The sequence below is a fragment of the Opisthocomus hoazin genome, chromosome 1 (genome assembly GCF_030867145.1).
Source record: "Opisthocomus hoazin isolate bOpiHoa1 chromosome 1, bOpiHoa1.hap1, whole genome shotgun sequence".
Classification (NCBI taxonomy): domain Eukaryota; kingdom Metazoa; phylum Chordata; class Aves; order Opisthocomiformes; family Opisthocomidae; genus Opisthocomus; species Opisthocomus hoazin.
The window spans coordinates 14,350,097-14,422,185 of NC_134414.1; the positions used below are offsets into that span (position 1 = coordinate 14,350,097).

At 43.5% G+C, this 72,089-nt stretch overlaps 1 protein-coding gene across 1 annotated transcript; it reads left to right on the forward strand.

Moving 5' to 3' along the window:
- Window positions 1-20,425: 20,425 nt before the first annotated feature.
- MTNR1B (melatonin receptor 1B) lies at window positions 20,426-55,370 on the forward strand. The gene is made up of 2 exons (XM_075425456.1): window positions 20,426-20,636; window positions 54,502-55,370. The coding sequence occupies exons 1-2, from the start codon at window positions 20,426-20,428 to the stop codon at window positions 55,368-55,370; spliced, it is 1,080 nt and encodes a 359-aa protein (XP_075281571.1).
- The last annotated feature ends 16,719 nt before the right edge of the window (window positions 55,371-72,089 follow it).

Sequence of the window (72,089 nt, forward strand, 5' to 3'; positions counted from 1 at the left end):
ATTCTGGAAGAACAGCCACTCAAGGCATCAAAGAATTAACATGAGCAAGAGTGCTGAATACCTTCTGGCTTGTTCTCTGTGTTTATGTACAGCCTGACACTGGTTACCTGTACTTAGGTTAAAGCAGACGGAAAATAAAAAAGAAAGTGATGAAACTGAAGAATCATTCTGCGCCTCAGCTTAACTACGAGTTCATAAATTTATTTTTCAGGGAAGAGATTACTTGCGCTGACCTCAGATTTACTGGTCATCTATTCTGGATGCATGGGCACTAGAACAAGTTGACACTGGTAGGCAGACTTTGGGACATACAGACACTCTGACCTGTTGTGAACTTTCACTGAGATCACACCACTTATCTTCACAGGATAATAAACCTCTTTTCTTAGCATTTCTCACCCCATTGATAGAGAAATAATCCATGAACTATTGTCCTCTGAACAAATAGATTAATACATCTACTATAAATGCAAAGGGGGGGACCATTTTGTTTTAAACACATGATTAGCAGCATAAATTATTTCATTAATTCACTGATAAATTTATTTGGTTGATGGAGGAACTGACTTCTGCAGTGCATGAAAATATACCACAATCTACTTTAAAAGTGTAACTTGGGCATTTTCTTTTTTTTTTTTTTTTGAAGATGTTAAAATATACACTTCTGTTCCCTGCTCTTTACAATAGTTCTTAATGCAGTCTATCAATCAAATAAAACGTACTCATACGCATATGCACACTTATAGACACACAGACCAGCTTTAATCCTGGAGGAAATATTCCTTTGAACATATCAGAGGTAAGATTCCATAAACCTTGGCAGTTCTTCAAACAGTAACTAAATTCTTTTGACACCTGAGATCTGCTTACCTGACTCATAGGGATGTCAGTCTTCCTCATGTAAATGAAAGTTGCAGCTAATTGGTATTTCATCCATTAGATTTACTTTTAGATCATATTTCACACTTCTGAAGACTCTTCAGTCATGGAGCTGCTCCACACTGAGCATCACAGGTGTTTTTCTAATACAATTATCCATCCTTATAGAATATTTCACAATACTGTAAACTTCACACCTTAATTGTCTTTTGTAACACCTGCTTATCTGTTATTACCAAAAACAGCTAACTTTGGTAGATAGAGAGCATGTCCCTTCCTTCTCTGCTCCTAGATCCCTCCTTTCCTCAATAAACCCAGGCATCTTTTGTCACATAAACCTCCTTGACAGGAACATTTCATTCCTTCTGGCATTCATAGGCAGGCACAGGGGGTGGCGATGGGTGTTAATTTGACAGCAGTAGCACTTCCAATTAAAGGACCATGTAATGGCTTTGCAGTCCTTCCTCCTTTCACAGGCACAGATCTTGTTACTGAGTGCAGCCCTAAATACAATGTCAGCTTCTCCAGCAGTTCCCTTTCCTGCTCCTCCTCCCTTTTGCGCTTCCTGCTCAGGCGGAGTCCTGATGTAAACTGCAAATGGAACAAAACGGGAACATAATGACAATGCAGAAGAGAGTACTAGTGATGTTAAAATAATTCCATTTTCTTTCAGGAGTGATGTACCATCTTGCACTCTGTATTTCTCTTCATTGTCCGTTCATTCTTTAGTATGCATTCTGCTCCGCATCAGACTCCATGTTTCACACAGTGTATCATTTTTTATACAGTCACTCTTCTTAACATCAGCGTTGCCAGGCATACGAAAAATTAATTGCACATTTTACAGGCCTGTCCATGGGAGGACATGAGTGACTTATGATCTTCTTTGATTTATACTCCAGACCCTCCACAAATTCTGCTCTAGAGCACAAATTTGCCTTGTTCCTAGGACCTAGCTCTCTGGTAGCCTCCTCTCTAAGCTTGGTTTGCCTCTCCTAGTCTAGATTTTTCATTATCTCCATATAGAAAGCTGTCTCCAAAAGTTTTAAAAACTTAAAAAAATTTCTTGAAATATGAACTCAATTTTCTTTATTGTAATTAATTTTCTTTATCCTGTCTCCCTCAATCATAGCAAATACGGAAAATAATTGCTTATTGTCTATTTTATAACAACATATTACTTACCAGAACGCCGTCTTCATACTTTCTCTCATGTTTCCTTTTCTTGACTAAACACACTGAATTTGGTTAGACGCTCCCCTTAGGTCATGTTATCTAATCCTTTAATTATTCTTTGAGAGAGCTCTGAGAGCAATCAGAATTTGTCTATGTTTTACCTAAAATATGATGCTCAGACTGTACAGAGTATTGCAGTAAGGTTTAGCTTAGCTAAGTGCTTAGCTGACTGAAAAGATTATTTCTGCCTTCTCATTTCTGCTTCTGTTCATGCACCACAGAACACAAGTTACACTTCTGGAAAGAACACTGCACTGTGCCTCAATTTCTCTGACAAGTTAACTTCTTGGATTTTTTTCTGCTTTATTGCACCCCTAAATCCTTTTTCTGCAGCTCTTCAGCTCAGTTACTCACCACTTTTATATCTGTGCCTTTGATTTCCTCTTCCTAATGGTCATTCTCCACAATTTCTTCTGCTGAATTTAATCTTGTTGATTTTAAATTTTGCTCCCTGCAGTCTGTTGGGATCTCTTCACTTACAGAAATTCTTGCAGGCAATTTATAATGTTATGTTCTTTAATGACTTCAGAGTGAATTTCGGTAGGTCTGAACAAATTGAATCCATCTAACTTACCTAAATGTCTTTAAAGCCTCCCTGTTCTGTCTTGCTCTGCACCTCTGTATTGCCATTAAAATTAATTTAGGTACCTGGTGACAGTTGAAATTGCATATTTTGAGCTTGTTGCTGGCTATCAGATACACTTCTGAAATCTGAAAACATAGGAGAAGTATGGCACAGCATGCAATTAACATGTTATATGTTTGGACTTTTATGCTCTTTGCTGTCCTGGTTCTGCAATGAACTAATCATGGGTGCATTTTTGTACTTGAAAATTTTCAAGAATTATCTCTGAAAGGTTCAAAGGTAAATATGTGAGAGCTTCATAGGATCACAGAGTAATTCATTTTGAAAGGGACCTCAAAAGGTCTCTAGCCCAAACTCCTGCTGGGGCTGCTCCTCGCCAGGTGAAGGACTTTGCACTCCACTTTGTTGAACTTCATGAGGTTCCTGTCAGACCCTTGCTCCAGCCAGTCCTTGTCCCTCTGGATGGTAGCACAGTCCTCTGGCATACCAGCCACTCCTCCTAGTTTTGTGTCATCAAGAAAATTGCTAAGGGTACACTCTGTCACATCACCCAGATCATTAATTAAGATGTTGAACAGAAATGGACACAGTGTTCACCCCTGGGGTACGTCACTACTTACTGGCCTACAACTAGACCTTCCTGCCGTGACCACAGTCCTCTGAGCTCAGCTGTTCAGCCAGTTTTCAATCTACCGCATTATCTGCTCATCTGTCCTTTCTCTATGATGATGTTATGGGAGATAGTGTCGAAAGCCTTTCTTCAACACAGCCATAGATTTGCACCTTCTTCTGATGTTTGTCCTCCAGTGAATTCTCCAACTGTAAGATACTATCAAGTTAACAGCCACTGTTCCTGAGGTTTTCTTGTGGATGGCTGGGCTGTCCAGATGTTCATTGTAACCTTCTGTTTATGGAACAGTTACCTTTGAACACTTCCACAATTTTACTGTGTAAGGTGGCCTTCTTTGGTTTAGGATAATGCACTCTTGCTGATGAGCCTATGCACATTACAGCAGTGGTTCAGTCTCTGTGCAAGAAGTCTCTGGCTCTTTGCCTCCCATTTTTTGGACTGCACTTGTCTCTAGCCATTCATCCTTCTCTGCAATTATGTTGAGCTTTTGCCAACTGCTGATTTGGAAGTAGAGACCTTCATAAGCTCATGCCTTTCCAACTACTGGCATAGAAGTTGCATCATAGATGAGGTGTAAAAATTGCATGGCGGCAAAGGAGTGAGTGACTACAAATACTGTTGAAAGAAGACAAAGTGGAAGGAGAGGAGAGTGGATAAATATGCTGACAAGAACACAAATTTATCTGGTATTAGCAGTGTGGAAGATACAAAGGTAAGGATGAAGGACTACGTGACTCTGAAAAACCAGAAGCATTGAACGGTACAGAATGGAACTCTGGGTATGAATAAAGTAATGAGAATTTTGTCTGGAAACTGAGAGGTCATCTGCTGGAAGCCAACGAAAGAGATGAGACTCTCATTATTCCTCAGGACAAACCTAAGCCACCAAAGTGAAACTGGCAAATCTGTCCATGAGTTTTCCATACATTTTTTTTTACTTCAGGCTTTTTCCTACTTCCATTTTCAGTATTATGACATTCAAGGTATTATCAATTATTAGCATTTCTAATTTTCCACCAGTCTCTGGAAAATTCCTTGGAAAGAAAGAAATCTCTGGAAAAAAATTAATCTTTACTCCTCTAAAAACATGAAAGGCAAGACTATAAGGAAAGGGGAATATATATGTTGAGGGGAAAATGAACAAAATAATCTTTGCTTATTCAAATCTTTTTGTTATGTGGAGTGGCTATTTAGTGTCTCCTACTCACTGGTAGTTGGCTGACTTTCTGTAAGAATGGAAATAACTTTTGGAGTAGCACTTGAATGAAAAGAGATCTGTAGGCTTACAGATAAGCTCAGGAAAGCATCCTAGGGCAGGAGAGTATAACTATCAACAACCACATATCTGGAATCTGAAAATCATCCACAGAGTTTATTGTTCTTCCCTTATTATCAGCAATAAAGATTCAACATTTCAAATCCCGTTGTTTCCTTACTAACTGATGAGGATGATGAAAATCAGTCTTCCAAAGCAATGAGGAGCCATTACAGCTTAAGTGGACAGAAAGTTGTTGGCTTGCTAATAACTAAACTGGCCAAAAAAGTAGCTATGGTAGGTGATAAAAAGAATAATTGTAAAGTCATATTTTTGTGTCTTGTTGCAGACGTGAATTATTTTGCATGTACTTCCCTGTTCGCTACTTTTACTGCCACCCGTCTTCACTCTTGCTTTCTCATGTGGATTACACCGCTTTATTAGATTCCAATTTGCTGGCATGTATAAAAGCCTGCTACCTTGAATAGCATCTCTGAACCTAACTCTGTCCAATGAGACAAATTCACAGACACACTGTGCGTGGTGGAGACAATAAAAATATATGGCCACAGTGGTGTGATAAATCACAGGGCGACAAAGCAGAGCTAACAGTTGCTTGAACCCTTCACAATGAAAGCATGGTTATAGCCTACCAATTATCAGGTGACCTTGGGAGCACTTTTACAATCCATAATCTATAATCTATAGAGCGAAAATTTTTATCAATGCATTTTCCCACAGTTTTTGGAAAACCTTGAAGCTGTTTTGTCTAGTCTAATGAAGTCCGCAAAACCATATTAAACAGTAGAGTTTATGGACTGGCTGTGTGTTGCAATGCTGGGAGCTCACAAGAAAGTCTGAGGTGTCCTCTGAGCTGAGAGTTTGTGAAAAAACAGTCATTGAATTTCAAAGTCCAACCTCCTAACCATTTTGTGGAAATCAAGACAAGCTTCTGAAGAAACAGGAATTGAAAAACTTTTTTCTTCTCAGCCAGCTACTGTCTAATCTCTGCAGCTACTAGATAGGGGATGTGTCTTCTTAAACAGACTGCATGTAGGTGCATTTGTCTGTGAATAGGGGTGTGATTAAATACAGGAATTGTATGAATTCTGCCATTAACAACACTGGTCTCTTGCCTAGAGGTAATTAGCTTATTTAAAACAAATCACAGAATCACAGAATCACAGAATCACAGAATGGTAGCGGTTGGAAGGGACCTCTGTGGGTCATCTAGTCCAACCCTCCTGCCGAAGCAGGGTCGCCTACAGCAGGCTGCACAGGACCTTGTCCAGGCGGGTCTTGAATATCTCCAGAGAAGGAGACTCCACAACCTCCCTGGGCAGCCTGTTCCAGTGCTCCGTCACCCTCAGAGTGAAGAAGTTCTTCCTCATGTTCAGGTGGAACTTCCTATGCTTCATCCTTTTAGCTTATGAAAATATATATGAGAGAGCAATCCAGGATATGTATTCTGGAGCTTAGCATTAAACAGCCTCGTGAAAGGATTGCTCATCAGAGCTCGTGTCTCTGTTCTGAGGGTTTCAGGTCACTACCAAGATTACCACTTACCTCTTGTCGAGATATTCAGGCACACAGTCAAACTAAAGCATTTTCAAACGTAAGCACTTCTTTTCTGGATCAGAACTGGTGATAAAACAACTGAAGTAATATAGATCTCTGCAAGGTGATTGGAGTTCTGTATTTACTCTTTCACTGATTGTACTGTCAAATTTGCTTAGTTCCAAAGTATAAAAACTGCAGGGTTTTTAACTGCAAATCCTGTTTATTCAACAGGGGTTCTGAAAATCAAGGTGAGGTTTGTCCCTGCTAATCACAGGCTCACAACCATTTCAGAAATTTCTCCATGAAGAAGACAGGAGGCTGTCAGAGCAATTTCATAGGTAACGAAAAAGACACAGAACCCTGGTGTTCATTTCAAAGAGTTTTCGGTATTAGCAATTGTGATAATTGGGAAGTCAAGAGCCCAGTTGACTATCAGAGTTGAAACTGAGTTTGCACGACTAAAAATTCGTTGGTTTTTTTTTTTTTGTGAACTCAGAAGATCTTTGGCTGAGTCACTGAGACACAGAAATATGGCACCTCTTTATTTTTCTCTGACAGTCATTTTTTCAGTCCAACCATTGTAAGCACTTAATGGATTTTATATAATGGCATTTGAAAAGGGAATATAGTCCAAAACTCTATTGCAACCTGTATATATCCTACCATTATGTTACCAAAATAAGTTTTGTTGCTTCCAGAGTAGCCAGAAAGTAAAACATTAGAGTAATTGTAGCATGCAACAGGACAGGTGAGACTAATATTAGCATGGTCAAAAACAAAGCTAATATATTTTTGGTGATGGTTCAAGCCCATTAGGGATAATGTGGTCTCATTTAATAATTAATAGCATAGTAACCAGCTTCACTAAAATCTGTCTGCAATAGGCTGTGAAACTGATGAAGGAATTCATGCCCCTTCAGCCATTCACAAAACTCCATAGATCTAATATTATAAAACTCCCTTGCCCACTGATCAGACAAAAAACCTCAAAAAAACCTCACTGAAGTCTCACAACACCTCTTCAGATTTGTATTTCATTGAAATACAACTTAAAGTAATGGAAAATTAACCTTCCATTGCCATTTGTGGGCATGCTACATAAATATTAATGTGTGAAAGCATTCCATTTACAATCAGTTCCACTCCCAAAAGCTGGTGGTGTCTGCCCCCGCACACATCCTCTCTGACAGCCCACTGCTGATCTCACTGCCAGGAAAGAAGCAGGTCAGAAACCTTCTGAAGACAGAAACAGCACTGGTCAGAGGAGCCGTTTTAGAAAAACAGGCTCAGACTTAGAAGAATGTGCCAAATTGGGAAGTGCCAGATTTAGCATTCCCAGACAGGAATGTGGCTGTGCAAAATAGAAGGCTGTTTCTTCAGCCTACAAATAGAACTGGTGTAAGGTGGCTAAGTAGTCTCCTGGGATGTTCAGTGAGAGGGAGCAGAGTGAGAGAAAAAGGAAAGACAGTACCGGAGGCCCAGGCTGTAAACATAAATCACAGTCGGCAATTACTGATGGCTAAAGCAGGGCAGTCTTCTGGATCAGGCAAAACTGGTTTAGGAAAGCAAACCATAACCTGAGATAAGAAAGTTTAAGCTTGGTCTGGGAACCAATGAGGGAAGTGCTAGCAGGCCGAGTCAGTGGGTTCCACTGTGTAAGCTTTAAATAGAAGATCAGAAATTGAATAATTGTATTACCTGGATGAGCATAAGCCAAATACAAGCACAGAGGTTGAAAAAGTTGTTAGGCTCTGTCTATGGTCTTCTGGACAATAAAGCAGACAAGCCCTGAGTTATGACTAGGTCACATTTAAAACAACTTTCACGAGTGGCCTGTCCCCAGGGCTAAGAGTCTGGAACTTCAGGGTCTGTAATTGTGGAAGCCAGTATGGAATAAACTAAAAGCTTGGTTATGGACAAAATGATATGGACAAAAGCAAAAGATAGTCCCTTATGGAAAAAAAATCTAGGAAGAGGAGTAATTTAGAAGCTGTACAAACTGTTACCTTTGACAGTATAACTCCCTCAACACCCTTTCTCAGGGTAAGTGGTGAAAATGTGGTGGTAGAGTAAGGAGTGGCAGACTAGCATAACCGCTAAGCTAGTGCTAAGAAATAGCAGAAGAAGATACTTAGCAAGACCACATACATAGAAACTACTTCAGAAGCATGGGGAGGATTTGTGACAGGACAAGGGGCAACGGGCACAAACTGAGGCACAGGAAGTTCCGTCTGAACATGAGGAAGAACTTCTTCCCTCTGAGGGTGATGGAGCACTGGAACAGGCTGCCCAGGGAGGTTGTGGAGTCTCCTTCTCTGGAGATATTCAAGACCCGCCTGGACAAGATCCTGTGCAGCCTACTGTAGGTGACCCTGCTTCGGCAGGGGGGTTGGACTAGATGACCCACAGAGGTCCCTTCCAACCCCTACTATTCTGTGATTCTGTGATTCTGTGATTTGAGCTGCTGGTGTAATGCCCCACCAAGCATTCTGCGACATTGCTTGTAGGAGATCAGTGCAAGGAACGAGGAAGTGGGCCCTCTATCCTCTCCCTCCTAGCCATGGTGTTGGGAGTCATGGCCTTCCCCTTCCCATGGCTCATGGTCAAATTAGGACTGGATCACTGGAGAAAGCCCATTGTTCTGGTGGAGCTAAGGGGTGGTCAGGAAACAAACTGCCAGATACGAGCACATCCATCAATGTAACAAAGAGAACTTGAATAGGAGGGGCAGGCTGTGCCCAATGCAATCAAGAAGCCACTCTGATGGAGTAAATGCAAGTACCTAATGAAGTGCTAAAGGGTTGTTTGGCCTTTTTTTGGAGCAGGAGCATACAAAAGAGAAGTTGAATATTCCATCAGAATCAGCAAGGCTGCTGATCCCTATCATCCTCCCGCAGGGGCTGTGTTACCGTTCTCTGGGAGACCCGGAACACTAGGATGGAGAGAGACAGAGTGATCCAGACCCATCCAGACTAGGGACTGATAATAACAATTGTGCTGCGGATTTTGGAAAAGCACAGTTACACACCACACTATGCGCTATTACAAAACCAGCTGGGCAACACAGACAGCCATGTAGAGAAAACCAACAGCTCTTTTAATCATAAAGACTGTAGTAAAAAGGAAGGGCTAGAGACAGAATCACAGAAACACAGAATGGTAGGGGTTGGAAGGCACCTCTGTGGGTCATCTAGTCCAACCCCCCTGCCAAAGCAGGGTCACCTACAGTAGGCTGTAGAAGACCTTGTCCAGGCGGGTCTTGAATATCTCCAGAGAAGGAGACTCCACAACCTCCCTGGGCAGCCTGTTCCAGTGCTCTGTCACCCTCAGAGGGAAGAAGTTCTTCCTCATGTTCAGACAGAACTTCCTGTGCTTCATTTTGTGCCCGTTGCCCCTTGTCCTGTCACTGGGCACCACTGAAAAGAGTATGGCCCCATCCTCTTTACACCCACCCTTCAGATATTTGTAAGTATATATTAGGTCCCCTCGCAGCCTTCTCTTCTTCAGGCTGAAAAAGCCCAGCTCCCTCAGCCTCTCCTCGTAGGGGAGATGTTCCAGTCCCCTCACCATCCTCGAAAGCATGAAAGCAAATAGCTATCACAAAGAACTGAAGTCCCAGACAGATTAAAGCAATAACAAAAATGACAGTGCTCAAGCAGGGATACCTCTATGGAGTGATGGGTTCATTGAGAGAAAACCATTGGGACAGCAGTATGGGAACCCACCATGAGCAGCAGCAACCACTGAGTCAGATTGGCACCCAGTTCTTTGGCTGAATTACCACCAAGGCGCCAACAAGCAAGGAAAATTTTGAGACACAAATTAAAGGCTCAGAGGGATAACAAACACAGGAATGAGTCAGGGCTTTAACATTTGTTAACAATGATCTGCAGCAATCGAACCTGAGAAAGAGGGATAAGAGTGCAGCATCGTATAAATAGGAGAACCAAAAATGTTATGAACCCCAGAATTCAAAAACAAGAGGGGAAAGGGCAGTATCAGCTTTGAGGCACCTCTGACGTGCATTCTGAATAGTTTTAGAAGAAAAAGAGAACCACATACAAAAGAATACCTAACTGGTAGAACAGCTAAAATTTTTAAAACTGCATAACAAGCCAAACAAATGTAATAGAATTAACATGAAAACAAGCAGTTCAGTCTCACAGATAGTACTGTTAAATGCAGTGAAACATATGAGTATGTGCATGAAAGGGGTTTCTATTGGCTACAAAATCAGGAAGAAAAATGAAGAAAGAAAAAGGACAAGCTTGAAAACAAACATCAAAAGGGCTACTAGCATGTAAGTAGTTAACAGTTGAAAGAACGGTGGATTAGGTGTGACCCTACGAAGGCGAAGAGAGAGAGACAGGTATTCAAGTATTTGATTTAATTTTATTGAACTAAGAGAGGCCTAACCCTTGAAAAATTAATTTAACACTATAACTTACGATTTTAAGTGATATGTGAACACCAGTAATTTTTCTAGAGTATGGAGAAGAAAAAGGAAAAAAGCCCAAAACAAAACCACAACTCAAAAAAGTAAAAGAAATATGGTAGATATCTATGTGTAAACAAGAACTGCTAATTTAAGTTAAAACAAACTTACCAGTTATAAATAATATATAGCAAATGGATAATAAACATTAATTGAGGACTTATAAACAATTGTAGGAAGATATTAGCTGATGAACTGTATGAACTAAAAAAGCAAAAATTCAGTTAGTCACGCCTTTAACATCACTAGTAGATCCTAAGGAGGGAGATACTTTGGATGGAGTAACTCAGACAACTAATAACAGCACTCTTTTCTGTTTTATCTTCCAGAGGTAAAACAGAAAAGTAATCCATTTCAGCTCTATGAATATTATTAATTATAAGTTGCTTGACTTTGTTTCACTTGATTTCAATTCCATTCTATTATCACATCTGAAAAGAGAAAGATATAATACTTTTATAAGTCAATTGCTCTGACTGAAGATGAAACAAGAGAAAAATATGAACAAGCAAAAGCAACTGGGAAAATTGGATCCAAATCCAAGGGATGTCATCTATCAGGACTTCTGCAAGGCCTCTGACACGGTCCCCCACAACATCACAGAATTACAGAATGTTAGGGGTTGGAAGGAACCTCTGTGGGTCATCTAGTCCAGTCCCCCTGCCAAAGCAGGGTCACCTACAGCAGGCTGCACAGGACCTTTTCCAGGTGGGTCTTGAATATCTCCAGAGGAGGAGACTCCACAACCTCCCTGGGCAGCCTGTTCCAGTGCTCTGTCACTCTCAGAGGGAAGAAGATCTTCCTCATGAACATGCCCATGGAGGCTGTGGAGTCTCCTTCTCTGGGCTACAAGGATGATGAGGGGACTGGAGCATCTCTCCTGTGAGGAAAGGCTGAGGGAGCTGGGCTTGTTTAGCCTGAAGAAGAGAAGGCTGAGAGGGAACCTAATAAATGTTTATAAATATCTCAAGGGTGGGTGTCAGGAGGATGGGGCCAAACTCTTTTCAGTGGTGCCCAGCAACAGGACAAAGGGCAATGGGCACAAATTGAAGTGTAGGAAGTTCCGTCTAAACATGAATAACAGCATATCTTAGAGTATTCTCGTTAACCTTTCCAATTAGATTTTTTTTCACTGCTTTGTCATGTGTCAGGGACAGAGTTTTAATTAGGAGTGCACAAAGTAGTATAAATGCTGTCACTCTGCTAGACCCATTAGGCTATCCTCCTCCAGCTTCACCCACTTGGTCCCCCAGTCTCTGAAACAGTGCAGCCTCCACAATCACAAGTGGAAGCCTGAGACAGCAAACTTACATAACAGCATGAGTTATCATGATTCAGCCACAGGAAAAAAGGTAGGAAAAGGCTTGTCATTTCAAAGGTCTCTGAGGAAGCCTTTAAAACAGCTTTCTAAAATTATGCTGGTGGGGAAAAAGAGGAAGAGGAAAAGGAAGAGGAAGAGGAGAAGGAGAAGGAGAAGGAGAAGGAGAAGGAGAAGGAGAAGGAGAAGGAGAAGGAGAAGGAGAAGGAAGAGAAGGAAGAAACCCCCATGATTGACAAGTTTTAACATTTAGTCCACGACCAGCTGCTGTGCAGCAAAGGTAGCTTCATAGTTTTCTGCTCTTACAGTTACAGTACCAGCATAGTCTATGACAAACTTGATGTTTACCCTGCCTGAAGTCTGGCTAGCTTTAGGACACAGAATAAGAAAATAAAGGAAATCCCTGTGAAATTATTAAACCTTCTTCAAGGACTGAGATGGAAATTCAGGAATGGAGAAAATCCATACTATAACAAAAAGGGCAGAAGGAGAATGAAGCCAAGTCAGGGTAATCATAGTTACAAAAAAACTGGTTGAAAAAAGGGGTCCGGTTTATTCCCAAGGATGGCAAAAAAAGAGCTTTAAAATTACAGAGCAGACAGACACAAAAGCACATGTGGATACAAGATTGCAGATCACAGACACTACACATAGGCAAATACTGCTTGGGAAAGAATGCTCTGGAGCTGTTGTTCACTTTCATACAATTGTAGAATGCTTTGGGTTGGAAGGGACCTTTGGAGGTCATTTAGCCCAAACCCCCTTCAGTGAGCAGGGACATCTTCAACTAGATCAGGTTGATAAGAACGCTGTTCAACCTGCCCTTGAATGTTTCCAAGGATGGGGTCTCCTCTGCCTCTCTGGGAAATCTGTTCCAGTGTTTCATCATCCTCATTGTAAAAAATTTCTTCTTATATGCAGTCTAAATCTATCCTCTCTTAGTTTAAAGCCCTCCTTGTCCTGTCACAACAAGCCCTGCTGAAAATGCTTTCCCCATCTTTTCCTATAGGCCCCTTCAAGTACTGAAAGGCTGCAATAAGGACTCCCCACAGCCTTCTGTTCTCCAGGCTGAACAGCCCCAACTCTCTCAGCCTTTCCTCACAGGAGAGGCGCTCCAGTCCTCGGATCATTTTTGTGGCCTCCTCTGGACCTGCTCCAACAACTCCGTGTCTTTCTCGTGCTGGGGTCTCCAGAGCTGGATGCAGGACTCCAGGTGGGGTCTCACAAGAGCAGAGTAGAGGGGCAGAATCCCCTCTCTCATCTTGCTGGCCACGTTTCTCTTGATGCAGCCCAGGATACAGTTGGCCTTCTGGGCTGCAAGCGCACATTGGTGGCTCATGTCCAGCTTTTCATCCACCAGGACCCCTAAGTTCTCGGCAGGGCTGCTCTCAATCCCCTCATCCCCCAGCCTGTATTGATACAAGGGGGTTTCCCTGACTGATGTGCAGGACCTTGCACTTGGCCTTGTTGAACCTCATGAGGTTCACACAGGCCCACTTGTCGAGCTTGTCCAGGTCCCTCTGGATGCCATCCCATCCTTCTGGTGTGTCAACTGCATCACTCTGCTTGGTGTCATCTGCACACTTGCTGAGGGTGCACTCGATATCACTGTCTGGGTCATTGATGAAAATATTGAACATCACCGGTCCCAGTACGGACCCCTGAGGGACAACTCTTGTCACCAGCTTCCATCTGGACATTGAGCTGTTGACCACTATCCTCTGGCTGTGACCATCCAAGCACTTCCTTATCCACTGAACAGTCCACACATCAAATCCATATCTCCCCAAAATAGAGAGCAGGATGTTGTGAGAAACTGTGTCGAAGGCTTTACAGAAGTCCAGATAGACAACATCCGTAGCTCTTCCCTTGTCCACTGATGCAGTCATGACATCACAGAAGGCCACTAGGTTGGTCAGGCAGGACTTGCCCTTGGTGAAGCCATGCTGTCTCCAAAGTTACAGGGCAGCCCTGTCTGTAGCTATTCTCCTTGAATATGAATGAGCTTTCCTTATGTTCTAATGCTGACTAAAATGTGGATCCCCCAAAACTTGTAGAGATTCTGCACTCTCTCCTCTGTCACTATTGAAAACTCCAGCTCAACAGATTGCTTGAATGCTTTTCATACCGTCCTTACCACTCACGCTGACTTACTGTTCACAGCTCAATAGAAGGTTACATGTTCTTCCAAAGGTGTCCCCTGAAATGCCTGTCCTAAGAGTGACTGGACTGGGTTTATAACTGGAAACAAAAGCAAAAAGACTCCTCTGTGCTCATTGGCCTCAAATCATGCTAACACCCTTCAATACGAAAAGGAAGTTTTCTTCACTTAGTGTGGAGAGGACAAAAACCAACACAATGTAAGTCAAAAGCAGGACATCGTGAGACAAAAATGTATGTTAGGACAATCTGCCAGGCAAGGCTGGTACAAGGGCCAGCCTGCTCTAGGAGCCTAGGTCAGAATATCATAAATGAAAAGTAAATAAAACAGTAAGACAAGATACGTTAAGGTACAGGTACCTGGGGAGAGAAGGAGGGACCAGCAGCAAGGAAGAAAGAAAATGCAAGACCAATTGCAGCTTCAGTTTGCAGGTGAAGAAAGTGTCAGACAAATCACAAAATTAAGGTTAGCAAAATCTGAATTCAACCCTTTTCGTGTTACCCTATGACACAGCTTTGGATGACCACTTATTATCTGTAAGGGACAGACTTGTTCCACAAGTGAATCAAGTTTAGACCATGCCAACATTGCCAATATGCTACATAGCAAAATCAAATATATTTTAAATCGTTAATTAATCAACTCTCAGTTCCCTTCCAACACGTACATGACAGAGTTTCCTTAGCCTCATTTTAATGCAACAAAAGATACAAAGAAATGAAGTTAGCTATCCCCAGTGCTGTGGAAAATCCACGGGACAGTCACCACTAGGACTTCAAAACCTCTGATTGCCAGTGCAACTCTCCCTCTCCAGCCCATCTTGGACTTCTGGCTGTGACAAAACCAGCAGCTGCTTGCGAAAACAAGCTGAAAGACAGAGATAACAGCACCTGCACGCTACATGAACAAGGGATTGTGGTAGCTCCCTTTAACAATATAAATCAATTAGTTTCTTCTGGCTCTGCTTTCCGTCTTAAAAAGGATTAGTCAAAGGGTTATGTGGGACTATGGAATTAGTCTTTCACCCCTGAAAAATGCAAGTTCAAAAATTAGTTTGGGTCATGAATGAAAGTCAGTTTCTTCCATTCCAGCTTAGCACTTATATGTTAAAAGAGCACAACAGAAATTGGCGCCACAGTTCCAGGAGTGAAACAGCAACAGTAGCTTATATACAAGTATATGCAGAAAGTGTGTGTGTGTATGTATATAGTATACAAAGTACATATGTACATATAACTACTCACACTAAAGAGTAGGGAAGGTGGAATAGGTGAGCATGTTAATGAGACAGGATGTCTTTGAAATGTTGAAAGTGAATCTGAATCAGGAGATCAAGGTTTAGTTTTTGCCCAGCTATGACTCCTTGGAGAAATCTTCACCAATCGAGAGTCACCTTTAATCACCTAACACTGACTTATCTGGTCTAAGCTAGTCATCAAAGCTCCTCTTCAGTTTTGGCAGAAAGACACGCACAAGGTTATCTATTCCACCTGCCTTCCACACCTATCCAATAACGGCAGTACAACTAACATATGCGGTCCTTTGGAAGTAGATCTCTCCCTCTCTCTTAGGCTGAGAAGTACCCAACCTAAATCCCTTCCCACTCCCCATCTTTGTTTTGCCCAGTTTATTTAGATTCAAGTTTCAAAACCAAGCGACTCTCATTATTGATAGTTCACAGCACAAGGATCCTGTTATGTGCCATGGAAATTCGGTGTGACTAAAATACCAATAAATCATTGAGAATTAGATGACAGATCTCATTTTATGGGCAATTTCCATCTGGAAAATTATGGACAACAGAACAACCCTTCCCCCACTAAGGCTTTGATTTCTACCTAACAATATTAACACTGCATGGTGAAAAGACGAAATTTAGAGTGGAAAATTTTACTATGTGGATCTTTTGCTTCTGCAGAGAAGACAGATCTTTCCTTATCAAAGGAGATATGACTTATCTGTACAGGCTCCTGACAGCAGTGGACAGGCAAACAGGCTTTCCTTTAAATAGGGGTACTTGGGCTTGAGCTGACTCAAAAATATATGGAGAAAAATTATAAAAAAAATCAAAACTGGATAGAAATGGAAGAGGCATAGAAGTCCAAACGCCAGCCTCTGCCGTGGTGTACACTGTGAAAATAGTCAGCTCAAACTGAGACAGTTAAAAGTAGGAACATTATTTGGATACTGTGCATTTTAGCTCTAAGTGTCCTTTGGTCTTGTAGACACGTGTGATGACCTAACAAACATAGCAGAGACACAATTTCTTCTTCTGTTCTACTGGAATAGCCAAAATTCAAGAGATATCATCAATAGGAACCTCTGTCCTGAAATTTCATTCGTGCTCGAAGAGTTTCGACTTCCGTGACCAATTCAAGTTAAGTCTTTTCAGAAAATCAAATCAACAAAGCACAGAAAACAAAGTGCACGAACGTATCTCTAGGAAGCAGCAATTTGTCTTCAGAGTTGGGGGGCAAAAAAAAAAAGGCAAACAAAGTACAGCCTCCGGCAGCAGAGCAATGCATGGAATATTTGATTGTTCCACTATCCAGGCAATTCCTGGTGTTATACTGCAACACAAATATAGTTTGCCTTAGAAAACTTAGATTGCTTTCCAAAAGAAACACAGAACAGTTACTTTTCCTAGACATAGAATTAGAAGAAAATTTCCCAAAATTGAAAAATGAAAAGGTCTTAAAAATCCAGTTACAAATACACCCCTTTTATTGAGATGGAATGCTTTCTGCAACAAGGAGTTATTGCATATTAACTGTAACGATCAATAGGCTTAAATAGGCATTTCTCTTTCAAAGCAAATTTAGTTAATTTGAAATTAGGCTACTGAAAAGCTGAGTAAGAACATCCATGTATTCTTTAATACAGTTTAAGCAATTATTTTAAAAAGCAAATAAGATAAACATTTATAACTCAACCTTTTATACATAACCCTAAATAAGAACTCAGACCTATGTTACTGATACAAATGAAGAAACAAGGAATTCCGATAAGATGAAGGACCTGCTTTTTACAGGTTGCTGAGGCAGAAAGGCTGACATTTTGATCCCTACCTTTTTGTTTTACCGCTGTCAAGTGCCCGTGTAGCCACAAAAGACAGACTGTTGTTATAAAGCCAGCAACACTTATTCTATTTCACATTTTGTAGCAGGTGCATACTTCAGGTCAAGCTCAGGCCACAGGTTTCTCATTTTCCCTAAACCACTTGGCAGACTTCTAGGAGCTACAAAACAGAACGAGTGATGATAAATAACAGTTGCGTGTAGCAAGGAAAATATACAGTGTTCCTCTTGTGTGGACAAACTACAAACCTAGAGAATGCCATGAGCAAAGTCTACCTTCGAAAGTCACATTTATGCTCAGGGACAGTTTAAGCTTTTGACAAACAGTTAAAGATAAATCCTGTAGTAATAACAGACAACAAAATAGTACACTGCTCACTTATACAGACCCTGGAAAGATGCCCAGAAAGAGCCCAAGTCATGAAAATAAATGATACTATCTGTTAGTTTTCCATAATGAGTCAATAAGACTACTGTAATATATAGGTAACAGGCAGTGAGGATACCAGCTTTCTGAAAAGGGAAATGGGAACGGAGGTAGATAAAGGGAGACACTGTAACACAACAACTCTTCTTAAAGGTAGATTATGATTCACTGGAGAAAAATCCTTCTTTGCACTGATGAATACAGAAAACAGGCATTTCCTTGGGTAGACTTCCTTTTAAATTACTGGAGGAAGAAAAAGAAAAATCAAGTCAACTTTTGCTTCCATCAAGAACCAGCCTGTTCTGTCAAGTGTGCAATTACTACTTTCTTATGGCAGAAGCGCAAAATAACTATTCCGGAGAGACAATTCTCAGAAGATAGTCCTTCTTTGGTTTAAGCCCTGGAGCCATAATAACTCCATCTTTAGTTTGAAATGTACCACGATGCTTTACATATTGCTTATGTTAAACAGAAAGCATCTGAGGTCTGATCATTTTTTTTTAAATCAGTGTCAGAAAGACTGGTGCGAAAATCTACATGCACACTTCTATGTTCATTCCAGTCGGGACTACTTTAGTATATCTAAAATTGATTAGGAATACATTTAAATTGAACATTAAACTATTTCTAATTTGGAAAAAGAAGTCCACATGATAATTAGTAGTATTTTGATTACACCAGTGTGCATTTGTGTAGAGGTAAGTCTCAAAGAAGCAGAATTGTCTTATTTGCTGTTAGAAAGGACAGAAACTTGCCCCATTTTTCCAGATTAACTCAGTGAGGCAGGCTATCTCAGGATCTAATTCTTGATAAACTATGGGGCATAACTTTCTCTGTGTTGAAGAGACACGAAGAGGAGGAATACAGATTCACAGAATCACAGAATGGTCAGAGTTGGAAGGGACCTCTGTGGGTCATCTAGTCCAGTCCCCCTGCCAAAGCAGGGTAACCTACAGCAGGCTGCACAGGACCTTGTCCAGGCGGGTCTTGAATATCTCCAGAGAAGGAGACTCCACAACCCCTCTGGGCATCCCGTTCCAGTGCTCCGTCACCCTCAGAGAGAAGAAGTTCTTCCTCATGTTCAGACGGAACTTCCTATGTTTCACTTTGTGCCCATTGCCCCTTCTCCTGTCACTGGACTCCACTGAAAAGAGTTTAGCCCCATCCTCCTGACACCCACCCTTAAGAAATTTATAGGCATTTATAAGGTCCCCTCTCAGCCTTCTCTTCTTCAGGCTGAACAAGCCCAGCTCCCTCAGCCTTTCCTCACAGGAGAGATGCTCCAGTCCCCTAATTATCCTCATAGCCCTGCGCTGGACTCTCTCCAGTAGTTCCTTGTCTTTTTGAACTGGGGAGCCCAGAACTGGACAGAGTACTCCAGATGGGGCCTCACCAGGGCAGTGTAGAGGGGGAGGAGAACCTCCCTCGACCTGCTGGCCACACTCTTCTTAATGCACCCCAGGATCCCATTGGCCTTCTTGGCAGCCAGGGCACACTGCTGGCTCATGGGTAACCTGTCGTCCACCAGGACACCCAGGTCCCTCTCCACAGAGCTGCTCTCCAGCAGGTCCGCCCCAAGCCTGTACTGATGCATGGAGTTGTTCCTCCCCAGGTGCAGGACCCTGCACTTGCCCTTGTTGAACCTCATCAAGTTCCTCTGCACCCAACTCTCCAGCTACACAGTCATCTCTTCTGCAGGTGTAGCTCCAGCATCATTCTCAAAAGCGGGGCAGGAGGACAAGAATCCAGCGCAGCCTGGCTGCCCTGAAGACAACGTGAAGCAGAACACAAACCCCTTCCGAGCTACGTCTGCTGTGCGCAGCCCGGATTGTCACAGGGCTGTGTGCGCTGAGGCCAGCGCCGGCGGTGCGGGAGGCCGGGCACGGAGACACGCAGGCTCTGCCCTGCCTTGTCGCGTGCAGCTCAGTTGTTTCACGCAAATGAGCGCCTGGCATCTGTCACTTTGGGGTCCCCAGCGAAGCTGCGTGTTCCAAACCGAATTTTAGAGCGAAGTCCACCGATGCCTCACTGGCCCCGCAGCTTGAAAGGAAAAAACCCCGAAACGCAGAGGTTTCTTCACAGCTGACACCGGTCTGGTGCCGTCCCGTCCGTGACTCGGGCAGCTCTCTCCCCGCGGGCGCTCTCCTCCGTCTCGATTCGGCGGACTCCTTCGCCCGAGCGCGGAGGAGCACAAGGCCGCGGACGCCCCAGCGCGAAACCCCTCCGGCCCCGCAGCCCGGACCCCGCGGAGGAAAACCCGCCCGGCCGCACCGAGCGCCTGGCGGCGGCGGGGGGAAGCGGGTTCCCCGGCCTGGTGCTGCCGGGGACGCCGCGGACCCAGACCGGCAAACAAAAGCGCTTCCTCGCCGCGGCAGGCGGAGGTCGGCGGCTGAGCCGGGGGGGCTGCGGCGGGGAGCGGCGCTGAGGGCGGGGGGTCCGCCACCGGCCGCCCCCGCATGGCCCTTCGCCGCCGGTCCCCGCGGCTCCCCCGGGCTCTCCGGCCGCGCAGGCCGCCACCGGAGATGGCCGAGCCGCCGCCTCCCGCCCCTCAGCGCCGCGGGGTCCCCCCCGCCGCCCGGGAACCCCTCACCGCGCTGCCGGGGCGGGGCCAGGCGAACTGCCCGCCCCCGGGCTTTCCCGTGCCGCCGGAGTGGGGGGGGAGCGGCTAACCCCGCCCCTAGCCCTGCCCCGGCGGCTCGGCCGGGGAGCGGGAGGGGCAGCGCTCGCGGCGCGGCCGTTAAAAGCCTTCCCGCCCTCCCGCGCGGGCAGCTGGCCGCGCCGCCGGGGCTGGGCGGGAGCGATGCTGGAGAACGGCTCCCTGAGGAACTGCTGCGACCCGGGCGGGCGGGGCCGCTTCGGCTTGGCGGAGCGGGAGGCGGCGGGCGCCCCGCGGCCCGCCTGGGTGGTGACGGCGCTCTCCGGCGTGCTGATCTTCACCACCGTGGTGGACATCCTGGGCAACCTGCTGGTCATCGCCTCCGTCTGCAACAACCGCAAGCTCAGGAACTCAGGTAAGGGCTGGAGCCCCGGCACCCGCCCCGGCGGCGGCGGGGGGTCATCACGACCGCCCGGAGCCCCTCTCGGGACACCCCCGGTCCCCGCTGCCGGCCGCCCTGAGGAGCCCAGCCTGCCTGCGGAGTCGGGGCGGGACACCTGGGGAAGGCGAGGGACCGAAGAGTCCCCCCGGTGGGCGCTCGCCGCGCGGTGCGGGCAGGGCTCTGCCCTGAGGCAGCCCTTCCCTGGCCCTGAGCGGGGGGCGCGGGTCATTAAGAGGCTGTTGATGAGGCAGCGCGCTCTACGGAGCTGCTGCTGAGGGGAATCGGTGGCATCCGACTAAAATGCAAAGAGCGTGCCCGAACACGGCCGGAGGAAGAAAGACGCAACTTTAAAACTTGCTGAAGAGAAGTGCTGGGGCCGGGGCGCGGCGCGCCTGCGGGGCAGCGGCTCAGTCCGGGCTCCGGAGCATGCACCGGAGCTCACTCCCAGCCGCCTCTCACCAAGCCGCCGTTCTCCTTGTCCCCGCACCGACTGTCCTGCGAACAGAAAGCGGCAAATAAAGTGGGCTGTTTTCCTTCAGTCGTGTCCGTAGTTTTCCTTCGCGTGCGCGAAAAGGCGGCTCCGCGCCTTTCACTCGCTGAACTTGCTCGCTCTCCCCGTCTCTGCTGGGCTCGTTACGCGCGTCTCCAACCACCGAACTCCGCGGTTAGCAGCGCCGGAGGCTGCTCGGTTTTGCCTCCCCACCAGCTTCTCCTCCGACCCGCGTGGGTCCTGCTGCATGCGGGTGCTCCCCTCTCCGCTCCTTACCCTGAGCGCGGAGCTCGGCCTGGCCCCCTGCTCCCGGCACGGTGCAGGGTGGCAGCCCCGTGACGGAGGGGCGGTTCGCACGGCACCGGGCGGTTCCCGAAGTTGTTGGCTTCCCGGGGTCGGGAACGCCGTCGTTCCGCCGTGCGCAGGCGGGGGGGGGGGGGGGTGGCAGAACTTTGCTGGGAGCGGAGGGAATCGGTCGGAGCCGCGGGGCTCTGTCCCGCGTAGGCCGGGCTCTCACACCCCGCGGAGCAGCGCCGGGCTTGGGGATGGCTGGCAGAGTCGCGGCGCGGGGAGGGAGCTGCCCAGGCTGCCCGCTCCGGGGAGCCGAGCCGCTACCGAGAGCAGTAGAGACGCCGCGGGGTCTCCCCGGGCCGGAGCAGGCGGCACCCCAGCAGCCAGCAGTGCCGGAGCCCTCCGCTCCCCGAGCACGGGGAGGCGGGTGGGGGGGAAGTTCGCTCATTCCCGCGGGTCAGCAGCGCCCGGCCGGCCCCCGGGGGAAGGGGCCTTCCCGGAGGGGTTCGCGCCCGGGCTGCGGGGGGGCCAGCGCCCAGCGAGCAGGCTCTGGCCCTGCCGGGGGGAGCGCGGGTCTCCGCTGAGCCCCTGCCTCCGTGCGGACGGCGGCAGAGGGGAGGGCTGGGCTGGCGGAGAGTGCTGCCTGGAAGAACGGGTTTCAAGATGCTGATCAAAGGGCTCCGTGGCGTCCCAGGACTGCTAAAACCAGACGCACTCTTCTTGTTTAATTCAAATACCTACTAACGGATCTCCTTCTAGGATCATCCTTAATGTGATGTCACTGACCCTGTCCCAAGGATCTCTTCATCTTTGATAAGTACCATGAAGAACAGCAGGGAGTGCCTTCCGCATGATCTTTATAAAGTTAAATAAGCTTTAAATTGCCAGTTTTCAGTTTTCCATCAGGAAGAGATGGCTCTTGGGGATGAAGCTGAAAGAGGACAGTTTGGTAAATGTCCACAGAGGTCTTTGCAGAGAAAATTTATTCAGGAAGGAGCAGAGTGGAAGAGGACTGCTAACTGGTGCAGGTGGACTGATGGGAGGAGTGGGGAGGTGGTGGATAGCTGAGGCAGTGCTTGGGAGCCCTTAGCCTCTGACATGGAATGAAGGTGGACGAGTAGGTGGACTTTCTGAGCAAACCAGAAACAACATGTTCGCACTTGCAACAGGAGCAGATGTGGTAGCAAGCAACTTGGTGAGCAAAAATGGCAGGAAACAAGTTAGGCTTGTAATAAGGGATGTCAGAGAGGGACAAGATGATCAAAGAAAAAGGGAACTGCTATAGCACCATGAACACTTGATTCTCTTCGAAGAAGATAATGAGAGATATTCTAGGATAAGGATGAGAGTTTGGGACTTCAAATAAGCCACAGGTGTATGAGGAATAAATTAAACAGCCCTGCCCACTTCTCTAGTACAAATAGTAAACTTCCCTTCAGATAGCAAAACAGGGCTTCAGCATATTTCTATGATTTACCAACACCATTTTGTCCTAGGCTTCACAGAGAAATATGGTAATTGCAAACAACGTAGTTATGCATCCCTCTCCTTAACATTAAAGCATGATCAAAAGCAGATCTATCTTAATGCTGTCATATAATATGAACCACAAGAATGGAGTGAAATAAAATGGCCCATTAGCCTTTATGCTGGTAAGTATTACGCTCAGCAGGAGAGAAGTGGAGAATGGGTAGGACTGGGACTTTTGGAGATTGCTCATTCACTCAAACAGAGGGATTTTTGCCAGCCTTACAACAGAAGGATTGTTTCATAGCATACAGAAGCCTCTTTCTCAAGTTTAAATTTGTTTTTGGAGGGGGAGGGGAAAATTTATGAAGGCTTTTCCAAGTAGTGCATAGCATAATTGGTATGAAGCAATGGGCTTGTACTACATAACTGCACCCAGTCTTTCTGTGAGAGGCTGAGCAACTTCTGATCTCTAGAAGCTATTTAATTTACAGAAATTAATGCTTCTTTCATTTCTAATTTGGGAGGTGAGTAACTTTGTCCAACACACTACAAAATTAAATCAAACTTTGTATGTGGAAATAATAAGGTAAATTAGCCTGTCTTACTATTTGAAATGTCAAAAGTGTTCTGAAATATCAAAAGCGACTATTGATTTTGGGTGTCTTTGATTAAACATGGCCAGTTGGAGGCAGCTTTTAAAGTGCTAAACTTTTGAAGTGGTGAAGTTGACATGTGCCCCACAACCACTGCTGGATGGTCATGTATTCTGAAGGTGCATCAAGCCAATCAAAACCATGAGGTGCTTTTAAGAGTTTCAGGATACTTTTGTATAACCATAGCTATAACCATAACGTTATGGGCTGGGGTAAGAACCCTGTGGGAAGCACTTCAGAAGATGGGAACTGGCAAGGCATCTCCCACAGGTGAGAGATAAAGCAAACCACTTGTATGTCATTTGCCTTAAAGCCAGCATAAAATCAAGGAGAGGTGAGAATTAGGCACATTAACTGAATATCATTTCAAAGAGCAGTGAGGAGTTTGGACCCCTTGACTTTTGGCAGAAGGCCTAATATTAACCTTGCTGCACTGCCAAAGAATACATTAGCAGAAAGTGATATTTTTAGTGCATTGTGTCCACCCTCTTTGCTGTCTCCACTATTTTCCTTTCTATATATAACAGCTAACACAGCACAATGAGACCCTGATTTCCATTTGAATGGTAAGGTCCTGTTGCAACACCAATTAAATCAAAATTCATTGTTTTTGTTACCAGTAAGAACATGGGTATATTTGCATGTTTAGTACTATCTAATGCGTGTGTTGTTGTAGAGATGGACAATGCTTCCCATATGTACACCTGTACAAAATAAAACATTCCTACACATAGAATTGCAATTTTGGTACTCATCTGTCTACTAAACATATTCAGCAATATAACCTAGTCTTGTACCCTTTTTCCATGCTATTTGCCTTTCCGTAACCTTCACTCCACATCTCTGTAACATAGCTGAGGGTATGTGTTCTCCATTGTTATATGCTGTTTTCAGTTATTCTTCATCTCTTTGGCCATACCAGTTCTCTTTCTCTCCTTTGTTCCTCCCTTACTATTATTCCTGTCCACTGCCATAGAGGACTGTTGTCTCCTGCGATGGAATTCATCTTTTAGAAGACCACAGTGGAGATACCTGTTTCTGAACTGCTTCCCTTGGGCTCCCTTAATAATCAATGGAGAAAAGTAAGCATTTTCAGGGTGTAGTGCATCTAACTTATTTTCGATATCTACATTAGGATGACACGATTCAGCTCATAAAGGTGTTTATTTCTCTCCAAAGAGAGTCGAGAGACACTATCTCAGCATAGCCACCTACATTTAGATGAGAAGAAATCAACATATGAAGGCAGAAGTCATCATGTAATGCTTCTAGTAACTTGTCAAGTTCCATTTTTAAATTTGCACATTTTCCTCTTCCTCTCCACCTGTCCTCTGGGAGATCATATTGATCCAAAGAAGACTGACAGGAAAAAAAAAATCATTACCAATACAACTGAAATGTTCAATATGCTTTCTGAGTCCTGAAACAGCTTGACAAAATTGTCTTTTAATATCAGCAGTGAAGCTGACAAGAATATATTTTGATGAGCAGAGCGTGAGATCACCCTCTTGTGGTTTCAGCTTTCGTACTCCTAACTTCTTGAACCCTGCATCCATGGACTTCATAGCCCTGGGACTGTGTGTGTTTGGCCTTCACGTTCTCTCTCACATTCAGGATCTCTAGTCTTGAAGCTCCTCAAGATTAAGAAATTCATGGGAACATGATTTCAACATTCACAAAAGTTCATTGAACCCAACACTTAAAGTAAAGCTTTTCTATCTCTTTGTAATAATGCTATGGTTCAAATATTTTTTAATTTTAATTTTGTGCTTACTAGTTGCTAATTTATAGTGATTATTTTTATTTGTCGAACTAAAGCTGTCATTTAAGTTGGATGGATCTTTTCTCTGCCTGGTGAGAACTCTTGTGGCATATTAAGGGAGAATAAACACGTATTTACCTCTCAACCTTTGTTTTTCCATCGTAAACAAGAAAAATACTTTTACTTTCCTCTAATTAACAGGGTCTTCATTTCCCTGATTGTTTTATGGCTTTCAGTTCACCTATCCCAGCTGAATTAATCTGTCTTGAACAAGAGAAAACTGAACTGTTCACGGTAACGCGGGTGAAGTACTACCAATACCTTCAAGAAAACAATATTGACATTCTATTCTGTTCTGTCTTTCCATGGATGGACAAAATGGATCTGGTATGCCTTGGAGCCACAATTTTTCTTGTATTTGATAGCATCATATAAGTCTGCCCAGGGAAGTGGTGGAGCTATCATCCCTGGAGGTGTTCAAAAAACAAGTGGATATGGCACTTCAGGACATGGTTTAGCAGGCATGGTGGTGTTGAGTTGACAGTTGGACTTGATGATCTTAGAGGCATTTTCCAACCTTAACGATTCTGTGATCATGTAAATGAGTCTTCTTGGTGCAGTCACTTTCTAATGCAGGTCTTCTTTTTCTTTTGTCTTTTCAGTGCACACAAATATTATTCCTTCAGTACCTGACGTCATACCTCATGCTGTTATACTATCTACTCTCTGCTCTTGTAGTCCTCAAGGAAAAAATAATCTTGACATTTGCCCGTATCAACGTGGGCTCACGACTTTGCATTATCACAATATTTCATTAGTTCTTTTAGTGTTTTGTGACATAATACTTCTGAATCAGACAAATTTAGTTCAATGTAGGTTACCTCCCACCGGTCCAAGAATTTTCTTTCATCACCATCCAGGCAGTGGTAGCACCAGACTGTGTGTGATACCCTAGTATATGTGCTTCCAAGGCTAGATCAGGTTAGAGCAACCTCCTAGGTGAGAAAGTCCAAGGCAGCTTTCACTAAATGAAGATGATAAGATTAGTTATTACAGCCACTCTGTATAAACTTAGGTTCAATTTTATTCTATTTGTCTTTACCTACATCTTCAATTTTCCTTTCTTTCCAAATTTGTATCTGCAGCCTAGCCTACAATTAAGATGCGATTAAGAAGCCCGAAGACTTCTCGACTCATTCTTTCTTTGCAGCCGATTCACCACCTTAAATACAAGTGCCATGTTAGCACATACTCTCTGGTAGACAAATGAATCTTCCAGAGGTGGCAATACTGGTTTAGTTTTCTCATTACTCCCAGACTAATTATTTTTCTGACTTCTTGCTAGCACCATTCATACAGAAAGAAACGGCAGTTGTGCCAGCATCATAGCAAGGAAGGAGGAGGAAATGGGTAATAAAGTGTGAGAACACCACAGCTGCAGGTGAGTCCTGGCAAAACTGCCCACTGGGATGCGTGTGGGAGCCAAACTTTGTACCACAGGCCAAGATAAATCTGCACTTCCCTACTGGCAGTGAGAACCGGAGAACACATTCAGCCTCTTTTTAAAGGTCCCACATGTAGCACTCTGTATTTTCAGAACCCATGACACTATCTCTGAGATGACAGATGTTAAAAAATTCCTGCCATCAAATGTATTCAATCTCTCTGACATGTTTGCTTTATTGTGGATAAGTTAATTCCTTACCTGCCAGCCTGCCTTGTCCCCGAGTCCACCATTACTATCCTTATTAAAAACTGTATCAAAATATTTTTTCAAACCAACAGCTATTTTAAGTTGATTTTCAAATTCCTCATCCCCCAGTAGCTCCACTTTCCTTTTGTTAATGTAGTAAAATGGCATTTTATTTATTTTAGAAGTCATTGCAAAGTCAATGAAGTTTAGGTTTTCTGTCAGTTTCTGTTTTACGCTTTTTTGCTCTCTCTAGCACTTTTCTTTGGTGGACATATCTTTTCTTGTTCCTTCTAGCCTCAGTTCTTGCCCCTGATATTTTGCTAAAACAACTTTTCCTCCAGCTAGATCTGGAACTTGTTCTTATATTTTTTACCTCTTTTGGATGCAAATTCCAGGGAATATTTTTGTATCTTTAATGTGAAGAAATGCCAAGCTTCCTCCACATTCAAGTCCCTAAGCTCCTCAATACAGTTGACTTCACTTTCCTAATTAGCTACTTTTATTTATCAAAATGTGCAAAACATCTTCTTAGTTATGTCTATGGTGTTCATTCTTCCACTTAATTTAAGCAAAATAATCTCATCTGTTTTCAATACAACCTCATTTTCTATGACAGGCTCTTCAGGGATGACTTTGTTCTTTACCAAAGCAAAGGCCAGGGTATGCTGGCAAAAAGACTCTGTATTAAACAGATTTACCAGGTGTGTGTCCAGAACTAAACAGCCATTAATAAGTTTATGATCTTCTTTATGTATGAGGACCTGCAGTGTCCCATCGTTAAATTGTTTCCATCAGTATTTTCCCTACTAAAACAGAGGGGATGTCATCCTGCTGCAGGTTTCTGCGTACTGCCCTGCACATTGCCTTTACAGCCCTCCCCAGCATAATTTTGTCTTTTACCAGGATATCATCCTCTCTTTGTTTTTTTTTCTTTTTTGAAGACTATACATCTTTCAGTTAATATTTCTCTTCTCTGATCACTGGTGCAACTCCATTCTAACAGAATTATTTCCATAAAGTTTGATTTTATTTTATCACTGGTTTTGGACCCCCTGTTTTGTTGCATAGGTTCCTGGTATTCTTTCACTGACTTTGCTGCTTTTTTTATTACCACTCCAGTTGAACTCCTCAGTCTTTGAGCTCCTATTTTCTATATTTGTTGCCACCACCTTCCTGAAGCCAAAATTCCCCCAGCCCTGGCTGTTAAATGAAGAAACTATATGATTCCGTCTCAGGGTCTTTTCCCATCTCTCAATTTCTTTTTATTCGTTCTGCCAGCTTGGATTGCAAGCTGGGATCCCATATGTTTAGGTGAAATCTGCCCGTGTGGATATGAAACCTCTTCTCATAGGAAGCCTCCAAATGATCAGTACTCCAAGTCTTCCTACATCACTCTTAGAATTATTCAGTCATATGCCCATGACTCATCTCATATTCCTACTTACACTTTTCTTTTTGGAGAGGAAACAGAACAAGTTCATCACCAATTTAATACTCTTTTCTGTAAGACTGGATTTAAACAGTAACCATCTGAGAAAACAAATCTTCAAAGTTATTTGTAAAATAGTAACTTTAAACTTTGTTAACCTGTTAATAACTCCAAACATAGAAGAGCAAAGTGAAAAAACTGTTGTTCACTTGCAAATTAGGAAAATTACTTTAACAAAGGAAGTATCCTCCAGTGAAGGAAAGTCAACCTTGCAAGTAAATTTGAAAAAAGTGACAATCAGAGACCTAGGAATGTTCTAGATGAGAAACAATCTAAAGAATATAAAATTTTTAAATAATTTGGAAGTAGAAATTTTGTGAGAAAATTATCGGCCTAAAGGGACTGAAAGAATCATTTAGGAGTATAGAAACATTATGAAAGAGAGAACTTTCTTCTGTATCACTCTGCATCACAAGGAATCCTGAGGAAATGAAGTTTCTCAGAAAGCAACAGGAGATGGCTTTATATGACACTTTACATAAAATAACGGGTAACCTGATACAAGATAGACTAGAATAATCTTTTTTTCATCATCTAGAGAATCATGACACAAGACCAAGGACATAATCACAGAATCACAGAATGTTAGGGGTTGGAAGGGACCTCTGTGGGTCATCTAGTCCAACCCCCCTGCCGAAACAAGGTCACCTACAGCAGGCTGCACAAGACCGCACAACCTGTTCCAGTGCCCTGTCACCCTCAGAGTGAAGTTCTTCCTCATGTTCAGACGGAACTTCCTCTGCTTCTGTTTGTGCCGGTTGCCCTTTGTCCTGTTGCTGGGCACCACTGAAAAGAGTCTGGCCCCATCCTCCTGACACCCACCCTTAACATACTTATAAGGATTGATAAGGTCCCCTCTCAGCTTTCTCTTCTTCAGGCTAAACCAGCCCAGCTCCCTCAGCCTTTCCTCGTAGGAGACAGGGACGTAGGACGTTCAGCATAATCTGGAGATGGAGAATACTAAAGTGGAAGTTGCTTTCTAAAATACTGAGTAAGCTGCATAAGCCAGGAATTTAGTAAATTTAAAGAACTACTGGCTCTGCTGTGAATATTTTGAGTGTTCAGAGTCATAATGGCTAATGCTACCGAGATTTGGCGAAAGTCTGGAACATATTAGTGGCATTGTAAACCAAATTCTAGCAACAAAGAATTAGGGTAAAATTGTAATCTGAGGCAGAGTATTCTACAGCAATAGGGTACTTTGTATTCTCCTTTGAAGCACCTGGCAATACCATATTGGTTGATAGCTCTAAATTATGTTTTTCTTTTATCTCGTAGAGGAATTGATCAATTTATTGATAAGCGAATAGGAAGTACATCACCAAGATCAGCTCCAAGACACTTTTGTTTTAGAGTATGAAGATAAATTCTATTCCACTTTGTAAATGGAGATATTGCTGTGCTTATCTTTCAAGGAAATAGAATAAGCATTTAGGTGAACTGAAGAAGTGTAAAGGTTTTCTTGAACCTGCAACAGAAGAATCTAAGGGTATATTTATATTGTGTATTTCATTTGGCACAAGCCCACTCTACCCATGTTCTGAGCAAAAGGAAAACCAAAGGATGATGTTACTGCAATGCTTTACCTGCGACACCATACCCAGGCTCTCTGTAGGTCCAAGTCCAACACAGTCACATAGCTTTTTTTTTTTCAGTTCAGAGTATGAAGAAGTTTCCTTTCATGTCCCTGAAATAACCAATGCAAACATACCCTCAGATGCAGGAAGCGAGAAGGATCTCTTAGCAGCTGTAGTCTGGCAATTCCTATGTGTCTTAGCAGGACTCCCTTTGCTGCCAGCTCTCTCCTGGACGCTGGGCTGGTGTTTCTTTTGCAAGACGCCCTGACTGCATGAGGCAAGACCCCTCTGCAGTAAAACTCTATTCTTGAATGGGCTGGCAGAAGCAATTCAAGGATTCATGGTGCTCTTTCTTTGACACTATCAGCCAAAGAGGTAAGAGACCAAATCTACTCACAGACAGCCAGGACAGGTTATTTTAAAAGACTAAATTTTTCAACTATTCTTAGCGTGTGTGTATTCACCAGGTGACTTGAACCATTCTACTGAGGATGTTACAGGAGACTACATTCATCTCATTAAATCAGTGATCACCTGTTCTCTGCCTCCAGCAGGAAATTCTACTCCTACGCCAATTCAGATCTGTTTTGAGTACTAATATCTTCAGATATGCTCAAGATTTTAGCTTCTTAGAAGTGATTCTTTACAAGCACATATCGGTATCTTGATGTAGGCTGTCAAGTACATTGCCTTGTTCACAAGAATGCATATGAAGACAGCTTTGTTATCCTGAGCTGGTAAAAGAAAATCAATTTTTTCCTTTGCAGAAAGGAAGAAATGCTACGGTAATTTTCATCTTCCTAAAAAATAGTGTCAGGGATTGTTCTAGTTTTTAAAATCCCACCTTGATATGAGCATGAAACAAATTTCCTGTCAGGAAAAGCTAACAGAAATATGTCTAAATCACTGCAGGCGCAACTTTATTGTCCTCCTTAACAACAACAGCTGCCTTGGAGTCTTCTGGGTTACTTCTGGTCTCAATGTTGATGAGAACTAAGCTATACCACAGAGTCAGCATTTTCCTGACATTTCAGCTGTGTATGGGACAGTCGCGTCTCAACATGACAACAGACAACAACAGCCTAAACTTATTCAAATGACTAGGATCTTGATTGCTGGGAATCTTTTTTAGTTATTTATTAATTATAGAAGTATTTGGTTACACTGTTTAATAAAAGCTGCGTAAATTATATCTGAAGAAAAAACATCACCCTTCTCACAAAGTTACTAAAAGTTACTCAGCTCATTTTTGATATTTAAATACCTGTATGAAGATTATAATAATATTACATGATACTTCCACACCCTTTGTCATCTTTCTGCTGTAGAACCTCTGTTCATCTGTTGTTTTGGATTGCCATATGTGCACAATAAGGGCAACAATTATTGTCAGAAATTATCACATACAGCCACTGGAGCTAGCAGTCTGACTAACAGGAAAAATATCTGCTTAACACAACAGCTCTGTAAATACAATTATGTTAACTAATTATAATTTCAGAGCTATCATCGAATTGTATAATGTACCACTGCAAAAAAGGCAGGGACCTATAAACAGCATCCTCACGTTTTAAGACTTGCTCAAATCCTGCCTGAAATTCTCAGTGTCCTCTCATTCTAAATCCAGTGCATTTTTTTCTAATTACCTCAGTACACATAGCATTTCATTTGAGTTCAAACAGGGAAAAGGACCTTATGTCAGATGGCTATCACCTATGAATAGGTGTAATCCAATCAATCTAGGTATTTTTATTTCCTACTTTTCATTCAAGTAAAAATAATCTACTTAATGAATGTTATCTGTATGCTTTAAAAAAAAATGTCCATGCAATCTACTCAGGCTGTATAGATCCTGTCCACAGTGAAGTTCATCAGTGTTGTAGTCTTCAGGACATTTTAAAGATGTTCTTAGAAGTAGACAACTCTATTCAGCTTTTCTACTGACAAGTAAAAGGATTTCTTCTGTTACAAAAGAAAAGGTTTATACAGCACCTTAGCTGGAATTTCCATCTTCACTCAGAGAAATCTTCTGGTATGTAAATTCAACACAGCATGCAACTTCAACACAGCTTTGTACTTTCTTCCATGTTGCCCTTCAAAAATAAAGGGCCATTCTTCTTAGACTCTCAGGGTAAAGTTAACTTCTCTATTTGCTTAAAAGCACCTCAGTAAACCCCTTCTGATGTAGTAAACTACATAGTAACTGCTACTGCACCGCGCTGAATTGAAGCCACTCCTTGCTGAGCGCAATTTTACCCTCATGCATTAAGGCTATTAACAGGTCTGAGTTCAGGCTTAAGGACTGCATCCTTCTGGTATCCAAGAGCTGCTAAGAATGATGGGTGAGACCCACTGTACTGAGTACACAGATACACAGAAAGAGTCAGTACACCATTACTCCTACGTAAGCATGCAGTGAAAATAGCAGATTTCCCAAAGTCTTCACAAGCCAAGGAAATTTTGGGCGTCAGGCTGTTCAGAAATAGCCCCTACTTTACATCTATGTGCAAAATTGCTTAATTCCATTATCTAAAGAGTCAGAATTCACAAAAAGCAGATGTGAACTGCTTTACACAAGGAATACTTGTATACATTCTGAAGCAGAGAGGTGACCTTTCCCAAAGCTTTCCTACAGGAACAAGCTAACTACACTATTACAGTGTAGCTAACTACCACTGGCTAACTACCAGATAAAACTGTAGCTACACTAAGCCAGGTAACTAGCCAGGTAACTAACTGATCACTACACTAATCCAGCTAACTACACTATTCAAATCTCCACCAAAGCTGATCATGCATTCTGTTCTGAATAAAATGCTATGGTCTTTCAGATTCCCAGTGCTTCATTCATGAAATGTAAATAAAAGTCATCTGCAAGGGACTGAGAGACAAGTACTTTGGAAACCAGAAGAGACGCAGCTGTGTATTCCTTCTTTTGCCCCCAAACACTGCCCACTGAGGCCAAAAGAACTTATCTGAAGAGTTGAAATACCTTCTACAACACTTCCAAACATTTAATGTGTAATTTATTTTCAAGACAGGATTACAAGCCCGTGAATAGCCTCAGCCTATGAGAATAAGTGACATGTTTCTAATTAGTGTCTCATTCTCAGCTATCACTTTTCAGATTAATTATATCATAACCCAAGGAAAATTTGACTTAATTAACAGTTGGAAGACAAGCAGTCAATGAAATTGCAGGGTACTATAAGAAGGTAGGGCTTCTGATTCATTAATAAGGTAAAGAATAGTTCATGGAGTAACTAATCCTGGAAATCCTTTCCAAAACCATGAAAGACAAGAAAGTGGTTGGTAGTAATCAGCATGGCTTTACAAATGGAAAATCATGCTTAAGCAATCTGATAGCCTTCTACAATGACGTGATTAGCTTGGTGGATGAGGGGAGAGCACTGAATGTTGTTTAGCTTGACTTTAGTGAAGCTTTCACACTCCCTTAACATCCTCATAGACTAGCTGACAAAGTAGAAGTTAGATAAATCAGTCCGCAGTGAGGTAGATTGAAAACTGGCTGAATGACTGGGCCCGTGTGGATGGTGGTCAGTGGCACAAAGTCCAGCAGGAGAGCAAGCCACTAGCAATGTGACTCAGAGGTCAATGCTGGGACCAATACTGTTTAACTTCTTCATTAGTGACTTGGATGATGAGAAAGAGTGTACCCTCAGCAAGTTCACAGAGGAGACAAAACTGAGAGGAGTGGCTGATACACCAGAAGGTCATGCTACCATTCAGAGGGATGACGACAGGCTGGAGAAATGGTCTGACAGGAACCTCACAAGGTTCAATGAAGGGAAATGCGAAGTCCTGCACCTGGGGAGGAACCAGCCCAGGCACCTAGCTGTACTGGGGGACACACATCTGGAAAGCAGCTTGGCAGACAGTGACCTGGGGGTCCTAGTGGACAACAAGCTGATTATGAGCTAGCAATATGCCCTTGCAGCAAAGAAAGGTAACAGTCTCCTGGGCTGTATCAGAGTGTTGCCAGCAAGCCAAGGAAAGTGATCCTTCCCCTCAGCACTGATAAAGCCACACCTGGAGTGCCCTGTCCAATTCTGGGCTCCCCAGTGCAAGAAAGATATGGACTTACTGGAGTGAAGTCCACTACAGGGCCACTAAAGTAATCAAGGACTTGGAGCGTCTTTGATATGAGGAGAGGCTGAGAGAGTTGTGGCAGTTCAGCCTGGAGCAGAGAAAGCTCAGGAGGATCTTACCAGTGTGTATAAATACCTGGCGGGAAGGAGTGAAGAAGAGGTAGCCAGACTCTTCTCAGCAGTGCATACTGAGGAGGCAAGAGGAAATGGGTACAAATTAAAAGCCATGAAATTCCATCTGAACACAAGAAAATTTTTTCATTTTTTGAGTGATTAAACACTGGAACAGACTGCCCAGAGAGGCTGTGGAGTCTCCATCTCTGGAGATACCAAAAACCCGACTTGACATAGTCCTGGGCAACCTGCTCTCACTGACCCTGCTTTGGCGGGGGGGGTGGGTTAGGTAACGTCAAGAGGTCCCTTCCAACCTAAAAGAGTCTGTGATACAGTGATTCTGTAAGGCTCGAGCATGACATCGTAATTTGATGTAAAAAACATGTATTTTAACCTAAGTACTGGTGGGAAGATTTTCATTTGACATAGTTGGCAGAATTCTATTAACAGCACTGGCTTACTGATGCATAGGTAGGCTTTGACTCATCCTGACTTCCGAGATCCCCGATTTCTGAAAAGCTTCCTTTTTTTTTTTTTTCAGTGCACATATGTTTAAAGGTGGTAAATTTCCTGTGCCTTTAATGTGGTCTTCTGTTGTTTACTGACACTACTTTTCCATTCCTTTATTGCTCCAGTTTGAAAAAGATCAAACAGGAGAAGAAAGTGAAGCTAGAAATAGGTTTGCAGTAGTATTGATGCCTTTGTTTGCATTTCACCTGTTAAGCAAGGGATAGCCTTTTGATAAATAATAGGAAGAGAATAGTTTGTGTTGGCAGAACTCTTTATTTGTAATACACAGTGATACTGAAAGCAGCTGGGAGATAAACTCTCACAAATCTTCTGCATCAGTAGGTCCAACCCTTAACTGAAACATAAAAATAACTTTCGAAAAGAGAAAAAAGACCAGCACACTTTCTCACACTTTCAAGTACGATCAGCACAGACACCTGAGAGAAAATGCTAAATTTAAAGAACTTTCTGTTAACTAGAAAGGCCTAATTACTTAGATAATGCAACAATTATTTGATTAATAGGGGACTGGTATCTTTATATGTCTTTGTCTTGTTACATCAGAGGTCATGACAAAAAGAAAATTTAAAATTCAAAGTCCCCTGCCAGAGGTCAGGTAGTACACTGGCATATTCGAGATACTTTAGTGGCTTGAAATATGGTGGCAGAAAGTGACTGTTGTGCTGTGGAAATACAGAGCAGTTCCACTCAGGGACACAAAGCCTACCTGCAAGAACTCTAAAGAGACCGCAAAAATTGCTGTTGTTGGATTCACAGACTGGGTCAGACCCCATGGACAACAGATTGTTTTCTGAATCAGTTTTTGTGTTAAGCAAGATCTTCCTTTCTGGTTTTGTGCTTTCTTTTGCAGTCATTAGAAGCAAAACATGTAAAATGTGGACCATATGTTACAGAATCACAGAATCACAGAATGGTAGGGGTTGGAAGGGACCTCTGTGGGTCATCTAGTCCAACCCTCCTGCCAAAGCAGGGTCACCTACAGTAGGTTGTAGAGGAACTTGTCCAGGCGGGTCTTGAATATCTCCAGAGAAGGAGACTCCACAACCTTCCTGGGCATCCTGTTCCAGTGCTCCATCACCCTCAGAGGGAAGAAGTTCTTCCTCATGTTCAGACGAAACTTCCTGTGCTTCAGTTTGTGCCCATTGCCCCTTGTCCTGTCACTGGACACCACTGAAAAGAGTCTGAGTCCGTCCTCCTGACACCCAACCTTAAAATACATAACAGCATTTCTGAGGTCTCCTCTCAGTCTTCTCTTCTTCAGGCTAAACAAGCCCAGCTCTCTCAGCCTTTCCTCATAGCAGGGCTGTTGAAGCAGGCTCTGTAAAAAGATGGTTTAACCATAGTGATTTGCCTACCAAAAATGATCTACTGGTATGTGGCTTGAAATAATTTAAAATATTTTACCTATGATTACAGTCCCAGGTATGAAATGTTAACTACACCATCCAGAGTCTAATTTCAGCAGTGGACATCTGTTGCTACAAAGTTGAGCAAAAACTAACTAATTTGAGATTCTGTAATTATGCCTTTAGTTAGATAATCTCAAAACAATGTAATCCTCTTCAGTCGCTTTATGAAACACCTGGTAGTCTAGGAAAACAGATTGTAAAACTTGCTGTGCTGTCAGCTTCCTGGTTAAGTACGAAGCAAGAATACCTGGTCTGCTTAAGGAGGGCAAACAAAACAGTGAAGTACATGACCTTCAAACATAACTTTCTCATGCAATAGATACAAAAGTGTTTTCCATTTGAGCTTGATTCGTTTGACGCAGTCTGCTGGTGTGTTCACCCAGTAAAAGAGATGTGACTTGGTACTTCACGCGGACGGAAGTCACCCGCTGCCCTTTCTGGACCATGGGCCACCAGGTTACTCAGTTGGGTCACAGATAGGACTCCCACAAGGAGTTAGTCTGAATGGCTAGTTGCAGTTCACAGTGCTAGAAGCTCATCAAAGTAGCCTATGGAAAAGGATTCTGCAACCTGGGTAAGCTGAACCTAGTATTTGGGTATCTAGATAAGGAGGGAAATTCTGGCCTTGCTAAAGGCAGTGGGAATTGGTTTCCAAAAATGTTTTTGCTAGGATCTGCTGCCTCTTCTCTCTTTCTGTGCAGCCCTCACCACACTCCACCCTCCGCCCCCCAGGTCGGTAAACTTTTGTTGGTCTAAATTCTGTTTGGCTCAGACCAGTATGTCCAGTCAGAGACTGTTCAGATTCTGCGCTACAAGGAATCCGAAGACACAAGCATAAACAAAACAAAGCCCCACCTACTCTAATCTGCACCGGGACCTGTTCTTCGGGCCAAGCAACTCTAGCTTGCTGTTAATGACCAAGTCTTTACCTACGTAGTAGCAGGTATGATCTTAGATATCCTTTGCTATTTTGTAGATCAGATAGAGCCCTCATCTGTTCCAAAATCAACAGCATCTTCCTCCTATTCCCTGGTGAAAACAGTAAATATCCTGTATACCTGTCCTTTACTAGAACAGGTTATGCAGAAAGGCTGTTGAATCTCCACAACTGGAGTTAGTCAAAACCAGACTGGCCATGGCCCTGAACAACCTGCTGTAGCTGACCTCTCTTTGAATGGGAGGGTTGGACTAGATGATCTCCAGAGATCAATTCCAGCGTAAATGATTCCATGGTTATATTGGTTATATGTCTACGCCTATCACCCTGCATTTAACTGTCTCACCAATATCATGACTCACAGGCCCAAACAGAAGTGAGTTTTCATCTAGTCATTTTGCAAAGCTTTTACTGGCTCTCAGAAAAGACCTTATTTCAGGAAACAATCACTATATGCTTTGTCAGTATTAAGTTGAAACACAAATCAGACAATGTTTTAGAAGAGAATACACAACCACTTTCTGTAAAAGCATTTTATTTACTCATCTGTTTACATGCTGTTTACAAACCTATGACTATCACTGTATGATGAATCATGTCAGTGTACTTCGCTTTAAAACCGTGTTTCCAAAAGAAGCAGATGGCACAGGCTGACAACAGTTTCTGAAGACTTTCATCTCCCTATGCATGTACAGTTATGAGGCCTTCCAAAAGCTCAGAACTGAACGGGTAAGACTTTTCCTCACTGAAAGGTTGTAATGGCCATTTTCATCAAGTATCATCTACTTTCTACTCTGGAACAATAGGAAACAAGAGAAGGGGAAAAAAGTTCATAATCAAGTGATTCCAGAAAATGTTAGAAGCATTGGCAACTTGTCAGCCTAAGTTTCCCCGTCGCAAGACTGTCTTAGGATCCCCCACTGCGTGCACGAGTTGAACATAGGAACCCCAAAAAGTACATAGCAGCAATAATGGGCTTAGTTTTTATTTCTTTTTGCAGCTGTAACTAGTTTGCATGCACTTGCTTGGCATATATTTATTTCTGGTTGTGTAGCTGTCACATGCTGCAAGTCCTTCATCTGGAGCCCCACAGAGCAGCTGAGTAAATCACTGTGCAAATTACCACTTGCATGTCTTCATTTCCATAAGAAGAGACCCCAACATTTGTACTGGTCAAAATGCTCTGCTCTGTTTAAATGGGTCTACAAGGCAAAGCTACAAGATGCACCTCGTCATACCTAACCAAACCTTTTTACTAACTGGTGCTGATTATGTCCTACAGCCTGTAATAGTCCACATTTTATTCACCTGATACATCTGCTGGATATTTTTAATATCTTCTGTAATATCTTGAGCCTTATATTTCAAAACAGAATTATTTTATGTTCTGGGGTTTGGTGTTATTGTTTTTAATTCAACTAATCTGCTAGTGAATATTAAAAAAAACCCCACAAACCAACCAGCTTAACAAAACAAAACATGCTTTTTCTTTGCACAAAATTATTTCCATACTTCAATTTCCTGTTCTCTTTTCTAAAATAAGGTGGAAGACAAGTTATTCTAAGGACCTGAACACTGTTTTTGTTGTGACAAGAGAGAAAAAAAACAACACAATTTCCTTTGACACAAATTCAGGCTAAAGACAGTAGCAAAGACGAAGGTAATAGAAGGTAATAGAAGATCAGCTAGCCTTTCACACAATATAAATTAATATCTACCAAGACACAATAAAGATTTGTCCAGAGTTTTTAGCAGTGAAATGTCCTTGCTTTGTTTGCTTCCACACATCAGTCTTGTATAGCTGATCTGAACCAAGCTTTAGTTTTCCTTTTTTTTTGTTTAACAAAATTACATCCTACAAAATGCTACACATTTCACTTTTTTTTCTATGAAATGAAATATAGTGTTGGGAAACTGAAAAAAAAATGTTATTAACAATAATAGGTTGCCTAGCTATTTATAGGATCTGACTAGATTGCACCTGTTCTGTTTTACAGCTTTTCATATTAGCCTCTTTGTCAGCAGTAAATGAGTTTTCATACTCGAGTTGTTCATGTAGGTTTCCTATTCTTCCTTGGTTGAAGCAATCAATATCTGTGATTACTTCAAGTGAAGAAAATTAAGCTGATATGTACTGACAAATACAGGAAACACAACTTCTTTCATGAATTAGTGAAAAAGCAGTCTGGTTTTGTTGTTATTCAGTGACTGTGCTCAGCAATGGGAGGTTTTGATGCTGGGCTGTCACTGGTGCCCACAGTGGTAAGCACTCGGAGTAAACGTCTTGGCTTTGTTCACTACATGACAAGCAATAGTACCCGAGATCGAGACACTCCCTCAGCAACAGGGGCCTTTTGCCTTCCTACACTGCCCTGGAGGCAAGATCCTGACTTCAGTGTGAAGGTATTGGTATAAAAGATCTTCACCCCTGAACCTGCTGCAAAATGCAGCTCAATTGCAGGTGGCTAGACGTACAGAACAAGGTTGTTGCCCATCCAAATATTTTGTCAACAAAACCTGGCTGGTTGTGTAGAGGAGTGGCTGGCAAGGATCTGAATGAGAATGTCGCATGGTACCACTCACAGAATCACAGAATCACAGAATGGTAGGGGTTGGAAGGGACCTCTGTGGGTCATCTAGTCCAACCCCCCTGCCAAAGCAGGGTCACCTACAGTAGGTTGTAGAGGAACTTGTCCAGGTGGGTCTTGAATATCTCCAGAGAAGGAGACTCCACAACCTTCCTGGGCATCCTGTTCCAGTGCTCCATCACCCTCAGAGGGAAGAAGTTCTTCCTCATGTTCAGACGAAACTTCCTATGCTTCAGTTTGTGCCCATTGCCCCTTGTCCTGTCACTGGACACCACTGAAAAGAGTCTGGCCCCATCCTCTTGACACCCACCCTTCAGATATTTGTAAGCATTTATAAGGTCCCCTCGCAGCCTTCTCTTCTTCAGGCTGAACAAGCCCAGCTCCCTCAGCCTCTCCTCGTAGGGGAGATGCTCCAGTCCCTTCATCATCCTTGTAGCCCTCCGCTGGACTCTCTCCAGTAGCTCTTCATCTTTCTTGAACTGGGGAGCACAGAACTGGACACAGGACTCCAGATGAGGCCTCACCAGGGCAGTGTAGAGGGGAAGGACAACCTCCCTCGACCTGCTGGCCACACTCCTCTTAATGCACCCCAGGATCCCATTGGCCTTCTTGTCAGCCAGGGCACACTGCTGGCTCACGGTTAACCTGTCGTCCACCAGGACACCCAGGTCCCTCTCCGCAGAGCTGCTCTCCAGCAGGTCCACCCCAAGCCTGTACTGGTGCATGAGGTTGTTCCTCCCCAGGTGCAGGACCCTGCACTTGCCCTTGTTGAACCTCATCAGGTTCCTCTCTGCCCAACTTTCCAGCCTATCCAGGTCACGCTGAATGGCAGCACAGCCTTCTGGTGTATCCACCACACCTCCCAGTTTGGTGCCATCAGCAAACTTGCTAAGGGTACATTCTAACTCTTCATCCAGGTCGTTGATGAAGAAGTTGAACAAGGCTGGGCCCAGTACTGACCCCTGGGGGACACCACTAGTTACTCAGATCACCACAACAGGGGAGCCCCAGAAGGGGCTGTGCTTGTTGATGGTGTCACTGAAACTTACAGTGCTTTTCATAAAAGCAGTTGTGTCAGTACAGACCAAGGGCATAGCTCTATCTTTAGCTGTGGACATAAGCAGGCACTCCAGAAAAAAGAAAACAGAGCAACCGTACATGAGACTTCTCCTGTATTCTCTCAACTTGTGATTCCTTCCAGCTCAGAGGATTTCCTGAACCTAGTATGTTGTGTTTATTTAGTATCCTTCAACTGCTATCTTTTTCAAGTACTTTTCCAGCCTTCCCTTGAATACAGGTAAAATTTTTGCATCTGCAAGATCTGTTAAGGCATTCCATAGGTTTACTACCTATCGCAGCAACCACTCTCTTTTGTTTGCTTTGAATTCAACTAGTTTTGCTTCATAGTTCTAGCTCTTCTATTGGCTCCATCCCTAAGTACCAGTGTAGCGCTATGGTGTCCTTTTGGAGCAGTGAGCTGGACAGGTGGTGTCATTTTTTCCAGAGCATGCCTGGTAGAGGTGATATTATCTCATAGAGAAGAGTAAGGCTCACGAACCTAGCGTGTTCTTCCTAATGTGTGTCTTGGGAGAGTCCCTCCACTTGTCTGTCTCATTTTCCCAGCTGTTAACTCATGAGGATTTTTTTCTTTTGTTTGAAACATACTGATGAAGAGCAGTCTACAATATAAGTCATAACCTTTGTGTTCTGGTTCTAGGGTGAAATTTATGAACATAACCTAGACATAGACTAGCAGACTAATCCTGGAAGAGCAGCAGGCTGGTGAATAGGGCACTCTTTTGGGACTATGGGAGACATAGGCTCAAGTCCTTCATCAAAAAAAGGCTCTTCTACTGTGGAAGTGCCCTAACCACTAGGTGATAGTGAATTCTCTATAAGCACTTGTCTTGCCTCTTAGTCTTTCCCTTTTCTCTCTGAAAAAGCCCAGTACCAAGAAAGTCCCTGCAATCTCAGCAAGTGTCAGAAATCCAGAAAAGTATTTATCACACTGTAAACGTACTACCTGATTAGAAATCAGACTTTTGCCCTGGAAGAACCAACGACTCGCTTTTGCCTCCCGCCCTAGAAGGCGGTGGGACGGGTTGTCTCCGCGGTGGCTGGTGCACTAGGTGGCAACAGAGAGTCACCGCCGACCCTGCTGGCTCCAAAGGAAGCCTCCAGCGAGCAAAATTACACACCGAGGGGTTACCAATTTCAAGCCTTTACGAAGTTTTTAACAGCACAGCACTAGAAATACTTTTTTTGCACCTGCACTCTCTTACGAAATGCATGGCAGCAAACTCACAGCAAGTACCGGTGCTTCCACTTTAAACACAGGGCGAAGAAGCCTGAGCACACAGAAAAAACAGAGGCTTTGCTCACTAGGTTATAGTCATACCTAGCTGCCACGCCTGCCAAAATCACGGTCTCAAAAACATATTAATTGACAGTGCAACTTAGGTGCCTCTTTTCAGCAAGACTACATTGACACCTCAGAGCTATGGCTTCTAAGCCCAAAATTCAGCTCCTGCAAATGTAGCTCCCAGCACCAACCTGTAGTTGCAGATGTAGGGCCAAGAACACAAGTCTGTCCCGCTCCAGTAGTCTACAAGTCACTAAACCACAATCTCAAGCTTCTTTTTACATGCTGAGCTTCTATTCCTGTGAATCCTGCATTCTTTGGATGGCAACACAGCTTGAAAAATGGGTGTACAGAGTATCCTCCACTAAACTGTTCCAGTGGAGTGTTTGTATTGTTTCATCCTAAAATGAAAAGTCCCTCTTATATTCTACATAACAGCGTAGTTCTTTCATCCAGAAAGTGGATGACTAAGATTTAAACCCTATTTAGTCTGGATTCCAGACTTTTCTGTGAAAACACAGGCATCTAAATTTTAGGGTGTCTAGGCCTGGATTCCTTCTGAGCAGAAAGCTCTCCCAAAGCCTTTGGGTAGATGCACAATAAAAGGATAAATGCCATAGCATATACTCCCTTTCTGCTCTGCATATAGTACAGTCTTGAAGGGCAAATGAGTCCAGGCAGGCTGGACATTCTTCAAGAAGGAACTCTTAAAGGCACAGGAGCAGGCCATCCCCACGTGCCAAAAGACAAGCCGACAGGGAAGAAGGCCGGCCTGGCTGAACAGGGAGCTTTGTCTGGAACTCAGGAAAAAAAAGAGAGTTTATGATGTTTGGAAGAAGGGGCAGGACACTCAGGACAACTACACAGATGTTGTGAGGTTATGCAAAAGCCCAGCTAGATCTTAATCTGACTACTGCTGTAAAAGACAATAAAAAATGGGTAAAAAAATACACTAAAATAAATAATAAATACACTAGCAAAAAAGGAAGTAGAACAAGAATCTCCATCCTTTATTGCGTGTGGGGGGAAACATAGTGACAAAGGATGAGGAAAAGGCTAAGGTAATTAATTCATTCTTTGCCTCAGTTTTTACTAGTAAGACCAGTTTTTCTCAGGGTACGCAGAACCCTGAGCTGGATGACAGGGACAGGGAGCAGATTGGAGCCCTCAAAAATCCAAGGGGAAATGGTTAGCAACCCAGTACATCACTTAGACACACAGAAGTCTGTGGGTCCACACGGGATACACCCAAGGCTACTGAAAGAGATGGCAGAACAGCTCACAAAGCCACTTTCCATAATTTATTAGCAGTCCTGGCTAACTGGAGAGGTCTCAGTTGACTGGCAGTTAGCAAAAGCGTTTGACACTGTCCCACACAACACCCTTGTCTCTAAATTGGAGAGACATGGATATGAAAGATGGACTACTAGGTGGATAAGGAATTGTCTGGATGGTCACACTCAGAGAGTTAAGGTCAATGGCTTGATGTCCAAATGGAGACCAATCATGAGTGGCTTTCCTCAGGGACTGGTATCGGGACTGGCGCTGTTTAACATCTTTGTTGATGACATGGACAGCAGGACTGAGTGCACCCTCATCAAGTTTGCTGAGGACACCAAGCTGTGTGGTGCAGCTGACATGCTGGAGGGAAGCGATGTCATGCAGAAGGACCTGGACAGTCATGAAAGGTGGGCCTGTGCGAACTTCATGAAGTTCAACAAGACCAAGTGCAAAGTGCTGCACCTGGGCTGGGGCAATCCCAAGCACAAATACTGGCTGGGCAGAGAATGGGTTGAGAGCAGCCCTGAGGAAAAGGACTTGGGGGTGTCGGTGGACGAGAAGCTCAACACGACCTGGCAATGTGCGCTCACAGCCCAGAAGGCCAACTATATCCTGGGATGCATCAAGAGAAGCGTGGCTAGCAGGTCGAGGGAGGTGATTCTGCCCCTCTTCTCTGCTCTGGTGAGACCCCACCTGGAGTCCTGCATCAAGCTCTGGAGCCCTCAGCACAGGAAAGACATGGACCTGTTGGAGTGAGTCCAGAGGAGGCCCACAAAGACGATCAGAGGGATGGAACACTTGTCCTACGAAGACAGCCTGAGAGAGTTTGAGTCTTACAGGCTGAGAGACTTGGGATCTTTCAGCCTGGAGAAGAGAAGGCTCCAAGGAGACCTTACAGCAGCCTTCCAGTACCTGATATCAGCCTACAAGAAAGCTGAAGAGGGACTTTTAACAAGGGCATGTGGGGATAGGAAAAGGGGTAATGTCATTAAAGTGAAAGAGGGTAGATTTAGATTAGACATAAGAAAGACATTTTTTACTCTGAGTGTGGTGAGGCACTGGAACAGCTAGCCCAGAGAAGCTGTGGGTGTCTCCTCCCTGGAGGTGTTTAAGGCCAGGTTGGATGAGGTGGAAGGTGGCCCTGCCCATGGCAGGGGAGTTGGACCTAGATGATCTTTAAGGTCCCTTCCAACCCATACTATAGATTCTATGATTCTGTGAATGAGATGCCAATCTATAAGAAGGGCTGGAAGGAGCATCCAGGCAACTACAGGCCTGTCAGACTGACCCTGGTGCTGGGGAAGATTATGGAGCAGATCATCTTGAGTACCATCACACGGAACATAGAGGACAACCAGGTGATCAGACCAGTTGGCATGGGTTCATGAAAGGCAGGTCCTGCTTGACTAACCTGATCTCCTTCTGTGTCATGGTGACCAGCTTAGTGGATGAGGGAAAGGTTGTGGATGTTGTCCAACATGACTTTAGTAAAGCCTTTGACTCCATTTCCCATAACATTCTCCTGGAGATCCTGGCTGCTCATGCCTTGGACAGACGTATGCTTCACTGGGTAAAAAACTGGCTGCATGGCCCAGCCCAAAGAGTGGTGGTGAATGGAGTTAAATCCAGTTGGTGGCTGATCACAAGTGGTGTTCCTCAGGGCTCAGTATTGGGGGAAGTTCTGTTTAATATCTTTTTCAATGATCTGGATGAGAGGATCAAATGCACTCTCAGTAAGTCTGCAGATGACACCAGATTGGGTGATCTGCTTGAGGGTAGGAAGGCTCTGCAGAGGGATCTGGACAGGCTGGATATATGGGCCAAGGCCGACTATATGAGGTTCAACAAGGCCAAGTGCCAGGTCCTGCACTTCAGTCACAACAACCCCATGCAACGCTACAGGCTTGGGGAGGAATGGCTGGAAAGCTGCCCAGTAGAAAAAGGACCTTGGGGTGTTGATCGACAGCCAGCTGAACATGAGCCAGCAGTGTGCCCAGGTGGCCAAGAAGGCCAACGGCATCCTGGCTTGGATCAGGAATAGTGTGGCCAGCAGGAGTTGGGAGGGGATCGTGCCCCTGTATTCGGCACTGGTGAGGCTGCACCTTGAATATTGTGTTAAGTTTTGGGCCCCTCACTACGAGAAGGACATTGAGGTGCTGGAGTGTGTCCAGAGAAGGCCAGTGAGGCTGGTGAGGGGTCTAGAGAACAAGTCTTATGAGGAGTGGCTGAGGGAACTGGGACTGTTTAGTGTGGAGAAGAGGAGGCTGAGGGGGGACCTTATCGGTCACTAGAACTACCTGAAAGGAGGTTGCAGTGACGTGGGTATCGACCCTTCTCCCAAGTAGCAAGAGACAGTACGAGAGGCAATGGCCTAAAGTTGCACCAGGGAAGGTTCAGATTGGGTATTAGGAAAGATTTCTTTACCAAAAGAGTTGTCAAACATCGGAACAAACTTCCCAGAGAAGTGGTGGAGTCACCATGCCTGGAGGTATTTAAAAGACGTGTAGATGTGGTGCTCAGTGACATGGTTTAGTGGTGGACTTGGCAATGTTAGGTTAATGGTTGGACTTGACTATCTTAAGGTCCTTTCACAGAATCACAGAATCACAGAATAGTAGGGGTTGGAAGGGACCTCTGTGGGTCATCTAGTCCAACCCCCCTGCCGAAGCAGGGTCACCTACAGTAGGCTGCACAGGATCTTGTCCAGGCGGGTCTTGAATATCTCCAGAGAAGGAGACTCCACAACCTCCCTGGGCAGCCTGTTCCAGTGCTCCGTCACCCTCAGAGGGAAGAAGTTCCTCCTCATGTTCAGACGGAACTTCCTGTGCCTCATTTTGTGCCCATTGCCCCTTGTCCTGTCACTGGGCACCACTGAAAAGAGCTTGTCCCCATCCTCCTGACACCCACCCTTCAGATATTTGTAAGCATTTATAAGGTCCCCTCGCAGCCTTCTCTTCTTCAGGCTGAACAAGCCCAGTTCCCTCAACCTCTCCTCGTAGTGGAGATGCTCCAGTCCCCTCACCATCCTTGTAGCCCTCCGCTGGACTCTCTCCAGTAGCTCTTCATCCTTCTTGAACTGGGGAGCCCAGAACTGGACACAGTACTCCAGATGAGGCCTCACCAGGGCAGTGTAGAGGGGAAGGAGAACCTCCCTCGTCCTGCTGGCCACACTCTTCTTGATGCACCCCAGGATCCCATTGGCTTTCTTGGCAGCCAGGGCACACTGCTGGCTCATGGTTAACCTGTCGTCCACCAGGACACCCAGGTCCCTCTCCGCAGAGCTGCTCTCCAGCAGGTCCGCCCCAAGCCTGTACTGGTGCATGGGGTTGTTCCTCCCCAGGTGCAGGACCCTGCATTTGCCTTTGCTGAACCTCATCAGGTTCCTCTCTGCCCAGCTTTCCAGCCTATCCAGGTCACGCTGAATGGCAGCACAGCCTTCTGGTGTATCTACCACACCTCCCAGTTTGGTGTCGTCAGCAAACTTGCTGAGGGTACATTCTAACTCTTCATCCAGGTCGTTGATGAAGAAGTTAAACAAGACTGGGCCCAGTACTGACCCCTGAGGGACACCACTTGTCACCAGCCTCCAACTAGACTCAGCGCCGCTGATGACAACCCTCTGAGTTCTGCCATTCAGCCAGTTCTCTATCCACTTCACCGACCACTCATCCAGCCCACACTTCCTCAGCTTCCCTAGGAGGATATCATGGGAGACTGTGTCGAAAGCCTTGCTGAAGTCAAGGTAGATAACATCCACGGCTCTCCCTTCGTCTACCCAGCCAGTCATGCCATCGTAGAAAGCTATCAGATTGGTCAGGCATGATTTCCCCTTTCCAACATAAACGATTCAATGATTCTACTCCCAGCGATGGTAGAGAATTTTCCTTATACATAGCATAGGATAATTATACTCACCAAATATTTTAAACAGTTTCATAGAGCACATATTTCCTAAGAAGAAATAACTTGAGCATTCCATAGATCAAAGTCCAGCCTTGATTCTTATATCTGTGTTATATTTTTTTGGCAGTGTCTAAAATATTGCAGTTCAAATAAAAATATATTGTCTGTCCCTTTCCATTACATCAGAGTCTGCGGTGTATCCCACTAATATCTGAAATCATGAAAAATAGCTACAAAGGAGCATATGACCATTTTTAAGCTGTCATATTCAAAGAAAACAAATACCCACCTCGCACTTCTTCAGAGCGTTATGTTAAACCTTCTGTTAGTAACACACTGTTGGACGTTAGACTGGATTGACATGTCTTGGTAAAACAAAGATTACCCTAGGTCCTGGCTCGCACAGGGAATTCAAATGTCAGTGTGTGAGAGACTTAATTCTCTGCTCCAGCTGCTGCCAGTGTCCACTTCTGGTGGTTTAATTCCCGCTGACATGAATGGAGTTTCATCTGAATTAGGCTAGCAGGTTTTATTTTTTTCTGATGGATTGTGAGGAAAAAAAAAGAGTTGACACAGGTGATTTTAAACAGATTTAAAAGTTACCTATTTAAACAAAAAATCAAGAAATGTAAGAGCTTAAATACTGTAAAAAAATACTGATCAAAGAAGTCATGAGTAGAGACAAAAATTAGCAGTGAGGAAGTAAGAAGCATCAGCCTCTCTCCAGGAGCAGCTAACACCTTTCTGCATGCCATCTGAGCCGCATTCACTGAGCCACTCTGGAAAAAGAAACAAAAACCTGCTTAGTCCTTAGTTCTTCCTGCCTGTCTGGTGCCAGTTCTTCAGCCCCTCCAGAGTCATGTGTTGCTTTCCTTACTAAAGAGCAAACCTCAGGAAGAACCCCCACAACCAAGCCTGAAATGAGCTACAAGGATTATAGGAACTGAAGCCTGGTAGAAAATGTGGTAGGCCAGAAAATGTAGGTGTCACTGGCAGCACCAAGAACCAGCAATAGGGTGGCCAGGGCTTCCATTTAAAAATCACCGCCTGGAAGTTTAGCAGAAGTCCTGGCTCTGAAAGCATAACCTTCTCTATTGATATATAATTCTTCCATAAAACATGCCAAAACTAACTCAAATTTTGGGAAAGTTAATCAACTGAATAAATAGGGAGTATCCATGTATACATGGACGTATGTATAATAAAGAAGGTCCAGGAGTGGGACCAGATACACAGTCCCACCACAGTAATCATCTGTTTTGCCAAAACCCTGAGCTCCAAGCTGGAAAACCACTCATAATTTGCTCAGGTTTGCACTCAGGCTGGCACTTACAATCATCTGCTGATTAAATAGTTAGGCTGAGCAGATTTGTCCTTAGTTTCAGTTTCAGGACTATTTTTATACAACCAGGAGTGGAGACATAGACACGTGAAGTCAATTTTATACCACAAAATCACAGAATGGTAGGGGTTGGAAGGGACCTCTGTGGGTCATCTAGTCCAACCCTCCTGCCAAAGCAGGGTCACCTATAGCAGGCTGCACAGGACCTTGTCCAGGCGGGTCTTGAATATCTCCAGAGAAGGAGACTCCACAACCTCCCTGGGCAGCCCGTTCCAGTGCTCCGTCACCCTCAGAGGGAAGAAAATCTTCCTCATGTTCAGAAGGAACTTCCTGTGCTTCCGTTTGTGCCCATTGCCCCTTGTCCTGTCGCTGGGTACCACTGAAAAGAGTTTGGCCCCATCCTACTGACACCCACCCTTCAGATATTTATAAACATTTATAAGGTCCCCTCTCAGCCTTCTCTTCTTCAGGCTAAACAAGCCCAGCTGCCTCTGCCTTTCCTTGTAGGAGTGATGCTCCAGTCCCCTCACCATCCTTGTAGCCCTCCACTGAACTCTTTCCAGTAGCTCCTCATCTTTCTTGAACTGGGGAGCCCAGAACTCCTTTTTAAGTTCATTTTGAGTACAAGGACTACAGAAGTATAGAAGAGGGGTAAGAGGCTGAAGAGTGAGCTAGCACTAGAGATATGCTGAGTGTGTGTGGACCGACAGTCTGTCAGTCTAACTTCTTATTGTGAACTCTGCAGAGGAATGATTGGTTTCATTTTATAGAATGATAGGAAACAGTCTGCACAATAGGCTGCACAGAAACAATTTTCCTGTCTTGAATATAGGCCTTTGTATGCTAAAGAAGAATACACAAGAATGAGTATGACTGTAGACATGGGGAAACAGAGCTGAGAGGGTGGTGTGCCTCTGTAAAGCCTTTGACACAGTCCATCACAACATCCTGCTCTCTAAATTGGGGAGATACAGATTTGACGGGTGGACTGTTCAGTGGCTAAAGAATTGGTTGGAAGGTCACAGCCAGAGGGCAGTGGTGAACGGCTCGATGTCCAAATGGACGCCGGTGACAAGTGGTGTCCCTCAGGGGTCCATACTGGGACTGATGATGTTTAACATTTTCATCAGTGACCTAGAGAGTGAGATTGAGTGTACCCTCAGCAACTTTGCAGATGACACCAAGCTGCGTGGTGCAGCTGACACAGCAGAAAGATGGGATGCCATCCAGAGGGACCTGGACAAGTTCAGGAAGTTGGCCTGTGTGAACCTCATGAGGTTCAACCAGGCCAAGTGCAAGGTCCTGCACGTGGGTTGGGGCAACCCCCACTATCAATACAGGCTGGGCGATGAAGGGATTGAGATCAGCCCTACCAGGAAGTACTTGGGCGTACTGGTGGATGAAAAGCTGGACATGAGCCACCAATGTGCACTCGCAGCCCAGAAAGCCAGTCGTATCCTGGGCTGCATCAAAAGCAGCATGGCCAGCAGATCGAGGGAGGGGATTCTGCCCCTCCATTCTGCTCTTGTGAGACCCCACCTGGAGTCCTGCATCCAGCTATGGAGCCCTCAGCACAGGAAAGACATGGACCTGTTGGAGCGAGTCCAGAGGAGGCTCGTGAAGATGATCAGAGGACTGGAGCACCTCTCCTATGAGGAAAGGCTGAAAGAGATGGGGTTGTTCAGCCTGGAGCTGTGAAGGCTGCAGAAAGTCCTTATTGCAGCCTTTCAGTACTTAAAGAGGGGCCTATGGAAAAGGTGGGGACAATATTTTTAGCAAGGCCTCTTGTGACAGGACAAGGAGTAAAGGTTTTAAACTAAGCGAGGGTAGATTTAGACTAGATGTAAGGAAGAAATTTTTTACAATGACAGTGGTGAAACATGGGAACAGGCTGCCCATAGAGATAGTGGAGACCCCATCTCTAGAAACATTCAAGGCCAGGTTGAACAGGGCCCTGAGCAACATGATCTAGTTGAAGATGCCCCTGCTCACTGTAGGGGAGTAGGACTAGATGACCTCTAAAGGTCCCTTCCAACCCAAAGTATTCTATGTTTCTGTGTTTCTATGTCTGTATGCAATGTATAACAACTTGTTAAACAAATGTGTAACCACCAAAATACCATTTGATAAAAAATAAAGCACCATGATACTTAATTAATCATTTTAGCCAGTTTGAAACCAAAGAAAGATGCAAAACCTTTAAAAAATGTTTGGTGATTGTGATTGCTTGTAGTTTTGGTAGAGACATTAGAAGTCGATTGTCTTTTCAGAAAGTAGACGCTTAACCCTTGCAAGGCCTGACCTTACCAAAAAGTTTGTTCTGTGGTTTAATTCCTAAAATATCAAGTCATATGAAGATTTCAAGATAATGTGAAAGTTCCCTTTTTTGCAGTTAATTTGGGTAACAAAACCAATATGCAAGAATGCTTCATGAAATATCAATTTAGTCCTGTTGCACCCAAAGTCAATATCATAACTTATTTTTTTTTTATGCACTCTACTATTCTTGTTTACAATAGTGCAGATGTGTAGTTTTTTTGAGTCCTTGGCTAGATATTTGGCTTTTAGTAGCTATTGCTTGTAATCAAGGGGTCTTTCACTCCAGTGAGCAAATGTGTTTCTTATAAATGAATGTAATCTTCTGTCTGATGAAACCGAAATCTAGGAACAAAGTCTGTAAGGTAAATTATAGAAATAATTATAATAATTCCAACTAGATGAGCGTTCTGTGGTTTCTATTTTGTTAGAGACAGCAAAAAGTTACCTCTTTGGTTATCTTATGAATATAATTATAGCCACCCTAAATGATGTGTCTGAGGTGCATTAAGGAATATTTACTTTCTCCAAGCACAAAAAAGACATCTAAGACCTTTGATTTCTCAGAACGTTGGTTATGTATTTTTTAAAAATTAGAAAAGTTTTTCTCTACTTTTGTAGAATATTCATTACAGTAATATAATATTAAACTTCATTCCACAGTCAGCCACATCGAAAGAAAAAAACTTTGGAACTTTTGAAAGTGCACAGTGTGAACACTCGGCCCTGTAAACAGCCATAAAAGTGACAAATAACTTCAGGCCTTTGTAGATATTGCACCGTTTTTCTTCTGTGTTGTAACGGGTTATATTATGTTTTTGACAAGTTCATTGTTAATGGTCCTTATTCATTGCTGCTGGAATTTTCAAGAAGTCCTAAATTACAAACAAAATTTTGAAATTCTCTTGCCAAATGTACTTTACAGTAAAATTCCAAATATGCTTGAAAGAGCTGAAAGCCCTCTTGGTTTTAACTGAACAATTACATTTTAGGTATAAGCTGATGTTGAGCAGCCTTAGAGATTAGATTAATCTTAGCATACATCCCAGACTAAACTCTATCATTCTCCAAAAGGCATTCTAAACCAGAAAAAAGTGGTTTTTTCCTTCCTCTCTATCTGCTGACTTCTCTATCTTCTAATGTCAGATACAGCAATGAAAAAACGTAAGAGGAATTCTCGTTGCCATGATGTAAATGCATCCTGACAAAGATGCCCCTGCATGCCCCTGCTCCTTTGTTAGTCTTGTCTTTTATCCTATTTATGACATGGCTAGCAGAGGCCTTCAAAGTCATCTCATCCTTCCTATGCTCAAAACGGGAATCAGCTGTATCTAGGCCAGTACTGACAAACGCTTATTCAACTTTTTCTTACAACCTCCAATGGCAGGCTCAATGTCTTGTTTTTCTCAATGTCTAATATGAAACTTCCCTGTTGTGACTGAAGGTTGTTTGTGTTCACCACAGTCATGGGAATGGATTATATCCTTGCTGCTTCACTTATCTGAAGTTGCCATGTTCCCTTCAATCGTCTCCCTAGTTTGTTCAATCTTTCCTCACAGATCGTAAAACTAGTAGGTATGTGCTTTGCTCTAGATCAGCTCTGATTAGAGTTTACTTCTTACTTGAAGTCTGAAGCCCCAAAGTGGAGGCAATTTTCTCATGCCTTAGCAATCCTGAGTAAGACAGAAAAATTACTTAAAGTGGTTTTGCATCTGGAAATTATGTTTACCTTTTTCCAAAACAGCTTGACATTACTGAATGATATTAAGCATAGTCCATATAAAGCCAGCAGGAAATGTCTCCTGTGCAGGTCCAACAGCCTAAATGGAACCCCCTCAACCCTAAAGCAGGGAGCGACTGTAGCTTGGGAGGGCACAAAAACCAACACAGTACTATTAGTTTTACATCCTGCTTCTAAGACAAATAGCATGGAATTGCTGTACATGTATTACCATGTCAGCTAACTGTAGCTAGGATAAGACTTGGGTGGCCTTTAAAGTATAAAGAGAGTGTGAGACAGGCTGCTAAACATATAGCAAGAAACTGCCTAAAGTAAGTTGTAGTCTACTCTTGAGATGAGCCATGTCTACACCTACAGATCGATAATCCTGCTTTCTGTTAAGTTCACTAGCTGTTGTGCCAGTTCTGATGAGCGTGGTCTTCCGCTAAAGCGTATGGAAGGAAGACAGCTCCCCATTCCTTCATTCAGGTTAAGCAAGCTACAGATGCAGAGCACGTGAAGCAAACAGTATACAGGTGAACTTCTGCTATTTTTTGAGGTGTTTAATCCTACATGGCTGTTGGTTTTATGGCTCTTAGCTAATGACATCCTTATCCATGGCATTATTTCTGTACTTCAAATTTAATGGAGAACTGCTTTCCTAGATGAGTACAGAAAAACTCAGAATTTGTAGAAGTCAGCATCTAACTGCTCTTTTCCAAAAATAATTGTGTTCCACACACAATTTTCAAAGCTGCTTGGGTCTTTTGCATATCTGTTCATGTTGTGAAAAACACTAAGTAAAAAAGTGAGTATGCAAACCAGAATTTTTTTTTTATGCTACATAAATGCCAAGAATCTAAAGTTAGTACCTCTGCTTTCCATCTACTGGGAAGATCCTAGAGAATGATTTCTCATTTAATTTTTCAGGAATATAGTTTCCTGTCTCACTATTTTATTAAAATATCCCTATATACAGTGTCCAGAAATTTCAAACTGATGAAGAAGACACTGTCTAAAGAAAGACAATGTCTCAACCATATCGCTAAAATTTCTTTAAACGTTATCAGCAGACAAGTATTCAAAGGCTCCTCCCATGAATTTGAATATTTTCTCTTGCATTCATGCATTTTTCCTTTGTATAATTAAACATGCCTTTTGACAAAGGGTGGTGAAGGCAATTCACTCTTCCTTAGTCAATCCAGTGGGACAATAACTGCAGTATGCGTAGGCTGTTCATGGAGAAAATACCTATACTACGGAGTGCTGTGTAGCAATTTAGAATATACATAAACCAACACATCTTTCTAACCCTTGTAGACCTTAGTCTTTGTATATCCTTCCCCTTGACACCTGCCAAGCCTGTTAGTATTCCAGTGATAGGCTAGAGTGGCATAATGACTTGCCTACCTGGCACAATTTAGACTTTTTTTCTTTTCCACCTTATTCGATCCAGCTGTGGAGTTAGCTGCACTGAAACAACTCAACATGTGCTTATGTAATGGCTTAGTGATGTTTATGTTTATGTTTGTGTTTATTAAAGATTAAAATAGAAAGGGAGGTATAATTTTGTCACCCACAGACTTGAAACATCATGTTGCTGCAGATATTTCTGTGGTGTTCTAAGCTGAATTGTAAAATTATTTCCCATACACACTTATTGGTCCTATATACCTGCTGCTTGCTGACATCATCAATAATTTAGCTTTGTAGATATCTGAAATAGTATATCATATTTTCTTCTTGTTCACATCTATGCTTGCTTTCAGACTTACGTGTATGTATTTTTCTTTTCCCCCAGGTAATGCATTTGTGGTAAGCCTAGCTTTGGCTGATCTGGTGGTGGCCTTGTATCCATATCCACTCGTGCTCTTAGCTATTTTTCACAATGGATGGACGTTGGGTGAAATGCACTGTAAAGTGAGTGGCTTCGTGATGGGACTAAGTGTAATAGGCTCTATTTTCAACATCACGGCAATTGCAATAAACCGATATTGCTATATATGCCATAGTTTTGCTTATGACAAGGTGTACAGCTGTTGGAACACGATGCTGTATGTCTCCTTAGTCTGGGTGTTAACAGTAATTGCAATTGTGCCAAATTTTTTTGTTGGCTCTTTAAAGTATGATCCACGCGTCTATTCATGCACGTTTGTTCAGACTGCAAGCTCCTACTACACGATAGCTGTTGTGGTAATTCACTTCATCGTCCCTATCACCATTGTGAGCTTCTGCTACCTTCGAATCTGGGTTTTAGTGATTCAGGTTAGAAGACGAGTCAAGTCAGAAACAAAGCCAAGACTAAAGCCGAGTGACTTCAGAAACTTTCTTACCATGTTTGTGGTTTTTGTGATTTTTGCCTTTTGCTGGGCACCTCTAAACTTCATTGGACTGGCTGTAGCAATCAATCCTATGGAAATGGCACCAAAGGTTCCTGAATGGCTATTCATTATAAGCTACTTCATGGCCTATTTCAACAGCTGCCTTAATGCAATAATATATGGACTTCTTAACCAGAATTTTCGGAATGAATACAAACGAATTTTAATGTCACTGTGGATACCAAGGCTTTTCTTCCAGGACATATCCAAAGGAGGAACTGATGGTCAGAAGAGCAAGCCTTCTCCTGCTTTAAACAACAATGACCAAATGAAAACTGATACCTTGTAAACATGTAACAGTAAATGAAAGTGTTTGTCATGGAGAAACCCAAGAATATAGTCGGAATGTTCTGGTATTTCTTGCTTACTTTTGGGGGCTTTCCATTTGGATGGCACTTTGTGACTGGAATACTGTCGTCTTGATAAAGCACATTGCTCTGAATTAATTATTTATACAAGAAATCAATTGAAAATGTATTTCAGAATTAAAGCAGCAGGTGAGTGCAAGCTGGTTTCGTTATGAGAGCTGAATTCTGCTCCCAGACATCTGAACGAGGCATTTTTTTTACCTTGGTGGGAGTTTTGCATTGTTTATACAAAATCAGGATTCATTTCTTAGAAGATATAGTGAAGATATTTGTCTATGGGCACAGCAGCTCACCAAGGCTGCGGAGTGATATTTTTCTCCCTCCTGTGTCTGAAAAAAGAAGGTGAAGCAGATACTCTGTTTTCCTCACAAGCCAAACATCACACTTCTGTGCATGTACTGGTGGCGGAAGTAATATCTTTGAATTCAGCCTTTAAATTGAAGAGAAGAATATTTGTGTAAAAGCAAATATTAACATTATAGCCTTTCTTCACAGGAAAGGTTTTTCATACTTACATACACTGAGATTGGGAATACAGTGTATTTACTCTATTCACTTTTTGTGGTTGATTTTATGATAGATAATATAATACAAATGGCTAATTTCTTGCACATTTCCTTTACACAATATTCTTCCTTTAGAGAGCATTAAATTTTCATTGCGCTACATGTATTTACCTAAATATGTACATCCAGTGTCATTTGATGCACTTTAGCACTCCCCACGCATTTGCAACAGGCTGGAAATTATGACATATGATCTGTGATCATCCGGAGTGGCAACTGGACACCAGCCAGGATATCCTAGATCATCTCAAATGATGCTAGACAAAAAGAAGAAGCCCTTTTGACCATAATGGTAGGTGAGATACTTGTCTCGCATGTCTACATCTGATCTTGAACAAAATCCACTGCTGGTGTCTAATCTAAACTAATCTTTAAGGTTCCCTATAGTGGAAATATGTTTCCTTCCATCTGTGATGATAAACACATATGCAAGGATGAAAGGAATTGCTTTATGGCAGTGCTGGTCTCCTTTCACCTACTTTAGAAGGAGCTTTAATTACTAGTTCAAACACAGTTTTGATATATATTGTCTTTCTTCATGACTTCCACATCAAAGTACTGAGCACAGAATTAATAAACATGTATGCCTACATGTGACACTTGCCCCAGAGTAAGTCAGGAGTTTCAAGAGTCTGGGAAACTTGCAGGAAAGGACATGAAGTTTGCTTCATTGACAATTCTGTTTTCTCTGACTTGTACGAGTATTCAAAATTGTGACTCCAAAGTCAAAATTAGTTGTCTGACTTGTAGATGAAACTGTATTATAAGTAAATTGATTGACTTTTGTTTATCACTTGCTGACAAGAGTCAGAATAGAGTCCAGAATTTGGATCAAATTCCTATTATTGTTTTAGCTCCATAAAACAAAACCAGACATTGGAACCACTTGCTTGGCTGTAAAAGAGAGCAGCTGTCATTCTGCATACTCATGGGAAAAAGATTTGAAATTTTTGTGAAGTCATTTTACAAATTATCTCTGCACTTTAAAAATTAAAGATCGCTTTTAAGAATCCTTTTACTGGTGTCTCCCCAGCTATCCTAAACAAAGCTCACACGAGTAATAGAATAGAAGCGTAGAATCATAGAATGGTTTGGGTTGGAAGGGACCTTATAGACCATCTAGTTCCAACCACCCTGCCACGGGCAGGGACACCTTCCACTAGACCAGGTTGCTCAAAGCCTCAGTTAACCTGACCTGAACACTTCCAGGGAGGGGGCAGCAACAGCTTCTTTAGGCAACATGTTCCAGTGTTTCACCACCCTCACAGTAAGGAATTTCTTCCTAATATCTAATCTAAAGCTACTCTCTTTCAATTTAAAACCATTTTCCCTTGTCCTATCACCACACTGCCTGATAAAGACTTCCTCCCCATCTTTCCTGTAGGCCCCCTTCAAGTATGAGAAGGCTGCTATAGGGTCTCTCCTGGTCCTTCTCCTCTCTAGGCTGAACAGCCCCAACTCTCTCAGCTTTTCCTTACGGGCAGGTGTTCCAGACCCCCAGTCATCTTCGTGGCCCTCCTCTGGACCTGCTCCAACAGGTCCATGTCTTTCTTATGCTGGGGACTCAGGAGCTGAACACAGTACTCGAACACAGTAATGTATAGTCAAAGGAAGTGTTGCAAAATTTGATCCTTCCTCACAACTGATGGAAAATTTCTGGAACAGTGCTAAATTATTAGGTGTGGATTCTACCACCACAACATTTCCTGAGTGGAACATACTTTACGTGGTGTCTGCAAAGCCAAAGGAGCCATTTAGTGTGCCAGGTACTGCTACTTACTGAGTTCTGATGTACGCACAGTAACTCATGTCTGTTAAAATAAGTTTTTGTACCAGGTATTACTACGCAGCATTGCATTTGAGTTGCCCTGGAAATCAACCAAATTCATAAAATTTATACTAATTTAGAAGACTAAATGCATCTCTTGCATGGTGAAACCTCTTCAAGTAGCAATATTTTATTTTTCCATATAGTAATATATCCATCTATTTACACCAAAAGCCTTAAATTAATTTTCTCCTTTCTCTTGTTGTAATTCAAAATCCATTTTCCCTCAATTTACATTTAAAGAAAAAATGTAACTAACCATCAAGATACTTGATATGGTTATAACATGATTTGAAAGTCTGGTCAGGAAGAACATATCAGGTCTGTACAGATTCAGGCATCTTTGAAGAAATTATTATTTCCATTATATAAAAATATTTATATCAGCATATCAGATACAGACACTTTAAGAAAAAGGAGAAATAAATTCAGGTAGACCCTGTGTTCTGCACAAGATGACTAGTGAAGGCAAAACTAGGGCCTCAGGGAAAAAGTTTGTTTCCAGAAAACGTGTTGTGTTTTCAAGCATTTAATGTTATCTTGATTAAAAAGTGTTGTAATTTCTGTTTATTATAATAAATAAATGTAATCTAGAATTGTCTTACAATAGAACTGTGATTAGAAAAAACTTACCCTCATGTAGATGGGTGAAGACCACTTGTAAATTTTATTTCAGTAAAGAAGAAAGCAAAGGTGTTATAAAGCCTAAATGATCCTGAAGTGACGCATTAGCCTTATTCTGTCTCTCCGTGCCAAGTGAAAAATTAATTCTCAAGGAAAAATTAAAATTAAAGATTCATTCCTATTACTGTTGACTTTAGTTAGATCAGCTTTTCACACCAAGTTATTGACTGAATATAATAATTCTTCCTGGTTCATTTTCAGGCACAGAAATGCACTTCTGTCTCTCCAATTCTTCCTTTGAAAACACATTTAGATAAAAATGGTTACTTTTATTTCCCAATTGTGTTTTTAAAAAACTGCCCAAGTCTGAGAATTTGCCAATGATCAAATATCTGTGGAAGATTGTATATATTTCTTAATATGTATATAACACAATTTTGGTTATCTGAAAAATGTTTTGAATTTAAGGACATTTACAGATTTAGTGGAAAATGTGGAAGGCATTTTATTTTCAGCCCTCTATTGATATGTTGCTATTTTAACTGGATCTTGCACACCTGGTCTTTGATAATAAATCAATATTTTGCCTGAAGTTGTAATAAACATGCAAACAGACCACTGTGGACGTCAGTTGTAGAACACATAACTGATTCCTGTTCATCGTCTTGTTAGTGACACCTCCAGCTGTAGTGAGAAACAAAATGACTAAATCAATATTTTAGATCTATAGTTTTATAAATATTTTTGTGGCATAAATTATTCTGGGGTAAGAACCACATTAAATGCATTGTCAAAAAACTGATACTCTGAATTCAGTGATTGCAGTTTGAGGTTGAAACCACAAGGAATGTGACCCACTGTGTGTCCCACTCGACCTGGTCACAGAGGCGGGACTGTCACATTCACTAGCACTGTACACTCTTGTGTTCAGCCCTGAGGGCTTTAGTCCTTGGGGATAGCCGGGAAGGTCCAATGGAATATTGCTGATGTCCACTCACAGAACAAGTTAATCTCATGTCATTGTGAAGGCAAAACTCCAAATAGTTCGATGGCTGCAGAATGAGGCCTTGCAATTGCTTTATAAAGGATCATTCTTTGGGAAACTAAAGAAGAGCTGGCCACAGTAACAGCATTTTAAAACAATATTTTGTGTCTGAAATACATACCAACTAATTTTACTCTCCTATAAACTTACTGAGGTTCCCTTTTACTTACAGGCATGTGACAAAATCAATTAAATGCACGCCAACCAGCATTATAGGCAGCAGTAAGTGAGGTTCATTGTTGCCAGCTGTACTTTTTAATTGCACACTAATGAACAGTGAGGCTTTGTCCTTGGAAAAGGGAAAAAAAAACCCCAAAACAAAACAAACTGAAAGCAAGTTCAGAAGCATTTACATGAAATATAAGCAATATATGTAATTTTAAAAATACAAGATAGATTTCTCATGTTGTAATGTATTCACCAATCCCACATGCCTTAGTTTATATTCATAAAGCCAAGAGCTAGTGAACCCAATGCTTTTGAAACAGTAAGCCCTAATTCAGTCCTTAATCAATGCTCTAATTGCTATGTCACTGGAAATTCATACAAATTTTCTGTTCTTAGGGCTAAATGCCTGCAAGGGTTAATTAGTCTTAGACCAGCACTTTACACAGTAGCACAGCAGGAAGTACGAATTTCAAGCAACATTACATCATTACACATAGCACATCAAAAGATTTTTTTCCCTTTGCTCTGAAGTGGGATTAATCTTAAATTTGGTGTCACTGCAACACCATGAAAGCCTGCTCTGCTGCTAAATTTCAAGCAGACATTTAGTATTTTAAAGTATTTCATATAATTAGCAGATATGAACCACCAAAGAGCTACTGCAGTGATTGACCTGGATACTTTTGGGCCATTGGTTACATTGTCCACCTTTCAGCTGGAAACACAAAAAGTGGAGACAATGGCTCTAACAGCCCTCTCCAGTGTATATCATAAATTGATATGGCATTCAAATCATCTGCATTAAAGTACATTCTGCATATGAGGCTTTTCCCCAGACTTATTTGTGTGAACAATCAAAAAAAAAAAAAAACCTCAAACACCGCACGACAGTGTCCCATACACAGACACCGTCTTCCAAAAGCATTATATGCAAGGAACTAGGTGGCCTCAAGCACCACTTTTTGGGGAAAAAATATACAGATCCTAGAGTTTTATGTTCCATCTCATTCTCTAGTTATTTTTCCAGAAGATACATATGCTTGTTTAACAACCTCTGTCATCATCTTATCTTTTCCTATGCAAAAGTAATTACATGGATTGAACTGAAACCTATGATTCAAAAATAGTGTTATTTGAAAAAGTTTCATGTGCTACTGACGCATTTAGCTCTGTGTGTCCCCCACTCCACCCCAGAGGACCACAGCTCTGTTACAGCAAGGTTTTCATCCCGTGCCCTTTTCAGCCTGACCGATTCTCCCTCATGCTCGTTTTCTTGAAACTAGGAAGGAATTTGATAGCAAATTTGAACATGGCTCTCTCAGCTAAAAATAGTTAAAAAAACATATCAGAAACAGTGATGTCTTCTTCATAGCTTATTAATGAAAGGCATTTGAAGTAGTAGAGTCATAGCTGTAGGAGACTCCCAGCTGAGGGGAACAGAGGGTCCGATACGCCGGGCAGACCCTCCTCTCAGGGAAGTCTGATGCCTCCTGGGAGCATGAGTCAAGGACATTGATAGGAAACTTCCTAGACTGGTCCGACCCTCAGACTATTATCCTCTGCTGCTCTTCCACGTGGGTGCAGATGAAGTTGCAGTAAGTAGCCCGAGGGTAATCAAAAAAGAATTCAAAGCCCTAGGATGATTAGTAAAGGAATCTGGAGCACAGGTTATCTTTTCATCATTCCTTCCAGTGGTGGGCAGAGACGTTGAGCGAGATAGGCAGACTCAGTCTATTAACACATGGCTCCATGACTGGTGTCACCGCCACAACTTTGGGTTCCTTGACCATGGGACGACATACACAGCACCAAGCTTGCTGGCATCAAATGGGAACCAGCTTTCTCAAAGGGGGAAGAGGATCTTTGCCCAGGAGCTGGCGGGGCTCATTGACAGGGCTTTAAACTAGAGGTGAAGGGGGAAGGGGAACCTATCAGGCTTGCCAGCGACAGGCTAGGGGAGGATACACAATGGTTAGAGGGATGGGGGGTTAGTAGGAGCCCTCAACCCGTTGCCCAGCAGCATGCGAGGGACACTGCAGCAATGTGGAAGCTTTGCGGAAGGGAGCTGGAGCCGCCTGAGGTATCAGGTGCCAACAAGAAAATACCCATGAAACACCTCAAGGGAAAAAAGAGGTGCTCTTCTATGAAGGTAACGAGGCCGACAGCTCAGATGAAATGCCTCTATACAAACGCACGCAGCATGGGAAACAAACAGGAGGAGTTGGAAGCAATCGTCCTGCTGGAAAGCTACGATCTGATTGCCATCATGGAAACTTGGTGGGATGAATCCCACGACTGGAATGTAGCTCTTAATGGCTACAGGCTGTTCAGAAGGGACAGGCGAGGAAGGAGGGGCGGGGGCATTGCCCTTTACATCAAGAAAACACTACAGAGTGAAGAGCTGTCCCTGAAGAATAGCCACGAGCAGATGGAAAGCTTATGGGTAAGAATTGGAGAGAGAGGCAACAAAGGGAACCTAGTGGTTGGTGTCTACTACAGGCCACCAGATCAAGAGGAGCTGGTAGACGAAGCGTTCTTCATCCAAGGGAACTACAGGCTGGTCAGCCTCACCTCCATCCCGGGAAAGATGACGGAGCAGCTTATCCTGGAGGCCATCATGAAGCAAGTGGAAGAAAAGAAGGTTATCAGGAGTAGTCAGCATGGATTCACCAAGGGGAAATCATGCCTGACCAATCTAATAGCTTTCTACAATGACATGACTGGCTGGGTAGACGAAGGGAGAGCCGTGGATGTTATCTACCTTGACTTCAGCAAGGCTTTCGACACAGTCTCCCATGATATCCTCCTAGGGAAGCTGAGGAAGTGTGGGCTGGATGAGTGGTCGGTGAAGTGGATAGAGAACTGGCTGAATGGCAGAACTCAGAGGGTTGTCATCAGCGGCGCTGAGTCTAGTTGGAGGCTGGTGACAAGTGGTGTCCCCCAGGGGTCAGTACTGGGCCCAGTCTTGTTTAATTTCTTCATCAACGACCTGGATGAAGAGTTAGAGTGTACCCTCAGCAAGTTTGCTGATGACACCAAACTGGGAGGTGTGGTAGATACACCAGAAGGCTGTGCTGCCATTCAGTTTGACCTGGATAGGCTGGAAAGCTGGGCAGAGAGGAACCTGATGAGGTTCAACAAAGGCAAGTGCAGGGTCCTGCACCTGGGGAAGAACAACCTCGTGCACCAGTACAGGCTTGGGGTGGACCTGCTGGAGAGCAGCTCTGCGGAGAGGGACCTGGGCGTCCTGGTGGACGACAGGTTAACCATGAACCAGCAGTGTGCCCTGGCTGCCAAGAAGGCCAATGGGATCCTGGGGTGCATCAAGAAGAGTGTGGCCAGCAGGACGAGGGAGTTTCTCCTCCCCCTCTACACTGCCCTGGTGAGGCCTCATCTGGAGTACTGTGTCCAGTTCTGGGCTCCCCAGTTCAAGAAGGATGAAGAGCTACTGGAGAGAGTCCAGCGGAGGGCTACGAGGATGATGAGGGGACTGGAACATCTCCCCTACGAGGAGAGGCTGAGGGAGCTGGGCTTTTTCAGCCTGAAGAAGAGAAGGCTGTGAGGGGACCTAATAGATGGTTATAAATATCTGAAGGGTGGGTGTCAAGAGGACAGGGCCAGACTCTTTTCAGTGGTGCCCAGTGACAGAACAAGGGGCAATGGGCACAAACTGAAGCATAGGAAGTTCCGTCTGAACATGAGGAAGAACTTCTTCCCTCTGAGGGTGACGGAACCCTGGAAAAGGATGCCCAGGGAGGTTGTGGAGTCTCCTTCTCTGGAAATATTCAAGACCCGCTTGGACAAGGTCCTGTGCAGCCTGCTCTGGGTGACCCTGGTTTGGCAGGAGGGTTGGACTAGATGACCCACAGAGGTCCCTTCCAACCCCTACTATTCTGTGATTCTGTGATTCTGTGAACTCCAGGAGGCTTCGCGCTCGCAGGCTCTCTTCCTACTGGGGGACTTCAACTACCCGACATCTGCTGGAAAAGCAACACAGCAAGCTGTACGCAATCCAGCATCTTCCTAGAATGCATTGAGGATAACTTCTTAAGCCAGGTAATAAGCACCCCTACCCGAGAGAATGCGATACTAGACCTGGTGATCACCAGTGCGAGTGAGCTCGTTGAGGATATCAAGATCGGAGGTAGCCTGGGCTGCAGTGACCACGTGCTGGTGGAACTAACGCTACTGAGGGAAATGAGAATAACAAAGAGCATAGTTAGGACCCTAAATTTTAGGAGGGCAAATTTCCAACTCTTCAAGGAGATAGTCAGAAGGACTCCCCGGGAAACAGGAAACAGTCCTCAGGAGCAGGGGAATAGAACAGAGCTGGCAGCTCTTTAAGGGTGTATTCCAGAGAGCGCAAGAGCTCTCGATCCCCAAGTGTAGAAGTCAGACAGAGAAGGGATGAGACCGGCATGGCTGAGGCAAGAGATGCTGGTCAAACTAAAGAAGAAGAGGGGAACTACACAGGCAGTGGAAGCAGGGACTGGCTTCCTGGGAAGAGTATAGGGAAGCTGCCCGGTTGTGGAGGGATGGGGTCAGGAAGGCCAAGGCACAGCTGGAGCTGAACTTGGCAAGGGATGTGAAACATAACAAGAAAGGCTTCTACAGGTATGTCAGCCAGAAAAAGAAGGTCAAAGAAAGCATACCCCCGCGAGACTGGCAAACTGGTAACAGCACATGAGGAGAAAGCTGAGGTACTCAACAACTTTTTTGCCTCAGTCTTCACTGGCAACCTCTCTCCTCACCCCTCCCGAATTGATGGATGGCATGAAGGAGACCAGGAGGGTAATATCCCTCCAGCTGTAAGTGAAGACCAGGTTCGGGACCTCCTGAGGAACCAAAACATACAGAAGTCCATGGGACGTGATGAGACGCATCCCAGACTCCTGAGGGAACTGGCTGATGTAGTTGTCAAGCCACTCTCCATGATATTTGAAAAGTCATGACAATCAGGGGAAGTCCCCAGTGACTGGAAAAAGGGAAACATTGTGCCCCTTTTCAAAAAGGGTAGAAAGGAAGACCCTGGGAACTACCGACCTGTCAGCCTCACCTCTGTGCCTGGGAAGATCATGGAACAGATCCTCCTAGAAGATATGCTAAGGCACATGGAGGCCAGGGAGGTGATTCGAGACAGTCAGCATGGCTTCACCAAGGGCGAGTCCTGCCTCACCAACCTAGTGGCTTTCTATGATGGTGTAACAACAAGGGTGGACAAGGGAAAAACCAATGGACGTCATCTATCTGGATTTTTGTAAAGCCTTTGACACGGTCCCCCACAACATCCTTCTCTCCAAATTGGAGAGCCATGGATTTGATGGGTGGACCGTTCGGTGGATAAGGAATTGGTTGGATGGTTGCAGCCAAAGGGTAGTGGTCAACGGCTCAATGTCCAGATGGAGACCAGTGACGAGTGGAGTCCCTCAGGGGTCCGTACTGGGACCGGTGCTGTTCAATATATTTATCAATGACATGGACAGTGACATCGAGTGTACCCTCAGCAAGTCTGCAGATGACACCAAGCTGAGTGATACGACTGAGACACCAGGAGGGTGGGATGCCATCCAGAGGGACCTGGACAAGCTGGAGAGGTGGGCCTGTGTGAACCTCATGAGGTTCAACAAGGCCAAGTGCAAGGTCCTACACCTGGGTCGGGGTAATCCCTGCTATCAATACAGGCTGGGGGATGAAAGGATCAAGAGCAGCCCTGCTGAGAGGGACTTGGGGGTACTGATAGACGAAAGGCTGGACATGAGCCGGCAATGTGCGCTGGCAGCCCAGAGGGCCAACCGTGTCCTGGGCTGCATCAAGAGAAGCATGGCCAGCAGGTCGAGAGAGGTGATTCTGCCCTTCTACTCTGCTCTGGTGAGACCTCACCTGGAGTACTGCGTTCAGCTCTGGAGCCCTCAGCACAAGAAGGACATGGAACTGTTGGAGCGGGTCCAAAGGAGGGCTACAAAAATGATCCGAGGGCTGGAGCACCTCTCCTATGAGGACAGGCTGAGAGAGTTGGGCTTGTTCAGCCTGGAGAAGAGAAGGCTGCGGGGAGACCTGATTGCAGCATTTCAGTACTTAAAGGGAGCCTATAGGAAAGATGGGGACAATCTTTTTAGTAGAGGCAGCAGTGACAGGACGAGGGGTAATGGTTTTAAACTAAAACAGGGTAGGTTTAGGCTGGATATAAGGAAGAAATTCTTTACAATGAGGGTTGTGAAACACTGGAACGGGTTGCCCAGAGAGGTAGTGGAGGCCCCATCCCTGGAAACATTCAAGACCAGGTTTGACAGGGCTCTGAGCAACCTGATCTAGTTAGCGGTGTCCCTGCTCACTGCAAGGGGGTTGGACTAGATGACCTCTAGGGGTCCCTTCCGACCCAAAACTTTCTATGATTCTATGATTCTATGAAGTTGCAGAAATCACCAAAGAACATGAATGCAAACTATGATCCGTTCTGCCCATCTGTAGTCCATTATGCAGCAAACAGGAGCCAGGGAATTTTGTTGCTGTTGTTCTTACTAAATAATGCATCCATGTTACTCGGATTCCTTCCAGGAAGGCTCTCTCTAAAAAAAAGAGTGGTTAAATATCTCATAATTTTTATTCATGACATATAAATAAAAATCATATAAGGCTTCTCTACAGCCATGTAATTCAGTCCATGGTGTGGGAACCTCCTAGATGCCTCACACCATGCACATGCAATTAATTGCATACACTGAATGCTTTTCAGAGCAGTAGGAATCTCTGTTAACGTAAGAAGTCCTACATGGCTCACTGAAAATGAAACCCAGGTAAGATTTTCTGTCTTTGCTTTTTATCATTGATCTCTAGAGACTTGCTGACACCATAAATCATACTGCCTTAGAGAGCAGAGATTCAAGCAAAAGGTCAAATTACACTGGCTATGAGGGTGAGTTTGTTGTGAGCTGCTGTAAGATAAATGGTCAAAGAATGACATATTTCTGCTCCTCAGAGTAACGAAACTCCAGTTTTGGAAATTACCTCTGTTACCACCATATTTACAAATATATGCACCTTAGACTCTCTGTGAACTTCTCACACCTCCTCTGGGAGTCAAGCAGATGTCTACAAAACCAGGTCGCTCAGAAAATGGTTAAGTAGGCTCAGAATTCCTCAGTGACCTTGTTGGCAATGTTTACTGTCCTCCTGCTCTAGTGCTGCCACTAACATTTGCATATGAGATTGGATGCTGAAGAAAACATCTAACTATCATGAGATCAGTGGTAAAACCTTAAGTGTTAGAAACAATCAGAATAAAATGCGATAATTTTGTTTCTTTTTTTTTCAAGATTATATTTCTTATAAGTAGTTTGAATGGGATCCCTCACAGTTCAATGACACAAAGTTACAACACGCAGTATTTTTTCTGGCTCCATGGAAAACTCAAAGTAGAGAGTAATGGTTCAATGTGTTCGTGTTCTCAGCTTAGACAAGGCTTCCTTCTGACCAAGGGAAGGGCAGGAAGTCAGCACTTCAACCGACTTTCCATCCTGGGTTCCTAAATTTGCTTGGAAGTGCTCCACTGAGGTGCTGGGCTCTGTTTCCACCCATGCCTTAAAGGGACTCCATAACCTCAGACATTTGTGGGCCCCACTGAGGCAGCTGAAGCGAGGACAGCTCCACAACGCGTGGCTTCTTGTTCCTCATGATTCAAAGCAACCTGAATCTTTCTGGGAGCTGTGCTTACCACCTGGTCCTGCACTGCCCATATGTGTGGGTGAAGGAAGACCTAGCACGCAGAGCTGCTGTCAGATTTTGGTATGGTGGCAGCATATACATAAGGATAGCTAATAAATATCAGCTACAGATATATGTACATAAACATACAAGTTCCTTAGAGTTGCTATGCCATGAAAGACTCAGCACAAGCAGGAAGGAATTAAACTGTTATTTATTCCATTGCAAAACCACAATGAGCCTGTGGGAAGGATACAGCTAAGTAATCTAGACATACTAGCTTGTATTGTAAGGTGTGACCTCAGATCTTCATCTTGTCCCATACCGTGGAAAAATCTTGTTTAAAATTTCCCACTCCATCCTGTAATCATATTTTCTCAAATCTAGGACAAAAAGATCGTTTACGTTGGCAGAAATGGGATAAAGAGACGAATAGTTTTGTAACACAAATGGCATTTTATCCTATTTTATCTCTCTCAACAAAGGAAGCATGTGGAAAGAATCTTTTTTTTTGCCACTGGAAACACAAAGACATAAAAGTAGATTTGTATTCATGAACCTAAAAAAAGAAGTTTATTTTATTCTTGCACTAAATATCATGGCCTATTTATATTTAAAAAAAAACATTTATAGGTATTAACAATATGTACCTTAAATTTTATAGGGCTGCTTGTATTAATAAATTATCTATTTCTTTAGGAATTTAGTGTTCTAAAAAGTGTGTGCACTTTTGGAGGGTAAGCACAACCTTCTGTCATCAGGCCATAAGCGGTTAACACATTCTCTGTTTCCAGGTGGCTGACAGCTCACTGTTGCATTTAAGCAGTTTCTTCATAGTGTTAATTGCATAAATTGTAACACATAGAATTTAAAAAATGAAGAAAAAGTATTTTTTTAAAATCTTTTAAAAGAAAACTCATAGCAAGCAGGTTTTTTATCACCTCGTACTTAATGTATGGCTTCTTTTGCCTTTATACGTGCTGATAGACCTCTTAATCTGCAGTGTGAAGCACCAGGAAAAGAAGAAGCAAGCACTCAAGTGATGTTTAGGAAAGCAGGATAAAATACTTTTCATAAAATTCATATTTCTTCTCTTCTGTGTGAGATCTGGCAGCAATAAGGGCTGGATCATTTCCTACGGCTCTTCAGAGACATTAACTGCTGGAAGTATAATGGCTGTCTCTTCGTGCAGAGACAAATGGTTCCAATTTGACTGAGAATCCTCTGTTAATTCAAGTGTTAAATGAGCTTATTTTGAAGGAATGAATAAACTAAGCCTAAGAGACCTTTTTCAGTTGCCCTCATTCCAGGTAACTATTGCACAGCTTGTTAGGGAGCCCCTGCAATTCTTCATCATAGCCCTTTTCATTTATGTTTACTGGATTGTCATAGGCTGCAAGATTTACCTTAAGAGTTTCAACAGCCCATGATTCTTCCTTTGAAGATGCAAGTGCCCTTTGTAAAAAATTCACGCCCTCAACTTTGAACTTCATCAGCAGTCTATTTTTACACTTCATTTAAATGTTAATGTGTTATTTTCTAAACTTCAAACCTCTAAATTGCTGCATGATTTCCAGACTCCACGATGAAGTTTTTCATGTTGGAATGATGTTTCCTCTAGATTATACAGAAAGAATTTACCATAGTTACATAGAGAAAAGAGGAAGACAAAGGTTTCAGCAGAAGACAATATACCTGTGGTCACAGGTGAGTTGTTAACTGATTATCTGCACTGAAACAGAGGCCAACCATTCTCAGGTTGCATTTAGTGTTTATGAAAGGCACCTGGAAAAGACCATTTAAATCCCCCATGCAGCCACCAAAAAATCTAGAAGCCTTATTCCATGCTGCATAAGTGATAGTAATCTATCAGTACATTTGATGTATTCATGCAAGATAAGTGTACATTTTCCTGACCCAGGTAGGTCCAAACTGCCCATGGTACTGGTAATAGTAATGATGACTTTTGGTGTAGCAGGGAATCTCCACACTATAGATTTCATTTTTTCAGTAGGGTAGCAATAATCATACATGGCTACTATACAGCATCTGTTCTGCAGCAAGTATGTAGTGTCTATACTATCCAGTATATAAGCAACTATTCTGCCCAGAGCAGTTGTGGATGTCGCATCCCTGGAAGTGTTCAAGGCCAGGTTGGACAGGGCTTTGAGAAACCTGGTCTAGTGGAAGATGTTCCCTCCCATGGCAGAGGGTGTGGAACTAGATGATCTTTAAGCTCCCCTCCAACCCAAACCATTCTATGATTCTATATGTGCTAAGTAAGTAAAAGGCAAGAAAAACCACCCTGAGATTTCATCCTGTCATGGTAAAATGCGAAGGTCTTTTGACCAGAACAGAGTCAACTAAAAATCTTCAGGAGCTCAACGACAATATAAAAAAAATAGTTGCCATCTCCTTCTGTTACTTATTATTTCCTTCACTCAGTGCATCCACAAAATTTCACCTCTGTTTTCCTGAAACAGAAACAAACCATAGGAGATGTATGGAAGATCTAGTTACCCTCTGCATTTCTCCCTGTATTCTGGGCTCAGCTACAAGGGCACAAAGGTTATGCTTACTACACATACTTCATCCAAAAGACTGGACTCTGGAGCATCCATGAGCACAAGGTGCATTTAGATTTGCCTGATTCCTGTGCATAAGGCTGCCACGTGAGTGTCCACCAGACAGCACGTTAATGTCTTTTTGCTAGTGGATTAAACTGCCTATCAGGCTTATTAAGCCACCAAGCAGACCAAGACATGTAGGGTCCTACATATTTCCTGACAAAACCTCATAACTGCTACAGGGCCACATTTGTAAAATGAGTGATGAGTTTCTAGACAGTCCTCAAGATGCAGTGAGTAGGTTCACTGCTTTTATCTTGATTTTCATTCACCTACTCTTCTTCTTCTTACCGGGCTCCTGACACGAAATATCAGGTCCAATCTTCCTCCACAGATGAGTAGAAAATCCAGGGAAATAGATAATTCTAGAATCATGCTGGTAGAAATCCTTAATAAACAAAAGCTAGCCATCCAGTAGCATTAAACCTATTTCTTCCTTTCTTTCATGTTAATTTTCAGTTTACTCATCTGCAATCTTAAACTGAAGGTATTTCACAGGCTAAATGCTACATCAGTTTCATGAAGGTGACTGGGTTTCCTTTCAGATTAAAGTACTGTTTACTGTGATCAGGAAAGAGACCTGAACCCGAAACACCTACTTAGTTGCTCATAGGTTGCTTCATTTCTGTCAGACACAGGTGTAGTTTGCTATAGACCATGCTCTCCTGCCCTTTGCAAATAGTACCATAAAAATCCTTTCTAGAGGAGCACTGCACTCACAGCATCTGGGAGAGACAATCTCTACAAGCTCCTGTGAAGCCTGAAAGGTGAATCTCAAGTGGTCAGCGTCGAAGCCAACTTGCTCCAATAACACAAGACTTGGAAACCACTCCCCGTACAGCACAGCCTCTGTCATCACACACACTCACCTGGAGATACATCAACAGACAGCAATTCGGGTGGTTATTCAAAGCAATACTCCTAGTATTTTTCAGCCACTTATGTGCTGATGGACCAGTCCAACCTCCATAAACTAAAACAACGTGTAAACTGACCTGCTTCTCATCCCAGTTTCATAGCATAGGTCCTTTTTTGCCACAAATGCATGAGACAAAATCATTACTCTCTGTGGAAAGGGTAAGATATCAGTCTTAAGACATTTCAGTTTAGGGCGTTTTATGTAGATATCTGCGTGTGATCTGGATGTCCAAAGTCTTATTTAGATTCTGGTAGCAGGGGGCTACAGGGATGGCTTCTGTGAGAAGCTGTTGGAAGCTTCCCCTGTGTCTGATGGAGCCAGTGCCAGCTGGCTCCAAGAGGGACCCACTGCTGGGCAAGGCCAAGCCCATTAGCAATGGTGGTAGCACCTCTGAGATTACATATTTAAAAAGGAGATAAAAACATGTGTAACAGCACTTTGCAGCAGGAAAGAAGAGTGAGAACATGTGAGAGTAACGACTCTGCAGATACCAAGGTCAGTGAAGAAAGAGGGGGAGAAGGTGCTCCAGGTGCTGGAGCAGAGATTCCCCTGCAGTCCATGGGGAAGACCATGATGAGGCAGGCTGTGCCTCTGCACCCCGTGGAGGACCCCACGCTGGAGCAGGGGGATGCCTGAAGGATGCTGTGACCCCATGGAGAGCCCTGCCAGGACCTATAGACCTGTGGACAGAGAAGCCCACGCTAGAGCAGGTTTGCTGGCAGAACTTGTGACCCCGTGGGGGACCCACACTGAAGCAGTCTGTTCCTGAAGGACTGCACCCTGCGGAAGGGACTCATGCTAGGGCAGTTAATGAAGAACTGCAGCCCGAGGGAGGGACTCACGATGGAGAAGTTTGTGGAGGACTGTCTCATATGGGAGGAACCCCATGCTGGAGCAGGGGCAGAGTGTGAGGAGCCTTCCACCTGAGGGAAAAGGAGTGGTAGAGACAACATGTGATGAACTGACCACAACACCCATTCCCCGTCCCCCTGCGCCGCTCCCAAGGAGGAGGGAGATAAACGGGAGTGAAGTTGAGCCCGGGAAGAAGGGAGGGGTAGGGGGAAGGTGTTTTAGGGTTTAGTTTTTATTTCTCGTTACCCTACTCTGATTTGATTGGTAATAAATTTAATTAATTTCCTGAGTCAAATCTGTTTTGCCCATG

Bases quoted from the DNA above. Each gene is read 5' to 3' on its own strand.
- MTNR1B (XM_075425456.1), top strand. From the start codon at position 20,426: ATGCTGGAGAACGGCTCCCTGAGGAACTGCTGCGACCCGGGCGGGCGG. The intron at 20,637-54,501 runs GTAAGGGCTGGA...CTTTTCCCCCAG, and splicing joins CCGCAAGCTCAGGAACTCAG to GTAATGCATTTGTGGTAAGC.